Here is a 72,089-nt window from a genome sequence, read left to right as displayed (position 1 = left end):
CAGTATTAAGTCTTTGAACAAGATCCTGAACATGGGCTTTCCACAACAGCTTACTATCTATCTGAACACCTAGGAGTTTGAATTGTTCAGTTTCACTAATCATATGCCCGTTCTGTGAGATTAAAACGTCAGGTTTTGTTGAATTGTGTGTTAGGAACTGTAAAAACTGAGTCTTGCTGTGATTTAACGTTAGTTTATTTTCTACAAGCCATGAACTGAGGTCATGTACTGCACTACTTGAAACCGAGTCAATGTTGCACACAACATCCTTTACTACCAAGCTAGTGTCATCAGCAAACAGAAATATTTTAGAGTTACCCATAATACTAGAGGGCATATCATTTATATAAATAAGGAACAGGAGCGGCCCCAACACTGATCCCTGGGGCACCCCCCACTTGACAGTACCCCACTCAGATCCCACATCACAGCCGTTATCAACATTGTGAATAATGACATTTTGCTGCCTGTTGCTAAAGTAAGAGGTGAACCAATTGTGAGCTACTCCCCTTATTCCGTAATGGTCCAACTTCTGGAGCAATATTGTGAGATCAACACAGTCAGATGCCTTTGTTAAATCAAAAAATACGCCAAGCGTTCGAAACTTTTTGTTTAGCCCACCCAGTACCTCACAGAGAAAAGAGAATATAGCATTTTCAGTTGTCAAACGACTTCTAAAGCTGAACTGTACATTTGATAGCAAATCGTGTGATATAAAATGATCAATTAACCTTACATACACAGCCTTTTTGATAACTTTTGCAAACACTGATGGCATAGAAATAGGTCTAAATTATCTACATTATCCCTTTCTCCCTTTTTATAAAGCAGCTTTACTACTGAGTACTTTAATCGCGCAGGAAACTGACCATTCCTAAAGGAAAAATTACAAATATGGCTAAATACAGGGCTACATGTGCAGCACAATACTTTAATATTCTACTAGACACTCCATCATAACCATGAGAGTCCTTAGTCTTCAGTGATTTAATTATTGACTCAATCTCCCTCTTGTCTGTATCACAGAGGAGTATTTCAGACGTCAATCTCGGAAAGGCATTTGCTAAGAAATTTATATGATTTCCTGTAGAAACTAAATTTTTATTTAATTCACCAGCAATGCTCAGAAAATGGTTGTTAAATATCGTACATATATCTGATTTATCAGTAACAGAAATATTATTACTGCGAACTGACTTTATATCATCAACCTTGTGCTGCTGACCAGACACTTCCTTCACAACTGACCATATGGCTTTAATTTTATCCTGTGAATTAGCTATTCTATTTGCATACCACATACTTTTTGCCTTGCTAATAACATTTTTAGGCACCTTACAATACAGTTTGTAATGGGCTACTGTAGCTTGATTGTGACTACTTCTAACATTTTGATATAATTCCCACTTTGTTCTACATGATATCCTTATCCCACTAGTCAGCCAACTGGGCTGTCCATTACTGCTAGTACCCTGTTTAGAATGTTCTAATGGAAAGCAATTCTCGAAGAGCATGAGAAATGTGTTATGGAAGGCATTGTATTTATCATCTATATTATCGGCACTATAAACATCTTGCCACTCTTGTTCCTTGACAAGTTTTGAAAAACTCTCTATTGCTGTTGGATTAACTTTCCTACGTAGTTTGTAATTAAATACGACATTGGTTTGAGTACATAAACCTTTTAGTGTTAAAATCTGTGCATCATGGTCTGAAAGGCCATTCACCCTTTTACTAACAGAATGCCCATCTAGTAATGAAGAATGAATAAAGATATTGTCTATGACTGTGCTACTGTTCCCCTGCACCCTAGTTGGAAAAAACACAGTTTGCATCAGATCATATGAATTTAGGAGATCTACCAACATCCTTTTTCTTACACAATCATGTACAAAATTAATATTGAAGTCACCACATATAACTGCTTTCTGGTACTTCCTAAAAAGTGAATCAAGAACCCTCTCTAGCTTAAGCAAAAATGCTCTGAAGTCGGAGTTAGGGGACCTATAAACAACAGCAATTAGAAGTTTAGTTTCACTAAATTTAACTAATGTTTCACAACTTTCAAATATCTGTTCAGTGCAGTGTCGTGATACGTCTATGGACTCAAATGAAATACTGTTTTTTATGTACAGAGCCACTCCCCCACCCCGCAAGGAACTCCTCGAGAAACAGCCAGCTAATCTGTAGCCTGGTAAAGGAAGCCTCTGAATTATCAAATTATTTAAGTGGTGCTCTGATATACCAATAATTTCAGAGTTAACATCTATTAGCAGTTCACTAACTTTATCTCTAATACCTCTTATATTTTGATGAAATATGCTAATTCCTTCTCTACTTGGAAGCATTACATCCTCTGGAGGTGAGCCCTTAGTTACAGGCACTTCTTTTAAGCAGGTATACCTATCAGCTGACTTCAGTCTAAAAAAGGTGCAGCTCTAACACCAACTACTACAGTAATTTTTCCATGAGTGATACCACTACCACCACCACCACCCACTACACTGCCACCTATGAGCATAGCCAGCCTCCCCTTCCCATACCTATTGAGGTGCAGGCCATGCCTAGTGAAACCCCATCTACTGATAGACCCAACTGGCACCACTGAGATGTGATCCATGCCCCCCGCCATCAGTGCCCTCCCCAGCCCCACATTAACGCGCCTAACAGCCGCATTGAGGTGAGGCTGATCATGACGCTGAAACAGTTGCACGAAATGCACATTAGTGCCACCAGTTTGAGTAGCTATCTTAACCAAGTCACCACTGATATCATATTCCCCGTCCCTATCGAGTCTGTTCCCTGCTCCACCCACTATCACTACCTGATCCTCTTTCGTAAAATTCTTACATAACTCCCCTATGCTTTCAGTCACCTGAGCCAACCCTGCACTAGGCTTCACAATGCTGGTGACCTGGTACTCACTCCCAAGCACTTCCTGCAACTGTTGGCCCACACCTCTACCGTGGGAACTACCTAGCAGCAGAACCTTCTTTCTGCAAGACTTTGCAACTAACCTAGGCCTCCTAATTGCTGAGGACTGCTGCAGGTTACCTACATCTACGGCTACACGAGGCTCCCCTCCACTCAACTTTATAATAAACGTCAGTTGAAAACTAAAGCAAGAAATTTACTAAGCGACTTCAACACACTGAAAACTCTATAAAACACAGCGAGCGAACGATTACAAAAGTTTATTAAGTCGTTATTTCGCCACAAACGGCACGCAACACTGCTGAAATCTATTAAATTTAATAACTGTATTACAGAGCACAAATAAGTTTGTCAGTACTTAGCTTATAACCGCTACAGCTGCAGTGCACGCCGCAAAATGTTGTTAAATATATTAATATTCTTTAAATGTTGTCTCTTGAAATATATAAACTGTGAGTTATTGTGTTGTGCTGGCATTGCCTTGGACATTTTTCAGTATTGTTCAACTTCTGAAGTTTTAAAATAAATGTTTTGAGACTCTCTATGGTGTTTTGCCAACACAAACTGAATGTAAAAATGTATGGATTGTGCTAACATTTTACTAGCAGTCTCACCCATAGGGGCTAACAAGCTTTTTCATTGTTCTCTTTTCATACCTGTCAGCCACTTGAGAACATTGTGTCAACCGTATAAGAAACTGCATGAACTTTAGCTGGGTTGTACAAAAAATTTTACAGCTCACATATTTGTCAAACCATTTTCTCAGTTCCATTTGTGCAGATATTGTTCAGTTTCATTCACCAGGCATGAACTAGCAAAGGCAAAACTGAACAGAGTAAGAGGAATGGGGTTTATTGCACCCTTTACATCTACTCACTGGGCATCAGCCATGGTAATTACTAAGAAACCTATGGAATCTATACACATATTCATACCAATTTTAAAACTATTGCTAATACCCAGTCCAATATTGACATGAACCCAATTTCAAGCCTAAATGAATTCTTTGAAATACTGGCTAGGGGCCAATACTCTTCCATAATAGATTTAGCAATTTTGTATTTGCAGATAAAATTAGATGTAGAAATCTCTAGGAATAGATACACCATTTGCTTTTGTAAGTGGAGTGGCCATGTTTAAAAGGTAGTTGAAACAGGTCATTTGGAGACTTCCTCAGTGTGCAAGTGCAAAGTGTTCAAAATCTATAAGCACTTACTGTGACATATGTAGTGTACGTGTTACATGAAGCTGTGCTAAAAACTTCTTGAATGGCTGATACTCTGCCATTGAATGGCTTTGTTGTGTTTATGGAATGGTTGACTTGCCACTATCTCCAGGCAGGTAAGAGCTCTTCATTGTAACCTGTATCTTCTCACTGTAATCCATCAGCCTTTTTTTTTTTTTTTTTTTTTTAAAAAAACCCTCAATAACTTGAACTTGAGCACCAGTTTGTATGACACACACACTGTTGATTATGGACTTAAATCCAAGCACCACTTCAGAGAACTCCCAACAGCATTAATAATGGTCAATATTTGTTTATATCTTATATGGGGCAAGAGTAGGAGCACCAGTAAAATGGTCTATCTTCCCCTTCATTACCCCCAGTCAATGCATTAATTTTCCATTATTTATTTTTCCTTTTTGTGTAGCTTTCATACTTTACAGTTTTTCTTGTTATTTATTTCCTTGAGTGCTTCTCACCCACCATTTGCCATCTCACCTTTCCTCTTCTACTGCGACTTAAGTCTCACTCACACCTCCATTTTTGTTCTATCATTCCTTTATTTCTAGCTCATTAACTGCCTTCATTGCAATATCTCACTCCAGGCTTTCAAATCTTATTCCTGACATTTCAATACTAATTCTTCCTTTCTTATGCTGCCGTCTCCCCCTTTTCTGGTATCCCAGCCCAGTGAGTTTGAAGACCCACCATAAGGTATGGAACCTGATGAGACTGTTAAGTAGCACTGCTACATTTGTGGGTGCTGATGTGACCAGTGCAAGTGCTGCAACTGGTACACATCTGCCTTGCCAGCCAATCAGCACCCACACCTTCCCTTTAAAGCCAGCAGCGCAGTGGCTCTGTAGTCATTCATGATTTCACTGTGCTCTTGTGTTTATCTGGCAACATATCATTGTTTTGTTCTGCATTCACTACATTTTAGGTTTTCAGTTTCAGTTTACCTGATTGACTTATTATTCTGCCATGCTGTCTGTGTTGCCTGTCCTCTAATTTTGTCCTCCTGTTTACGCTTGGTGACTCGCTGTTGAACTCTGGGCCTTTTGGCCAGTTTCTGTTTCTCGACTCATTCCTGATCATGTCAAATTACCAGGCACTATATCTTTGTTCTGTAGTCTCATACCCATAAACGTTCTCTTCTCTTTTGATGAAAGAGACATGGTTCAAAAAATATGAGCCGTGATGTTTTCTACATTAGTGACCCAAAACATTATGACCATTTGTTTAATATTGTATTGGACCACCTAGCAACATCCTTCCTTTCAATTGCTGCAAGAAACCATTAAAATGTCCAAACTTGAAAAATATCACATTAAATGCAATTTTTTTTAGCAATGACAATGCTATTATGGTGCAGCTAATAAATGCCTGATAAGGAGAATCGTGCAATAACAAATTGTGTAACACATCTGTTTCTTGTAGCTGCTTAATGAAAATGTGGCTCACTGAAAAATATGGCTTACTGTAAGAATATTGCATCTAGGAATCATATTCCTGGTTTTTGTCTTTCAGATATGAATATTGCCTGGTTAACTTATATCCATTCATTGGTTTATTTCCTTCATTTCACATATAATATTTTTATGTTTCCAAAATGCTGAAATTACAACTGTTCAACATAGCAATATTCATAAACAACAGTCATTTCACTCTCCTGCCAAGTACATACTCCAACTTAAACGTACAAGAGAACAGAACATATTTCGGCGGGAGAACACCCCGCCATTTTCAAGGCAGCTGCAATGGACAGGCAATGTACATGCAAATTTAAAACCTTGGTTCTTGGACTGATGCAGAAAAGATAACACACACACTGAACACTAGTGCCACCAAAGATGATCAAAGTCAGAGCTATCGATAGTGAGACTACGAATTCGCAGGTGAGGTAGTGTTGACTCTGTCCCTCTGTGTTTTGACAAGGGGGAGAGCCAGATTCCAAACAGAGTTTAAACAAACACCTCCATCCCTGTTAGCAAGGTCGCTTGCTAATTTAATCTCAACTGTTTCCTTAATAACACTGTCCCAATAGCTGGACGTGCATGTCAATAACTCGGTGTTATTATATAACATGGGGTTACCAGTATCCAAGCAATGTTCGGCAATAGTAGATCTACTTGGCTGCTGTGATAGTGTGTGCCATTTATGCTCAGTACATTGGTCCTCCATGGTCCTGATAGTTTGACCAACATATGCCATGCCACAGCTACAAGGAATGCGATATACACCCACCTTACGCAGACCAAGATCATCCTTAACAGAACTCAAAAGCACTCTAATTTTAGACGGAGGACAAAAAACACATTTCACATTGTATTTCTGTAAAATATGACCGATCTTATTGGAAATGTTTCCTACATACGGCAAAAAGGCAGTAGACTTAGGTGTCGACTCAGAGTTATGATCAATCACCCAATTTACAGTTGGTCAATAGCGCAACGCACATTCAATCTGTCTATCACTATAACCATTTTGACGAAACGTAACTTCCAGTTGGAACAGCTCAGCTGGCAAAGTCTCAGCATCGGAAACGACATGTACCCTGTGTACCAAGGCATGAAGTACCCCTTCACGCTGAGCCGGATGGTGATAACTATTAGCCTGTAAGTACAAGCCAGTGTGAGTACATTTCCTGTAGACTGCATGTCCCTATGATTCATCATCCTTTCTCCTAACCAACACGTCAAGAAAGAGAAGGCAACCATCCTCTTCCACCACCATCGTGAAACAAATGTTCGGGTGGATCGAGTTCAGATGTTCTAGAAAGGCATTCAAATTCTCCCTACCATGACGCCAAACAACAAAGGTATCCAGTATGATATCTCATTCTGGAAACATCCCCCAGGCTGTGGCTAAGCCATGTCTCTGCAATATCCTTTCTTCCAGGAGTGCTAGTTCTGCAAGGTCGCAGAAGAGCTTCTGTAAAGTTTGGAAGGTAGGAGATGAGGTACTGGCAGGTGTGAAGCTGTGAGGATGGGGCGTAAGTCGTGCTTGGGCAGCTCAGTTGGTAGAGCATTTTCCCACGAAAGGCAAAGGTCCCGAGTTCGAATCTTGGTCCAGCACACAGTTTTAATCTGCCAGGAAGTTTCATATCAGCTCACACTCCGCTGCAGAGTGAAAATCTCACTCTGGAAACATCTCCCAGGCTGTGGCTAAGCTATGTCTCCGCAATATCCTTTCTTTCAGGAGTGCTAGTTCTGCAAGGTCGCAGAAGGGCTTCTGTAAAGTTTGGAAGGTAGGTGACGAGGTACTGGGAGGTGTGAAACTGTAAGGACGGGGCATGAGTCGTGCTTGGGTAGCTCAGTTGGTAGAGCATTTGCCCATGAAAGGCAAAAGTCCGGAGTTCGAGTCTCGGTCCGGCACACAGTTTTAATCTACCAGGACGTTTCAACAAAGGTATCGTCAACATATCTAAAGGAACAGGCGGGTTTCAAAGGCGCTGACTCCCATGCACGTTCCTCGAAGTCTTCCATAAACAAATTTGTGATCACAATAGACAACGGACTACCCATCACAACTCCATCTGGCTGCTCATAATACTGGTCATTGAATAAAAAGTAAGTGGATGTCAATACATGCCAAAAGAGATTAGTTAATTCAGCACCAAACCTAGCCTCAATTAACATCAATGAATCAGACAGAGGAACACGAGTGAAGAGAGAGACCACATCAAATCTCACTAAAATATCAGAGTCATTCAACCGCAGTCCCTGCAAACGACATAAAAAATCAGATGAGTTCCTGATATGATGTTCACGCCGACCTACTTGTGGACTCTATAGAGAAGCAAGATGCTTGGCTACACGATATGTCGGAGTGCCGATATTACTCACTATAGGACAGAAAGGAACCCCTTCCTTGTGAACCTTCAGAAGGCCATATAACCTAGGGGGAACAGCACTATAGGTGTTAAAACTCTTGATAGTGTCCTGTGACAAACCACTTTTATTCAGGAGGCTGTTGGTCTTTCTCTCAACACTTTTTGTGGGGTCAGCATCGACTCTGTGATACGCTGAATCAGATAGTAAACGCTGCATCTTTTGTACATAACCCTGTTTATTTAAAACAACGGTGGCATTGCCCTTGTCCGCAGGTGAAATAACTAGTTATCAGGATCAACTTTGAGAGAGTGTAAAGCAGCCCTCTCTGCTGCTGTTACATTACTCTTGGGTGGACGAGCCCTAGTCAACACATGGCATGTCTCTTCCTAACCTCCTCTGCAGTGTCAGGAGGCAGTTTGCAAACTGCCTCTTCAATTGAACTAATAAAATCAACTACTGGCAATCTCTTTGGAGTTGGTACAAAATTTAAACCCTTCCCAAGCATGGATAAGGTTGTGTCGTCAAAAGATTTCTCTGGGAGATTTGTCACAGAACGTCGAGATATAACGTCAGATTCAGTGCGTTGAAAACATTCAAACTTTGCCAAATGCTGGGCAGTAATGGAATTGTATTCCCAGTCAGCTTGAGTCCATGAGGAGGCACCATCCAACCAATCCCAAGTGTAATCAGACAATTCCAATGCAACCATTTAATGAAAATGAAACAATTTTTTGGAAACAGAATCCAAACGTCGATGAGTGAAAGAAATCCTTTCATGAACAAGAGCCATGCCAGCAAGTTGCTTGATGCAACTGATGGCAGGAGAATTAATATGGTGCACAACTTTGGCAAATGTTGGGACATGATTTTCATCACGACACATCAATAAAAACGACAAAGCGCATTGCAGTCTAACTCGACAGCAACGAAGTTTATCCAAGTTACGTAAACACCGATACATTTCCCCCCCCCCCCCGTAGAGGTAAACAATGTGAGACCTGAGCTTCTTCTGACGTATACAACTTTCATATCGCTTTCGGGAATTCAGCTAGGTAACACTTTCAGCAACAGAGGTTTTAAATTTGCATATACGTCGCCTGTCCATTGCAATTGCCTTGAAAATGGTGGGGTGTTCTCGCGCCGAAATATCGGCGGTCGCTGAAAGTGTTCCCTGGCTAAATTCCCGGAAGTTATTTGGAAATAATTAGCTTAGTTGAAAAAGAATTAATAAATATATTTATGTTAGAGTCAATGTTTAAACATAAATCTTTAAATTTGAATACAAAGAAAATAATATTTTACAATTTGTTGTCTCAGAAGTTAAAATTTATGTGATATCCAAGAAAATGTCTGTGTACTGGGTACTCCAAGAGTTTGTATGTATTGAGTGCTCTGATCATTTAAGGATACTGTGAATTCTGGCTTGTGGTGAAAATGCCAGGTGTACATGTATGAAATGCAAATTTCAGACAACAGATGTCACAATAACGCAGTTTGCGCTGTAAGGATTTGACACTGTGCCATTTTGTTATGTCATCAACAAGTGTCAGACATGCATGAGTGATAAGTTGGAAAAGTGCATGAATAGTGTTGTGTAGTTGTGTTCAATATGTTGAAATTTATACTGAACACAATACCATTTGTGAACAGCTTTAATTTTTTGTTTTCATTTGAAGAAAACTGCTGCTGAATCATACTGATTATTTCAAGAATTGTATAGTGAACATGCTCGATCACATGTAGGAACGATGTTTTCAGTGTTTCAGAAATGGTAGCTTTGATGTAGGAGACGAGGAACATGTAAAACCGCCAAAAAAAAACAAAGATGTGGAATTGGAAGCATTGTTGAACAAAGATGATAAGCTGATTTTCAAACTCAAAAACTCACTGAGCAACTAAGCATTAGTCAACAAGCTGTTTCCAGTCAGCTATGGGAGATGGGAAAGTTTCAGAAGACCTGTAGATGGGTATTGCATGAGTTGAACGACAAGTGAATAGAAAAGGGCAAAAAACACATGTGACATTTTGCTCGCTTGGTACAAAGGAAAGTAATTTCTACATTGCATAGTTACAGGGGATGAAAAGTGGATTTATTTTGAGAATTCCAAGTGCAAAAAATCATGGGTAGACCCAGGCACACCATCCACATTGACCACAAGATCAATCACTTTGACAGAAAGACGATGCTCTGTTTCATGCGATCAGATGGGCGTGGTCTATTATGTGTTGTTAAAACCTGGGGAAACAGTTAATCCTAAATGTTACCAACAACAATTGTCTGATTCGAATCATTTGCTGCTTGAAAAAGAGGGCACAATATTAAAAGACGCAACACAAAATAATTTTTCTTCATGACAGTGCTGCTTCACATATGACAAAACCAGTTTGTAACATGCTGGAAGCACTTGGCTGGGGAGTTCTACCCCATGCAGCATTCTCATTGTTTGCATCAATGGGTCATGCACTTCCTGAGCAGCGCTTTGGTTCATACAAAGATGTGAAAAAATGGCTCGATGAATGGTTCACAGCACAATGGGAAAATTTTTACTGGCACAGTATTCACAAATTGCTCAAAAGATGGGAAAATGTATAACAAACAATGGGGCCTACTTTGAATAAATCACTATTTATCATTCTTCTAAATTTAACATGTTTTTTAGACAAATCTGCATTTCATACTTGTACACTTGGTAAGGCCATTGACCAGTTCCATTACAACCTTTGGAATATGGTACAGTAGCAGTTCCACTTGGCATGGATTCGACAAGTCATTGACAAGTTTGTGAAGGCTTGTGACACCATATGTCAATGCACAGATCATACAATTCTCATAAATGTCAAGCCAATGATATGCAGTTGTAGAGCTGGTACCCAGTAAAGTCTAAGATGTGTTCTGTTTGACTCAATTAAGACAAATTTGGAGGCCAAGGTAACAAAGTTAGTTCACCATCATGTTTCTCAAACCACTGTAGCGCAATTGTGGGTTTGTGATACGGACAGTCATCCTGCTGGAAAATGCCATTGCCATCATTTGCCTGTAACGCTGCTAGGTGGCATTATCTCATGTTGGACAGTGGCCATAAAGTTCCGGTTCATTACTGTATGTGCCTGTTTCTGTTGTTGCTTAGCAAGTGAAGATTTTGAAGTAGACTAGGCATACTGCCATGCAGGAGGTCCATAACATGTTCACATAGTCCACAGCTATAGCGGTGCCCTCAATTACTACCCCAGATCCCACAGAAGCCCAAGTGAGTGTGCACCATAACATAATACTGCTCCCACCAGCTTATATCCATGTTTTGAGCAGCCATTTGTCTAGGAAGGTGTATCTGAATATGACCATTGATCTGGTATCACAATGAACAAGATTGCATGTAGCACATTTCCATTGGGCCATGGTCCAATGGAACTGAAGGTGTTGTTGGGTCAACATTGGAACACATAGGTGTCATCTACTGTAGAGCCCCATGTTCAGCAGTGTACGTTGAATATTGTACTCCTAAACACTTGTGCCTGCACTATTACAGTATTGTACTCTGTCGTCAGATCTGCCATGTATCTCTGCCTGTCCTACTTTACAGAGATAGCAGGCGTGGATGTCCGACAGCCTGTCACCTGTTCGGAGTTTCACCATCCTTCAGCCACTCTCCATACATGTTACAACTATAGCATTTGAAAAGACAACCAGCTTTGCCATTTCTGATGTGCTTATTATCAGGTGACAGGCCATAACAATCTCTTCTGTAAAAGTCACTTATGTCAGTGGATTTCCCTGTTTGTGGCCCATATTGTTGATTGAATGATTGACCATTATCTCTGCTCCACTTTTAGACTTTCCTTATCACATCATTTGTCCGTAATGCTGCTAGGTGGCATTGTCTCATGTTGAACAGTGTCCATAAAGTTCTGGTTCATCACTGTATGTACCTGTTTCTGTTTTTACATAGACTAGGCATACTGCCTAAGTGGAACATAAAAACTGCCATGTAAACAAAAATCCTCTTATTCTATTTTGAAGTTTCTTCCTCACTCCTTTGCAGCCTATAGATCTTCATGATTAATTTTTATGTTTTGAAAGTAAGAAATTCATAGCTAATAGTTTCCCGTATCTTTTGGAGTAGTAGTAGTAGATACCTGAAACTTTTTATATATTTGAATATAGTTCCTACTTTTATTTGTTTGTATGATCTAGATCTTACTTATGAATCAAGAAATTGAAAAAAATTGCCTGATGTTAGGAATTGCTTTGAATTTTCAGGACTGACTCCAAGAAATCTCATTATTGCTGGAGATATGATCACACCTGCAGATGAGGTGGAAATTGGTTATTGCTTGGGACTAGATCCAGAAATTGAAACACTGGAACTAATTTCTATTATACCAGTTGAGTGTGTTAATCTTAGTGTTTTCAGCAGAAGGAAAAGGCGTACACTCAAAGCTCATTTTTGTAATTCTGTAATTAAATATTATGAACTTGGAGGCTCAGAACATCGTAAGGTGAGTTACCAACGTGTCTTATTCCTTCTGTGGTCAATATTTTTTCTAAGAATTGTGCACACCCTAGGAAAGGATTACTGGTGAATTCACTGATCACATACAGAGGTTGGATAAAAATATGGAAACACTGAAAACCCATGCCTAATACAGTGCAGGAAACCTGTTAGCAATGAAAACAACTTACAGTGGATAAATACAGGTATTGTGCAGTTTTCAAGGGAAGCTTATACCATTCTTTCTGAAAAATAGTAGCAAGTTCGAGTATCAATGATTGAGGTAGGTAGCAATCACCCACCCTTCTTTCAGTAGACCACAAAGACTCAATAATATTGAGATCTGGTAACTGATGGCCATGGGAGATGCAGCAATTCATTCTTGTGTCCAGAAAACCAGTCCTGAAAGATGCAAGCTGTGAGAGCAGGGACTCTTGTCTTTGTGGAATACAGGATCGCAGTTGGGAAACAAAAATTGTACCATGGGATGGAGCTGATGAACAAGAATGGTAACGTAACCGTTGGCAGTGAGGGAGAAGTTCGGGTTGGTTACACTAAACAACACCCATTTTGCAATAGTTAATTTATTCACCTAAACACAAGCAAGGCTCACAAAGAACTGACATGGCGGAACAGCCCAAAGACAATGCTCAGTGTCCAAAGACGATGCTCAGAGTCCACAGACGAACGCATATCGATGCTGGAGTCGACCTCATCGGCACCACATAGCCCCCCCCCCCCCCCCCCTCTCACTACGGATTACTCTTGAGAGGGCAGGGGGGGGAGGGGTGACTAAGGTGTTGGCAAGGTTGGTCCGCGGAAGCTGGACCACGGTCAGCTTGATGGCATCATCGGGGAGCTGTGTGGGTAGATGTCGTGAAGGAAGGTTCGGCTATTGAACCTGGAAGTTGTTGAAGCAAGCCGGGCGTCGTGGGCGTGCAGCGACAGGTAGGCCGGCGGTTTGCGAGTGGAACGGAGCGACAACGACGATGTCTCCGGTGGGCGTGGCGAACACACGAAGCATATCCAGGTCGACGTCGGGTGGGTGGAGAACACATTGCACCAGGTGGCAGGGAATGGTGGAGGTTGTGTCATGAGCACTGGATGAAGAGAAACACACGACAAACAGTGTACCATTGCGCAGTATTATTGAGATGTTGTGGATTATGTCCGGGGAGACAGGCACAAACACTTCGTTCAAGATGGGGGGGGACGTGAGAAACCTCGACAGGGCGAGGCAGGCGACGGTGGAGAGGTCGAAGGGACCGGCGGCGAGGTTGTGATCGTAGGTAAGCTCAACATGGGGAGCATGTAGTCACTTGATGGAGTGCGTGAGACCGGGGTAGAGTGCGAGGTCAGAGGAGAGCTCGACGATTGGAGCTGAAAGTCATTCGATCGAGTGTGTAAGTCTGATGTGGAGGGAGTGGTCGAAGCGTCATGAGCCACGACAGTGAGGGGCGTGGTCGTGGCATGAAGGGGGGTAGAAGAAGGCTCGACATGAGCAGGCTTAAGTCTGTTGAGAGAGACTGTAACAGCTGAATCTTTCATCTGGATGTCATAGGTGTTGGCTGAGCGCCGGAGAACTCGGTACGGGCCGGTATATGGAGGTTGGAGGGGAGCACGGACAGTGTCATCTCGGAGCATGACGTACTCACAATTGTCCAGAGATTTCGGGATGTGAACCTTAGGGCGGGAATGGCTGGTGGGCGGAGGAATATGGAGCTTGATGAAGTGGCGTCTGACACGGTCCATGAAGGAAGGTAAGTCAGACTGAGGGAAAGAAGCGGAAGGGCTCACAAGTTCGCCAGGGAGAACAATGTTCTGGCCGTATACGAACTCGGCTATTGTACCTTTGAGGTCTTCCTTATAGATTGCACGAATGCCGAGTAGCACAAGGGGAAGGGCCTCTGTCCATAGAGAGTCATGGCATCGAAGAGCCACCTTGAAAGTGTGTGCTAGCACTCGACCAGCCCGTTACTTTGTGGGTGATATGCTGTGGTATGGATGCGCCGGATGCTGCAAATGTTACAAATCTCGTTGAACAGGACTGACTCAAATTGTCTGCCCTGGTCAGTAATGATGATAGCTGGACATCCGAAATGCGATCCCCCTAACTCGACGAAAACTTGAGCAACAGTTTCTCCCATAATATTGGTGAGGGGGACAGTCTCGACACAGCGAGTTGTTCGGTCGATAGACGAGAGAACACAACGAAAGCTGTTAGAGGGGGGGGGGGGGGGGGCGACAATGTCAATATGAATATGTGGAAACGTCCAGGAGGGATCGAAAAGGTGCCGAGGGGAGGTGAAGTGTGCTTGTGTGCTTTGCAGTGTTGGCAAGGAACGCAGGAGCGTGCCCATTGATGGCAGTCCTTGTTGACATTTCTCCACACAAAGTGCTCTGCTACGAGGTGGGTAGGCACATGAACACCAGGGTGGGCCAAATTATGCAGTGCGTTGAAGACAGCTCGACAGAGCGTGGTTGGGATGAGGGGGCGTAGCGTGCCCATACTGTCGTCGCTCCAGATCTCACCAGAAATGCCAGGGAAGGTGGTGCGGATGAAGTATAGTGAAGAAGTAGAGTCTGAAATCAGGTTTTGTGTTTCCTTGTTGGCGGGTTGGAGGTTAGGCAATTCAGACAGGTCTAACAGTGAATGGACGGCGTCGACTCGTGAAAGGAAATCAGCAACTATATTGTCAGCATCCTATATGTGTCTGACATCAGTGGTGAACTGAGATATGAAGTCCATGTATCTGAAGCGGCGAGGAGGTGGGTCAGCTGACGGGTTTGTAGTGGCCGCAGCCAGGGGTTTGTTGGTCTATTAAAACATACAAAGGGCGTCCCTCAACGTCAGTCTTAAAATGCTTGATCGGTTCGTAGACCGCGAGAAGCTCCTTGTCAAACGCGGAATATTTCCGTTGTGCATTGGTGAGCTTGTGCGAGAAGAACTGCAGAGGTGAAGTTTGACCGTCGATTGTCTGGCTAAGGACAGTGCCGATAGCAGTATTTCTCGCGTCTGTGGTGATGAAAAGCTTCGCATTGGGATGAGGATGCGCCATGGTGCAGATCTTGTCAAGAAGATTTTTGAGGGCAGTGAAAGAGTCAGTCATAACAGGGGTCCATGGAACGGGCCGAGGTCCAGAAGTGTTGGTGCCTGCCAAGGCGTCCATCAGTGGAGCCTGAAATCCGCAGCCCGAGGTAGATGTCGGCGATAATAATTAACCGTCCCCAGAAAGTGATAGAGCTCTTTGAATGACGAAGGTGTGGGTAGGTTTAGTATTGTTTGTGCTTTCTCAGTTACAGGGGGTTGATGTAGCTGCAATTTGTCCTGGTTGGTCGTGATGCCTGCTGCCACGAGAGTCGTCATAACAGTTTGCACATGTCGAATGTTGTCCTTGGCGGAGGAGCTGAACACAAGAAAGCTGAATTTTAGGTTGAATAGCACTTCGTTGATGAAGCGTTGCGTTTTTCAGACCGAAGGACATGAATCGAAACTGAAATAACCCGATCAGGGTGGTGATTGCTGTCTTCTCGATGTCTTCAGGTGCCATGGGGATCTGGTGGTGGGCTCGTTTGCATTCAATGACAGAGAGCGTGGTCGCACCTTCGAGGGAACTGGTGAAGTCGGCAAAGTTGGGTATGGGGTAGGTGTCCATAATTGTTGATGCATTTAGTACGGTAGTCTCCGCACATGCGCCAGGACCCGTCTTTCTTGGGTGTCATATGTATGGGCGAAGACCAGCTACTGACAGAGGGTTCAATGACGCCGGAACTTAGTAGTGCAGAAATCTGATTTTTATGGTTGGAGAGGCGCTCGGGACAAGGTCGACGTGGTTTACTAGAGATCGGGGGACCTGACATGAGGCAAAGCTTGTGAACCGTGCCGTTGGTGACGACGGAAATGTTGCCGGCGGCACGGGAGGTGGTTTGTTTACAATGTGTGGCGGGCGGGGCGGGCGAGGCGAGCTCATGGTGCTCGGAGCCACTCAGCAGATCCGACGGGAGCCGAGGTGGCGAAGTGTACCAGAAGTCAACGCGACAAGATGGCCGTCGACCGAAGCAGTGGCACCGTGGTTGGGTGAGCTCGGTGGAGCTCGTGAGCCATTAGTGAGTCCATTGTCCGAGGGCGCGGCCTGTGGCAGCACGGTCGTGGGCGAAACGCTTGGTGCGAGTACACTGTTTGTGTTGTCAGTGGCAGTTGCACGGTGGCATGCAGGAGCCGAAGTTGCATAGTTTGAGGTGCTGTCTGCGAGGGGTGGGGTAGGAGCCGTCAGTTTGGGAACATGTGACGCTTGTCGTGCATGCACACTTGTGTCCAGCCAAGTGTCAAACACTGCCGTGTAGGAGGGTTTGGCCCTGCGGAACTGTCAGTACGCGTTATGGCAGTCTTGATAGCACAGTTGTGAGGTGTAGCGGGAGGTAAACACACGGAGGCTCGTTTGCTGGGATTGCAAGCAGGGTCAGCGCACTTACTGACCTTGCTTTGTCCTTGCTGTAGTGTCTGTAATTCCTTTGCTGCATCAGAGAGCTGGAGCTGTGTTTCGTGGAGCCGGAGGGAGAGCACAATGTTTTCCTTGCATAGGCGAGCGATGTGTTCAAGCTCGACAAGGCACTTGTGCCTGGTTTCTTGTAACGTCGACAGAGACGAGCATGTACAGATGAGATGAGCCCGGACCAATGTGTCACGGGAGGGCTTGCTCGATGGAGCACAGGGGAAGTGAGTCTTGGATGTAACACGGTGTTTTGCACTAGGTCCGGTGAAAGTTTGTGGAGTAGCAAGAAGTCAATGCCTAATATAGGTCCGTCTATTTTGCACACTAAAATAGTCCACTCGAGTTTGTAGTTTGCGGGGAGTGAGACGACGTGGGAAGTTGAACCCGAGCATTGTAGTTAAGTTGAATTCACAGCTTGCAGTGAAGTATGATGAGGGCAGATGTTCAATGACGCTAAGGACATAGGCAGCAGTGAAACATTGGCGCCTGTGTCCACTAGGAAGTGGTATCCCGATGAAATGTCTTTAATGTAAAGTCATCTGCAATTATCCGGTCATTCCCGGACAGAATGGAGCACTGGGGGGTGCCTGTCATGTGCCCAGGTGGTGGAGCCCGGACCTACCTGCGATTGGCGTTTGGGAAGTAGCAGGGTGGTCTGCAGTTCTGTGCCACCTCACCGAACCTTGTGTGGAAGTAACAGTACGGGTAGTGCAGTTGCATTTCCTGTGGAAAGTTCGTTGCCAGTGGCAGTGGCCGAGGTTCAGTGGCTGCAGCAAGTTTGGTTGCAGAAGGGGGCGTGACTGTGGGCGGAGCCGGTGACATCCCAGTTGCTTGTTTACTGCTTCCCGGAGCGAGCAGATCAGTCGGCACAGTATGGCCCTGGCCGCGTCCTGATGCAGGGTGATGAGCCTGAACCTGAGACTTGTCAGGTAGGCAGTGGCTGGCGAAATAGAGCAGTGATGTATCGCGTAGCTTGTCAGCAATTGTCATTCTTTGCTCGACAGGTTCAGGAGACCTTTGAGCCAGAACAAAGCGGATGTGAGGAGATAGTTTATCTGACCAGATGGCAAGGAGAGCTGAGTCAGAGAGTAGATCAGCGTTGACCAGGGCATGTAGCCGTCTCCAGAGCTGGGAAGGTTTGTCGTTGCCTAGTTGTTCGACGTGGAGCGGTTGCCCTATAGTTACCTCAGTTGAGCGTGCAAGTCGACGTAGAACTGTCTTTTTGGTTGGAGTGTACTGGGAAGATGAGTCCGGGGTGTCAGACAGGTCAGCAATCAAGTCCTCCTGAGCGTGCAGGTGGGTGATGAGGCACAGAAACCAGTTTGACTCGTCGAGTTTGTAATGGTCGAACACTTCGTACACAATTTTGAACCAGGTTGTTCCTCTGTCGGGATTAAATGGCAGCAGTGTCGGAAATCGTTGTAGAATGTTTGGAAGAAAAGGTAGAGTTGAGTTCGTTAGGGCACCGCCTGAATCGAGCTGTTGTTGCTGTAGTATCCCAGGAGAGTGTGCCTTCAGCGGATGTGGCAACGACAGCTGTTCGGGTGGCAGCGTTGTGGTTGAGTGCGATCCGTTGCGACGCGGAAGGCCGACGTGGGTGAGACACCGTAATGTGTCCATTGTGGTTGCGGAAGCTCAACATGTTGCGGGTGTGTTCGGATTGACGCATTGCGGAAGACCGATGCGGAAGAGGCACCGAGATGTGCCGAGAATGGTAGCAGATTCTCGACTGGAGCCGGCGCAGGGGCGACAGGTGAGAAAAAGTTCAAAGTTTGAGAACGCATGTTAGTCCGCAGAAAACTTGATGTATGATCATGATCAGAGCCAGGGCCACCTGTGTTGCAGGCGAGGCTGCTGAGGTGCGGGCTGTCCAGAAGCACAGTGTGGGAAAAGATGTCGAACGTGGGACAGAATGTGTGAATGTGGACTGTTCATAGTCACTCCACTCAAAACGGTGTGCGGATAAGGTGAATGTTGTGGCACAAAACACTGAGGCATAGCAGAGGGACGGAAGTTGAGGTCAGGCACAGATAACGAAGTTATTGTTCCTGTTGCCCGCCGAGGTATCAAAGTAGGAAGGCGTGTGCTGATGCTGAACCGAGGCAGGTGCGGGCATGGTCGGATGCTGCGGAGATTGACCTGTGAATGAAGCAGTTCCGGCCATGTGGCAGGTATCCGTGTGGTACTGCACGGATTTCGATGAAGCATTTGAAAAAATTGACATTGGTCTTGCACTGCACAGAGATCTGTAAGAGGTAACTGCACAGTAGATGAGGGAGGGCACATGTGGTGGGAACAAAGGTGTTTGATAGCCGGAGTCATGCACACTCCTAACCTCACTTATTGTTGCAGGCTCAACAACGTCCGGCGAAATCGGCAGAATCATCGAGTGAGAGGCATCATGTTGCAGTCCTGGTGGATGTACATCGCCCGCAACATGATGCAAGTCGATCACAAAATCTGGCATTAGGCACCGGGCCGAAGTCATTGTTCGAATGCCATGTCGATGTAATGCTCCGACGCGGAGGTCGCGGACACAGTACAACGGCGAAAACGGAAGACGTTACAACTCTGGGTCACCAGTGAGGGAGAAGTTCGGGTTGGTTACACCAAACAACACCCATTTTGCAATAGTTCATTTATTCACCTAAACATAAGCAATGTTGACAAAGGACTGACATAGCGGAACTGCCCAAAGACAATGCTCAGTGTCCTAAGACGATGCTCAGAGTCCACAGACGAACACGTATCGATGCTGGTGTCGACCTCAACGGCGCAACAGCAGTAATGTGATCTTTCAGTGTTGATATGGTGCCTCTTGAAATACATTTCATATTGACTGCCTTGATTATGGAAGTCCTGACAAAACTCTTACCATCTGGTGAGCAACTTGTATGAGACAGGCGAAATACCCTCAGACTTCAAGAAGAATATAATAATCCCAATCCCAAAGAAGGCAGGTGTTGACAGAAGTGAAAATTACCAAACTATCAGTTTAATAAGTCACAGCTGCAAAATACTACCGCGAGTTCTTTACAGATGAATGGAAAAACTCATAGAAGTCGACCTCGGGGAGATCAGTTTGGATTCTGTAGAAATGTTGGAACACGTGAGGCAATACTGACCCTACGACTTATCTTAGAAGAAAGATTAAGGAAAGACAAACCTATGTTTCTAGCATTTTTAGACTTAGAGAAAGCTTTTGACAATTTTGATTGGAATACTCTCTTTCAAATTCTGAAGGTGGCAGGGGTAAAATACAGAGAGCGAAAGGCTATTTACAATTTGTACAGAAACCAGATGGCAGTTATAAGAATCGAGGGGTATGAAAGGGAAGCAGTGGTTACGAAGGGAGTGAGACAGGGTTGTAGCCTATCCCTGATGTTATTCAATCTGTATATTGAGCAAGCAATAAAGGAAACAAAAGAAAAGTTTGGAGTAGGTATTAAAATCCATGGAGAAGAAATAAAAACTTTGAGGTTCGCCGATGACATTGTAATTCTGTCAGGGACAGCAAAGGACTTGGAAGAGCAGTTGAACGGAATGGGCAGTGTCTTGAAAGGAGGGCATAAGATGAACATCAACAAAAGCAAAACGAGGATAATGGAATGTAGTCGAATTAAGTTGGGTGATGCTGAGGGAATTAGATTAGGAAATGAGACATTTAAAGTAGTAAAGGAGTTGTGCTATTTGGGGAGCAAAATAACTGATGATGGTCGAAGTAGAGAGGATATCAAATGTAGACTGACAATGGCAAGGAAAGCGTTTCTGAAGAAGAGAAATTTGTTAACATTGAGTATAGATTTAAGTGTCAGGAAGTCGTTTCTGAAAGTATTTGTATGGAGTGTAGCCATGTTTGGAAGTGAAACGTGGATGATAAATAGCTTAGACAATAAGAGAATAGAAGCTCTCAAAATGTGGTGCTACAGAAGAATGCTGAAGATTAGGTGGGTAGATCATATAACTAATGAGGAGGTATTGAATAGAATTGGGGAGAAGAGGAGCTTGTGGCACAACTTGACTAGAAGAAGGGATCGGTTAGTAGGACTTGTTCTGAGACATCGAGGGATCACCAATTTAGTATTGGAGGGCAGCGTGGAGAGTAAAGATCGTAGAGGGAGACCAAGATATGAATACACTAAGCAGATTCAGAAGGATGTAGGCTGCAGTAGGTACTGGGGGATAAAGAAACTTGCACAGGATAGAGTAGCATGGAGAGCTGCATCAAACCAGTCTCAGGACTGAAGACCACAACAACAACAACGATTATGGAAGCATCCATCATACGAGCACCAACAATTTGTCCACATTCAATTTCATTTGGTTCCAACAAACGCATCATGACTACTCAGAATATTGTTCTGATCCCAACTGACACTTGCAACATATTGAGGACATTGTGCAGATGCTGTTCCTGATCAAATATGACAGTGCAATCTGCATGGTTGGTTAATATCTGCATTTATGTTCAAACATGCATTTCTTGCAGTGTTTTCATATTTTTGCCTGATCCCTGTATATTGTTTTTATTTTATTGCCTATGAGGCACATTACATGTTATGTTCTTAACATTGCAAGCAGCATTAATTATTAGTTTTAAGGATATGTTAATGGTATATCTACAATAGTTTAATATATTTCAAAGTACTCTCCAGGAGCATCTCCACATTTTTTTCCACCAACTCTCCCATGCCACACCTATTGAAAGCCTCGATGGGGTGTCCTTTAAAACTGTTGTTGTAGCTGCTTGAGTAGCCTCCGTGCCGTGAAAATGAAGTCCTTTGAGTACATTCCTGACCTTAGGGAACAAAAAGAATTTAGTTTGAGTGAGGTTGGGACTATCAGTTGCTAGAAACTATCAGGGCGTAGCAAAAAATATATGTTTCATTATTTTTGGGTCACACCTTGTAGAAGCAACACATGACACACATGAAATAATCACAAACTACAACAAATCATGGAAATCAAGATTCAAACTGCTGACGTTAATAATGAACTACAGGCAAACAATAGATCAAAGACAGGGCCTAACAATCCAGACCGAAGTTGTCTAGATGTAGGACAGAGAAGAAAACAAAAATGAAGGGTGTTGTAAAAATAAGTAATGTACATGGCAAATAAAACATTTTAAAAACTAATCAAGTGTGAGGGGGAACCAAGGGAACAGGCTGCTTAGTGCAATGAAGGAAGGATGGTTTTGGTAAGGAGAGTGTGAAAGCAAAAAAATGATAGGTAATAGGAGCTGAATATGTGATGAGCCAGAGATTGGAAGCACTATATTGGGAAAGTTCTTATTAAGTAATTCGTTGACGTCTTCCTTTTTCAGAATATTTTGGAGTGTGGGATGATAATGAAATAGATTAGTAGAACTGAAGAATCCAGTGTGAGATTGGATATCTCCATTGTTTACAGGATCTCTAGAAGAAATTCACAACTGTGCTGAAAATATGATTGATGTGATTCTTTAACTTCGGGATGAGCTGTCAAAGAAAATGGAAAACATGGTAGTTTGGCTGGGCTTGGTATGAATGTGAAAAGACAAGACTGTTAAAGCTAAGATGCAGAAGGGTTAAAGAAGGAAATTAGAGTGATTAAGAAAAACATATCTGTTGAGAAGTTTTGTCTTTCAACTAGATTCAGTGAGAGTTAAAAGAAAGGGGTGTGAAATATTCTATGGACTGTTACAAGAGTTTGTGTTGAGAAAGGAACTGTCAGAGGTGGGATCTGGCTGATTAAAAATACTGTTAGTAGTACTTATTGTGTAGAAATTTAAGTTGGGTAGACATCATATTTCGTCAGTTAATATCTCAGATTACAAAGTGGTTAATAAAATGAATGACTTCATTGAACATATGAGATTCAAAAATCTGTTCTGTTTGCTAATGATATTAGTGTGTTACTCTTTGTATTTATAATAGGAAGTTTGCAGGTAACAGCCGAATACTCTACGTCAAGACTTTGATAACGATTCACCACAAACAAATTATAAATGCAGAAAACACAGTATGATTATAGAGAAGCTTTATAGCAAGCTTAATAGATGATCTATATTACTAAATGGTGCATGGTTTCAGTTGAAGGTTACCTATGTAATGGCTTACAGGGACAACATTTTTTTTCGGTTTTCAAAAAATTATTGACAAAATTTAAGAATTTAAATTGTTTTCATAATTTATTCATTAAGAGTTATAATTCCACATCAGAGGTTTAACACAATAAGTCAAGTACTGAAGTTAGAAACTGTATATATATCTTGAGGCAGCATAACTAGCTGCACACCAATTGTTGTTGTGGTCTTCAGTCCTGAGACTGGTTTGATGCAGCTCTCCATGCTACTCTATCCTGTGCAAGCTTCTTCATCTCCCAGTACCTACTGCAACCTACATCCTTCTGAATCTGTTTAGTGTATTCATCTCTTGGTCTCCCTCTACGATGTTTACCCTCCACGCTGCCCTCCAATACTAAATTGGTGATCCCTTGATGCCTCAGAACATGTCCTACCAACCGATCGTTTCTTCTGGTCAAGTTGTGCCACAAACTTCTCTTCTCCCCAATCCTATTCAATACCTCCTCATTAGTTATATGATCTAACCATCTAATCTTCAGCATTCTTCTGTAGCACCACATTTTGAAAGCTTCTATTCTCTTCTTGTCCAAACTAGTTATCGTCTGTGTTTCACTTCCATACACGGCTACAGTCCATACAAATACTTTCAGAAATGACTTCCTGACACTTAAATCTATACTCAATGTTAACAAATTTCTCTTCTTCAGAAACGCTTTCCTTGCCATTGCCAGTCTACATTTGATATCCTCTCTACTTCGACCATCATCAGTTACTTTGCTCCCCAAATAGCAAAACTCCTTTACTACTTTAAGTGTCTCATTTCCTAATCTAATTCCCTCAGCATCACACGACTAATTCGACTACATTCCATTATCCTTGTTTTGCTTTTGTTGATGTTCATCTGATAACCCTCCTTTCATGACAGTGTCCATTCCATTCAACTGCTCTTCCAAGACCTTTGCTGTCTCTGACAGAATTACAATGTCATCGGTGAACCTCAAAGTTTTTATTTCTTCTCCATGGATTTTAATACCTACTCCAAACTTTTCTTTTGTTTCCTTTATTGCTTGCTCAATATACAGATTGAATAACATCAGGGATATGCTACAACCCTGTCTCACTCCCTTCCCTACCACTGCTTCCCTTTCATGTCCCTCGACTCTTATAACTGCCATCTGGTTTCTGTACAAATTGTAAATAGCCTTTCGCTCCCTGTATTTTACCCCTGCCACCTTCAGAATTTGAAAGAGAGTATTCCAATCAACATTGTCAAAAGCTTTCTCTAAGTCTACAAATGCTAGAAATGTAGGTTTGTCTTTCCTTAATCTTTCTTCTAAGATAAGTCGTAAGGTCAGTATTGGCTCATGTGTTCCAATATTTCTACGGAATCCAAACTGATCTTCCCCAAGGTCAGCTTCTACCAGTTTTTCATTCGTCTATAGATAATACGCATTAGTATTTTGCATCCGTGACTTATTAAACTGATTGTTCGGTAATTTTCACTTCTGTCAGCACCTGCCCTCTTTGGGATTGAAATTATTATATTCTTCTTGAAGTCTGAGGGTATTTCGCCTGTCTCATTCATCTTGCTCACCAGATGGTAGAGTTTTGTCAGGCCGTCAGTAGTTCTAATGGAATGTTGTCTACTCCTGGGGTCTTGTTTTGACTCAGGTCTTTCAGTGCGCTGTCAAACTCTTCACGCAGTATCGTATCTCCCATTTCATCTTCATCTACATCCTCTTCCATTTCCATTATACAGTGTGTATACTACCCGGGACAACCGGGAGATCTGGGAAAAACCCGGGATTTTTTCATCTGGGAGAAAACCAGGAAAAACCCGGGAATTTTTTAGAATTCCGGGAACGTTTCATTGTTTTAGTTTTCAGTTAAATTTTTGTGATTTTGACTGGTAAGAACCAATACTCAAACAAAGGATATTACTGTATCCCGCGTCTGCAGGATAATACTGCAGCAACAAAACATTAACAAGAGGAAGAAAAAACGAAAATAAAACTTAAGTCGCAAAGGAAATCCCCATATACAACAACAAAACATAGTGCTCATACAAGCGGCCGCCAACAACAAAGGCTTTAGAAAGACTATGCAATAATTCATAACGACAAATTGCCTCCGATGAGCATGATGTAACAGCTGTTTACGTTAGATTCGTTCGAGCAGTTGCGGGAGGGCTCTTGTGCATGCGCTGTTGAGTAGCGCATGGGTAGTACCTTCTCCCGGTTCTGGCTACGGATGTGTGGCTGGGCGCCAGTGTCTAGTATTGCCCCGGTTTGGAAATATCGTAGATCCGGGGCTGATGCACAGAGCAGTCTGAGTTGTGGTAGGGAGGTGGGTAGTCTCCATGTGACCTGTGTTTATGTTTAGTGATTTTGCTGTTTCCTCTTCATTTAATACTCTCACATCAAATGAATACAAAACGGACCGATGTGGCCGGGAGCTATCAAATGAATTAAAATACGTTCGCATAATTACGGAAGGCTAAAATATGTTATTATTTTCACGTTTTATTTCTACATTTCTGACAGTCAAGCATTAATCACCTTGCAGAACAATGAAGTTATTTTTGTCGCTTTGCTAAAGATATTTGGCTTTTATTAATCTTTTGCGCTGAGGCAGTCAATTTATTTGAAACAAAGTGTTTAATTTCACACTGTTGGCTAGTTTCAACTGTTCGCTGCATTTGAAGTGCACGTTTTCCATCTTCTAGCTCGCATGGCATTATGCCATAATAAAGAACCAAACATGAGATAATATAGTACTGGTACCCAAGAAAATTTACATCTGAATCTGGACATACGAATGTGCACTTTAAGCCCAATTATGCATTTTAGTATGGCTCATGAAATTCCGATGAACTTGAAGTGTCCTCTGATGTCTTGTTTCTTTTGTGACATAGTACAAGATCTTTTAATGTTTTACACGTACGAACATACGGGCTTCCTGTGTGTTCGTAGCTACGCAAGAGTGGTGGCGCCTCTTGGGGCTCTCTGGCAACTGCTGAAACGAATCAGTTTCTAACAGGTCACGGGAAAACATTGTGGATGGTGGTTTAAAAAGCTTTGCTTTCAGAGTAAATTTCCTTTTGCACAAGATGAACTATATGCGAGAATGTACGCTGAATTTCTTAAATCACAGAGCGTTTGACTCTCAATTAAAAATCAACTCTTTGAGGACGACCATCTAGAAGAATTTTGAACCCAGAAGTTCAGACATTTACGTCATTATTAAAAATTTTACTGGCACGTTTGTGTGATATATCTTAAAGTGTAACATGCGCAAAAAAGATCAACACTATATGTGGAAGCTTAGCTTCTCTTGCATCTTTGAGGCTACAATTATATGTGAATCCTCTGTTTTTCTTGTAGCAACACTATGTATATTAATGTAAACCATACATTTTTCTTATTTGTGTCTTCACACTAATTAAGAGTGATCTTGCTATTAGCTGGCTACATCACGTGTCATATGCTGTCATCAGCTGGCGAGATCACATGACATGAGCTATGACTGGCTTACAAAAGCACGTCGCAACCTCGATTTCAATGCCTTGGAAAGTAACATGTGGTGTTTGGTGGAATTCGAATTTACATCTTCGTAACACGAAAATATGCAGCGTACATGTTGCTGCTGCACATCAAAGATCTTTCAAAACGTGTTTTTCCCCCCATGAGTTTCGTTTTCTACGGGAAATTCTACGTGGGTGTATAAAACCATAAACATTCAAAAGACTGATAAGTTTTACAGTGCCGAGGAAGAGTATACTCTCACATAACATGGGGAAAAATGTCTTTTCACCCGGGAGAAAGTGTATTTTCAACCGAGAAATCCGGGAATTTTTTTTCCTTGTCCATGTATACACCCTGATTATATTGTCCTCAAGTACATTGCCCTCTTATAGACCCTTTATATACTCCCTCCACCTTTCTGCTTTCCCGTCTTTGCTTAGAACTGGGTTTCCATCTGAGCTCTTGATATTCATACAAGTGGTTGTCTTTTCTCCAAAGGTCTCTCTAATTTTCCTGTAAGCAATATCTATCTTACCCCTAGTGAGATAAGCCTCTACATACTTACATTTGTCCTCTAGCCACCCCTGCTTAGCCATTTTGGACTTCCTGTCGATCTCATTTTTGAGATGTTTGTATTCCTTTTTGCCTGCTTCATTTACTGCATTTTTATATTTTCTCCTTTCATCAATTAAATTCAGAATTTCTTCTGTTACCCAAGGATTTCTACTAGCCCTCGTCTTTTTACCTACTAGGCCCTCTGCTGCCTTCACTACTTCATCTCTCAAAGCTACCCATTCTTCTTCAACTGTATTTCTTTCCCCCATTCCTGACAATTGTTCCCTTATGCTCTCCCTGAAACTCTGTACAACCTCTGGTTCTTTCAGTTTATCCAGGTCCCATCTCCTTAAATTCCCACCTTTTTGCAGTTTCTTCAGTTTTAATCTACAGTTCGTAACCAATAGATTGTGATCAGAGTCCACATCTGCCCCTGGAAATATCTTACAATTTAAAACCTGGTTCCTAAATCTCTGTCTTACCATTATGTAATCTATCTGAAACCTGTCAGCATCTGCAGGCTTCTTCCATGTGTACAACCTTCTTTCATGATTCTTGAACCAAATGTTAGCTATGATTAAGTTATACTCTGTGCAAAATTCTACCAGGCGGCTTCCTCTTTCATTTCTTAGCCCCAATCCATATTCACCTACTACGTTTCCTTCTCTCCCTTTTCCTACTACCAAATTCCAGTCACCCATGACTGTTTAATTTTCGTCTCCCTTCACTATCTGAATAATTTCTTTTATTTCATCATACATTTCTTCAATTTCTTCGTCATCTGCAGAGCTAGTATTTGCTTATGGCAGCATTTAATGACTTCCAGCAAACTTTACACGTAATATCAAACATTTTCAAAACTTTTCTTGCTGTCACATCACTCCCCCCCCACCACTTGCCCCCCCCTTCCCCAAAAAAGTTTGTCACTTAACTGCATTTTTGCTGCTCATGCAGAAAAACATCAGCATCAGATCTCACTTTAATTAATCGCTTTTTTGATACTAAGTCTATTCACAATACATTCTGCAGACAATATCCACATATACTACTGAATATACTTGCAAAATTATATCACTGCACAACACATAGTTCAGGGGTTATAATATAACAAGTAATGAGATGTGTGAAAAACCTAATTTTTCTTAAAGCAGAGTTTGATTTGTTAAAGAAATCGGTGTTGGCGAGTTACTGTTATTGTAGAAAATTTTTATGTTGTAAAGGTTTTGGGTCTATGGGTGTGTATATCTGTGAATAACATATTGAAGAAACTCAGCAATGTGCCATAGACTGAGGATATTAAAAGTTACAACTAGTAAATAAAAAATTTAAAAAAGCACAGGCATGCTGTGCACAGTTCCACTATGGAGTCTTTTTTCAGGAGAATAGCTGCTCAGATCATAAACATATTTATAATGCAAAAAAGAGCACTGAGGATAATATGCAGCTGTAAAAAACTGAGTTGTATGAACCTTATTTCACTGAGCTTGGGGTTGTAGATGTTCCATGTGTGTTTCTTTGCAGAACATGGGTATTTACAATTATGGTACTAGGTGAAAGTCAGACCTTCCCAAAGTGTGTGCCTGAACATCATCCTTTAGAAAAGTGTAACCCACTGTGATATGATATTGTATTAGAAGAAATTAAAACTGCATCAGAGGCAGTATTTAGAAGCTAAGTAAAGGAATTCCTAATGAAGCAATGTCTTTAGTCTGAACTAGAGTCTTAAAATACGTAAAACTGATAATTTTTCTTCAGATGTGCATCAAACAACCAAACTGGGAGTATATGCACGCTTTTATGTTTTTTCTTTGTTTATACTTTGTGTGATGGTGTTATTTTGACCTCTCCAGTAGCACTTGTACAACCTTTACTCTATGCTGAAATGGACCAATAAATATACAGTACAATACAAAACGCAAACAGTTTACCTTAAGTGGAACAATGAATCTGAAATGAGATGCTCACAATCATTGTATATTAGCAATTCTGATACTTGGTGTTGGGACATGCACTCTTAATTCAAACAGTGAAGAGATACATGTTGGTAATTTCTAGAGGAAATAGGGAAACAAATAATTGGATCAAGGAACAGCGTGGAATAAAAGAAATGACCATAAAGAACTGAAATGTAGATGGGTAGGTGATGTAGCTAAGTGCGTGAATAGTTAGTGGCCAAAGAAGTGTTCAAGTGAAGTCCAAGAAATAAGAAAACACAAGAAGGTGGCCAAATGGGAGGTGGATGGATGTCATTATAAAAGATACAAGAGCAACTTAGATGTACACTCATGTGCAGGAAAAACAGAACACCATGCACAACTAGAGATAGGACACTCATTTTCACAGGATGTGTAAATTAGTATGTTATGTACAAATGATTAGCATTTCAGTTACCTTAGTTCAGCATGTTTACTGTTCCCCAGTAGGCTAGGGTCTTCCATGGGCCCCAATAACTTGTTCCATGCATGATGGCATTGACATGCGTAAGGTATGAATGGTATCCCATGGTATAGCCATCTGTGCTACATTCACCTGGTTCCAAAGTTCATTTGTGATGGTTGGCATTGTTTCACCTCATCCCACACATTTTTGATTGGCGACAAGTTTGGTGACCTGGTGGGGCCAGGGCAAAAGGCTGACATCCTGTGACACCAAGAAGGCACTTCTTGTGTCATCATTTTCAAACAGAACCTGGATTCGTCTGGAAATGCTATCTGACACCATTCCTGGCCACAGTGACATTGTAACATATGCCATTGCCATCTAACATGTTTCTGCACATGCCTGAAATGCTAGGGACACTTTGTTCCTTCAACAGGACGATTCATAACAGCCAACATTAAATACTTATAATTTTGATCTTCTAGATATGTTTTCTGCCACTATCTTGTGTATCCTTCATTCTTAATAATTTTTTAACAAACATTATTTCTGATTTCTGCTGTATTAATGTTGTTTTCTTTGTTAATTTAGTTGCTGTGTCTTTTATAAATAATACTATCAGATTGCTTTACGTGATTTTTGTTTATTATTATTATTATTATTATTACATTTGTCATAAGTATTGTGACAACTGTCATCATCAGATCCTGTAACTAAGATCAAAATCTTAGAACTCATGCAACAAGTTTGGTGTTAATTGCAATAAAACCTAAGCTGAAGTGGGACATCACTGCAAACTCAGGCCAAAAGATTACAAAAATGCACCTTCATTTTTCAGGTCATGTATATATAAAATGAGAGAGAGCCTTTAAAACTGCAAATATTGTAAGCTAAATTATAAGAAATGATTTCAATAGATTCGGTTCAATAACTGTAAAATTAACAATGTAGGAAAAGGTAGACTGCTACTTATTGTAAAGGAGACACATTAAGTTGCAGACTGGCCCTTTTAAAAGACACTTACATAACGCTTTTGGCCACAGTCTTCTATAGCAAAAGAGAAGCACACACCATTCGTATGCACAAGCAAACACATCTCATGCACACATGACTGCCAACTCTGATATATTTGGTTGGAATGCAACTATCATGTGGGATGCAAGCAGCAATCTGGAGGGGGTGGGGGAGGGGTAGGGATAGTAGTGCACAGATGGAGAGAGATGAACGCTGCATGGCAGAGTGTGCATGGACTAGAATGCCAAGAGGTGCAGTGTCAGGAGGTTGTGGGGTAGGGAGAGGGGAAAAAAAGGAGTGAGAAGAGAGGAGGGGTAAAGATGGGTGGGTGTGTTGAAAGAGGGCAGCAAACATAGGGGGTGGAGAATGGGGAGGAGATGATAGGACAGAGGGGGTGGAAATTGTTGGGTGTATGGACAGTGTGTCACCATAGGTTGAGGACATTCACCCTGGTGTTGCACCTGGGTCTTCTACAGGGATATGATCCTTGTGGAAGAGGTTGGGATAGGGAATGGTGTAGGGGTGGACTAGGACGTTGTGGAGGTTGGGTGGGTGATGGAACACCACTTTAGGAGGGGTGGGTAGTACCTCGGGTACTACTGTTCCTACACCCTTCACCAAACAGTTTCTACCCTCTCTGTCCTATCATCTTCTCTCCGTTCTTGTTTCCTTCTCTTTGTTTCCGCCCTCTGCCAAAGCACCTGCCCATCTTTCCCTGTTCCTCTTCTTCCTCTCTCCCTTTTTTCCCACACCCTTCCCTGCCCCACAACCTCCTGACGCTGCACATCTTGGCATTCTAGTAACTGCAGACCCCACCAGAAAGTGTTCGTCTCTCCTGCATGTACTCTATTATCCCTTCTCATTCCCATTCCCCACTCCCTCCAGATTGCTGCTTGCATCCCATGTGATAGTTGCATTTTGGCCAAAGATGTCGGAGTAGGCGATCATGTGTGCATGGATGTGCTTGCTTGTGTGTTATGGATGATGTGTATTTCTCTTTTGCTAAAGAAGGCTGTTCCTTTGCCTTGATCCAAAGGCCAATAGGAACTATTTATTGATACAACACACAGCCAAATGTATGGTTGGACGCATCACAAGACAGAATGAATTCCTTATTCAAATTTGTAAATACCAAGACCAGACTCGATATCAAAGCTTCTTTTAGTTTCTGAAAAGCGCATTGATAATCCTCTGATCAAACAAATTTTGAACCCTTATTTAATAATTGCCTGGCAACATCCAAAAATCCATTTACAAATCTTCTATAATAATTTGTGATGCCAAGAAATGATTGCATTTCATTCACTGATTCAGGTACAGAAAATTCGCATATGCCTTTAACTAACCTTGAGTCTGTCCTAACACCACACTTACTAATTATGTAACCATGGTATGCCAACTCTTCCAACACAAAATTAGACTTCTCTGTACTCAACATTAATTTCATGGCTCTCAATCTCAGGAATCATCCCTTAGGCACTGTATGTGCTGCTCTGTGTCACTCACAAAGACAATTACATCATCCAGAGGCACCATACACTGACGTGGTTTCAGTTCTCTGAGACCTCCATCCAACAACCTCTGAAATGTCGCAGGGGTTTTCTTCAATCCAAAAGGCATCCTCCTAAACTGATAATGCTTCTGCAATGAAGGAAATGCTGGTTTTTGTTGGTACTCCAGAGTGATTTCTAGCTGATGGTAGGAACTCCTCAAGTCTGCTGTCAAAAAATGTTTGCACTGGGCTAAATGGTCTCTGGTTTCCTTAATGTTCAGCAAGGGGTAGGCATCAAGGGGGCATCCATTATAGTTTTGGCATTCAGCTGTTGGTAATTGCAACAAAAGCTATGTTTCCATGAGCCACCTTTTAATTACTTGGCCACAATGACAATCCCGGCTGTTCGTGGGTATTACTTTCCTCATCAACCCCGTCCTTCAGCTGCTGATCGATCAACTCCTTTGAAGTAAATCAGAACTTTGTATGGTTTGTAGACACAGGTGATTCATTTCCTGTTATTATTAGGTTCTGCTTAATGTGCATTGCCGACAATGGCTCTTTTTGGAAAAATAAAACCTTGGCAACAGTTAATCTTCCATTCATTCCTTCTCTCTCCTTTATGTGCTTCAGTGTCCCTTGTAATGCAGTTTCAGTGGTGTTTGTCAATTGTCCATGGCTAACAACCTTATATCCCACTCTTGCTCCTCCAGAATATCCATGTTAGTGATCAACATCCCCTTTGCTAACCTTAAGTCCTTGGCACTGAAACTATGCATAAACACAGATACCAGTTTTTCACCATTTACCTCTTGTGCACATACAACACTTCACTGAGCAAACCATCTGACCCAATACTTCATTTACTTCCTACAGTTCCACCACATTCATCATCCCTAATGGTAAGCTAGACTTAACATTAACCCAAAGTGATTTCCCAGTTCTTTCGGTATGCAGTCATGTGAATCAAGTCTCAGTGTGGTTGTTCACAGTTCAAATGGTTTGTCATACTTGATAGACTCACCTCACGACATTGTAACACTGCCACTGGGCTCACCCAACTAAAACCTTTCTCCATTGAGCTCCACCATGTGTTGCCGATGATTGATTTCGGCACAAGGCAGGTGCAATGAATCCAAACCCAGAATCATATCATAGCCCTCACTCATTGCAGCACAATCTCTACATGTAGTCTGAACTGAACTGTACCCAGGCAAAAATCATGCTCACCGATCCCAATGGTGTATCAACTCTCTTCCCCACTTCACGCAATCTATATTGTGATGGGTTCCACTCCTTATGTTCCACCAGACCGTCACTGGCAACTGACGCATATATCCAACAACATCCTGCAGTTTGTCTTCCTTATTATTCTCCTGACAAAACGATCCATCTCTGCATATGACTTTGTAGCATCAACTTTACTGGGAAAACCCCCAAGTGGACCTAGGGTTCCTGTTGGCATTTAACATATGTTTCTTTCGTAGTCCCCTATTTCTGAAACTACCATTACCATTGTGCTGCCTCTGCTTCTCCTTTCGCTGTCCTGTGGCCGGCAACATTGCCATAGCACATGCTCCATCTGTCCACATCTACAACAGCTTTTTGTTGGCTGAAAACACTATCCCTCTGGTTTATTCAATGTGGTTGATATATCAATTTCCTTGCATTATGCTGTCAGTTTGACAGCTGTGTGCAAATCAGTAAGAACCCCTATCCATACCCTCCTTGCTATTTTTGATAGCAACCATCTAAAAGTGCGTCAGGCACCCTCTGCCCAGCCTTCCGTGAAATTACTTCATTCACTACAGTGTTCTGCCCCAACTCGTATATACAACGATTGATCTTACTTATCCTATCCACAAATTCTTTTACTGACCCTGTGTGCCTCTGTCACCATGCCCAACAGTACCCAAAATGTGTAACACTGTTTTGCTTTGTATACCTTTGAACCAATCTCTTTCTAAATTCCTCAAATGTTTCAGCTCCCTTGAGAACCTCCATATATACTGTATAAGCTTTTGATTCGAAAATAGCAGCTGAACTTGCAGCTGCCAAATCTATATTTTGCTTTGGTGACAGTGCTTCTACCAGACTAGGTAACTCTGTGTTATACTTTTTCCAATAATATACAAGCTGCCACTGATTCTTCTATACCTCATACTCCTCGCCCTTCTTGGCACATCATACCGTGATGGGTTCCACTCTTTACGTTCCACCAGATCGTCACTGGCAGCTGATTCATATATCCAACAACGTCCTGCAATTTGTCTTCCTTATTATTCTCCTGACAAAACGATCCATCTCTGCGTATGACTTTGTAGCATCTAACTTTACTGGGAAAGCCCCCAAGTGGACCTAGGGTTCCTGTTGGCATTTAACATATGTTTCTTTCCTGGTCCCCTATCTCTGAAACTACCATTACCATTGTGCTGCCTCTGCTTCTCCTTTCGCTGTCCTGTGGCTGGCAACATTGCCATAGCACATGCTCCATCTGTCCACATCTACAACAGCTTTTTGTTGGCTGAAAACACTGTCCCTCTATTTTTTCAATCTGGTTGATATATCAGTTTCCTTGCATTCTGCTGTCAGTTTGACAGCTGTATGCAAATCAGTAAGAACCCCTATCCATACCCTCCTTGCTATTTTTGATAGAAACCATCTAAAAAATGCGTCAGGCACCCTCTGCTCAGCCTCCTGTAAAATTACTTCATTCTCTACAGTGTTCTGCCCCAACTCATATATACAATGATTGATCTTACTTATTCTATCCACAAGTTCTTCTACTGACCCTGTGTGCCAACAGTACCCAAAATGTGTAACACTGTTTTGCTTTGTATACCTTTGAACCAGTCTCTTTCTGAATTCGTCAAATATTTCAGCTCCCTTGAGAACCTCCATATAAACTGTATAAGCTTTTGCTTCTCGATTTTCTTAATTTTGCTACTTTGAAAGTTCTGCATCAGACCACCCTTCCATTTTTGCCAAATTCCTAAGATCCTCCACAAATGCTTGCACATCCTCAATTTATTTATCAGTGCTGCCAATAATATACAAGCTGCCACTGATTCTGATACACCTTGTACTCCTTGCCCTTCTTGGCATTCATTTTGAAAAACCAAGAATTACAAGATACACAATATAAAGTCTTGATGTTTAATCATTAGCTATCTAGCCATGTCCCTGTAATAATCACACTTCAAACTCGCTTCTGTTACTGATGCTGTACATGGTGCTCAATGACTTTCCAAGTTACAGTGCGTAAATCTGACAGGTACTAGACAGTCATGATCTCCATTACCTCTAAAGTGACCTCCAAATCCCATAGCTCCTTATTTTTAATGAAAGTCACCTTAACAAAGAGCGTGGCAGTCAAGCTTTTTTCTGTGGGTAAGACACTTTAAGAACAGCAATTAAATTTCTTGACTCACCATACTGTAGCCAATAGGTTCACATGTTGCACTGGAAAGGCAGCATCAGTACCTTAACACCAGTGAAGTGAAGAGGGGTGGACATGCAAGGGGTTGCTATGTGGCGCCAGTCATACAGCCAGAAACCTCCCAGATTTCTTTATTACCACTCTTAGCCATGGTTCCATACAAGCAGCAGCAGGGTGACTGAAACACCCAGTGGCTTACAGCATGTTATTCCAGCAATGTTGACAGAGTGCAGTCTCAGCTGAGTAGAGGCACATGGCGCAGCTGCCTCTGTCGGTGATGACTCCACCCTTCAGCACTTTGCAGGATGACCTCAAGAAACACGGCTAACTACAGCCATTGGTGCTTGGTGCTGCTTGTGCCCCAACGCTGTCCAGTAGCAGCCCAGTGCTGTCCAGTAGCAGCCGGCAGGTGATGTAACAGACCTGTATTGATGACTGGCTAAATGCTTTCCAGGACTGGTGCTGGCCCAGTGTGTCAGTGGCTCCAGTCCCCATGGTTTCAGGGTAGGCTGCCATGTCGCAGAGTCAAAGTACGCTCCACAAATGGCATTCTGGATGATGCCTCAAAGTACCACATCCCTATGGAAATAGAGCTGTGATACGAAACGCAAGTGACTGGAGTACATAATGGCTAGTTATGTATACACTTTTGGGCTGCACTGGCTTGGGCTCTGCTGTGCCTTGCAGCAAGTATGCTAAACACTTTTTTGGCTGCTGGTGTGGAAAGGGTTCTGCCATTTTCTGCCTAGGTATTGCTGTGTCAACTGTTTACACACCTCGTCAGGCCAGTTTGCCTTGCAATACTGCAACAGCATACATCCACACTTGCCTGTGGCTAGTGTTGCAGCAATCTACTTCCTACTCAGTGTATTTCTAATTAAATGTGATTGGTGCACTACAATTGCAACATCATACAGTAATGTAGCATGGTAGTCCTGGGATAAAACTCCAATGTTATGAGTAGAAACAGAAATACTGTACCCAAAGGAAAATTCTGTTGAGAACATTGTAAAATTAGCAAAAGACAGAATAGCTGGCCAATATTTGGTAATCCAGTCTCCCTCTTTGTTATTTTATAGAAACAGAAATATACAGTTTTTGTCACCATTACTTCATAAGGATATGTACCCTGTGGTTTCTAAGATTGAACACACTATGTATGTTAATTTTCTTTCTTCTTGTTCCCACTCCATTTGTTCCTGTGAAACAGTACAGTTTAACTCTTTGTTGCCAGTAATGTCAAAGAGTGCGCTCTTTGTCAAGTTAATGCTAATAATGAATACACTGCTTCTGAGATGGTAGAATCCTGACCACTAATGAAGAATATTATTGATATATCTGAGAGTGCTTTCTCATCGTAATGTTGCATCTAAATAATGACACCAACATAATATAGTGGAACTGTAACACATTTATTGATTCATGACAGTTGTATAAGTAGAACAGCGTGATATTATGAATGTACAGCAAACATTAACATAGTAACACAACATTCAAACAGTTAAAAACAAACAGGACAAATTTTACATGATTTGTTAACACTTTGGAGACCAAGCCCAAGCATAGCTCAGGCCTCAGCTTTGTGTTAAAAAGGCCACACCCGAGTGTAGGTCAGGGCATGATTTTCTCAGTGTGCAAGCAAGCTATTTCTTGAAAACCCAATTCATTTGATTTGACAACAATGTACAGATGTCTTGCTATCTGTCCTTTGATTGGTGCTGCTTTCTCTTTTCAGTGTTCGGAATTATTTTGAAAGATACACTAGCAAATGTAAGAGCTGCTGTCATGAATGACTGAACCAATATGATCACATTGACTAATTTCATGTGTGTGTTTTTGTTAGGTTTTGTACTTTGCTGTAATTCTGCTACAGATATGTCATGTTTGTTGCATGAGCAAGAAATTTTGGAAGCTCAAGAGGAAGAAATTGCTCAATAGCTCACCTCACACTTTCTTCTTGGGAGGATAATTATACTTTCTGTCATCATTGTTTTAAAATTTGCAATCTTTCAAAGAATGAAAGTAAATTTGAAAACTGTGTATTGGAGCTTGGTCCTTTTTATTATATTTCACTCGTGAAGATACATTAATTACATCTTTCCCAGTAACGCTTTAAATAATGGCATAAATGGCCAAATTCCTAGGCCTGATATTCTTCGATGTAGTCAATCTCCAAAGTGTTAACAGATGGTGTTCACTTTGTCCAGCATCTGTTCATTGAATGATGATGTGATAGCAAGAACAACATAACGTATTGTTTAATGATGTGAATTGTACTCATTGTGTTGCTGTTTTTATTTTTTCAGTCTAAATTATGGCATTGTTGCATTGCTTTGCATTTTTATGTTATTTATTTTCAGTTTTGACTGTTTCTTGAGTTTTCAATTCTAAAACTAATATGTATGTATTGGCAGACATTTCATGCATGTATGACTTGTTATCAAAATGTAATGAATAATGTATAGTTAGAATATAATACATTCATATGTTAATGAAACTTTCACTTTCATGTACCAACTAGCGTATTTCTTTTGAGAAAACAAGTCCTTTCTTTTTTAATCATTCTGCCCAATCTCTTACAATTGTCATACAGTACTTTAATGAATAAGTATTTATACAGAGTGACACTGTCTTCTTCTTTTTAATTTTACATGCAGATGTTCTGGAATCTATGGTGTGAGAAAGTGAGGTTTTTGTCCCCCAGTGAAGATTTCTCATGTCTGTCAGAAACATCAGCTGAATCTTCGTCATCTGAAAGCAGCCTCTATATCAAGTCCAAGAAACATACAGTTTCCGAGTCAGGGAAGCACAGACTATGGTGTCAGTTTGGAAGGGGCCAAGCCAAAGATGAGGTATCATTTAATCAGTTATGCATATTGTTATTGCTGAAGTAAATCATAATTGTTGGAAAATAAACTGCTATATGTCTTAGGCTTTACTGATCACAGTGCCTTGATCGTTTATAAATTATCAAGAGGAATGTTTGTACAACATTCCTTTTTATTAGAAGCTGAGGGTGATATGAAGCTAACTCATGATCCTGGAAGTGAGATATACAAAAGAATCAGAATTCAGAAACAAAACAAAATGGGGAGTGTTAAGGAAAAATGTGCAAAGAATGGAAAGAATACCGATTTACATATTCCTCTGTTACCATAATATCACATGTCCATTTTATTTTGTTTTAAATGAAAGCACAAACTGTCATAAACAAACAAAATAATTTCATATAGTAACCATTGCAAAAAGTTGAATATTTTGAAAATATGTAAGAAATGATGGATGGTGGTCATCCCTTTTATGTTGTCTAGTTGTCTCTGTAGAGCTGTACCATGGGAAGCAAGAAGAGGGTATTGTTTGGTGGCCAGTATCCTTTTTCTATAACACAAACTGCATGCATAGATTAACTGTATTCTTTATTCATAGGAATAGAAAGTCACTTATCTCCAGATCGTCATTGTGGTACCAGCTCTTCTGTATACTCCAAGTTAGCCTCACTGTTGGTGAAGTACAAAGTACACTATTAGGGTTGTTACATGGTGCCTGTCCCTGAGTTAGTGGCGGAGCTAACTGCTACTGCGATTCCCACTGGGCTGCGGCTGATGACACTGGAACTTACTCAGTGCGACAGACTGCGGCAGATTCGAACAGACTGGCCCTCTGGTCCTTGGTGGCTATTTAAATACTGGTGGCTGAGAGGGCATTGGCAGAACATTTCCTGCCAGTCTGTTGTTGGCCTCTATGTATCGTCTGGCAACCTCTTTGTCACATGGTGTGCTGGCACCAGCTTACGCCACCACAAAACATTTCCTTAGATATGATAACTATAACACCATTGTAACTGTAATTCAGTGCATCAGTCTGCAGACATTAATGGCCATAAAGTACTTCTGTATGCAGAAATTATTATCCATTAAGTCATTCTTTTAACAAGTACACTTCTGCTAATAATAACGTATGAACATATCTCAGTGCCCATACTCCTTGACCAGCCACCACCATATAAAGTAGTTACTATGTTCTGTGATAATTTATATCTTCAGTGATTCAGCATGAAGATACAAATGAATAATTGGGACATTAGAGAATAGAAAATCTTGACATTTGGTGCCATAGAAGCATGCTGAAGATTAGATGGGTATATTGAGATAACTAATGAGGAGATGCTGAAATGGATTGTGGAAAAATGAAATTTATGGCATAACTTGACTGACAGAATGGACTGGTTGACAAAACACATCCTGAGACATCAGGGAATTGTCAATCTGGTCATGGAGGGAAGTATAGTGGGTTACAATTGCATAGATAGAAACAGGAATTTATATGAACAGTAAGCGACATCAAAGGGGTGTTGGTTGAAGTAATTACTCGGTATTGAAGAGGCTTGCACAATATAAGGTTACAGATATTGATCCTGTTCTGGACAGATTGAATCTACCCTTAACACACCTATGATTCAGTGAGCTAACATTGCTGATGGGGAAGACCCATTGCACTAGAACGTTGCAGTTGGTGACTGCTGTGCATTTTGTCACAGAAGTGAGTTAATTGAGCTTGTGTGAGCCTGCAGGACACGTCCTGTGTGCTTGCACTCTATAGGATTGCACATGAAAGTGAATTAGTTTTGTGATATTACAGAATATTTAGTATCACAACTGACTCTTCTTAAAGAGAGGATCATGAGTGTGCACGTGATTGGGAATAAAAGGCATTAATTTGTGGAATGGAAATATTTAGAGAGTCAGAAGATGATTTTAAATTATGGCGGACTCTAAAGAACTTACAAGCAATGGCAAACTCAATTAAAAAGTGAAAAGTGTATGAATGTGATTGTGGAGTGAATGTTATTTGGCTGGTAGAGAAGTTAATATATGTGATTAAAGTACAATAAACAAAGTTTTGTCAAATCTGTGTGATTTTGTAGGAGCTTAGATCAAAATTGTGGGAACTGTAGACAGGGCATGTACCAGCAGACAAGCCTACATCTATACCTATAGGACTACTCTGCATTCACATGTAAGTGCCTTGCAGAGTGTTCATTGAAACACTTTCACACTACTTCTCTACCACTCCACTTTTGGAACAGCGCACAGGAAAAACAAACACTCTAATACGAGGTTCGTTTGAAAAGTTCTCAGAACAGAATAGAAATAAAGTACTTACATCACTGAAACTTTTTTTATTTTTCAGTGTAGTCTCCTTGTAGATTAATGCACTTGATCCAATGATGTTCCACTGCTTTGATTCCATCTCAAAAATTTGTTTCCTCCAGGACTGCAAAATAGTTGTCAACTCCGACTAGTAATTCTTCATTTGAAATGAATCTTCATCCACCAAGAAAAATTTTCAATTTTGGGAAGAGATGCAAGTCAGACAGAGCCATATCAGGTGAATAAGGCAGGTGTGGCAACAATTCATACCTTAGTTTGTGTAATTTTGCCACGGCAATGACATGTGTGCGGGTGCGCATTGTCTAAATGGTAGATGACCTTCTTCCTTGCTAAACATGGCCTTTTATGCATATCTTGTGTGGCAATTTGTTCAGGAGGTTAGCATAGTATTGTCCAGTAATTGTTTGCCCAGTGGGGAGATAATCTATGGACGTGATCCCTTCACAGCCCAGAACACTGATGCCATGACCTCTCCCGCCGAAGGTATTGTCTTTGCTTTCTTTGATGATTAGATTAATTTTTCATTCCATAGATCCATGCTGAGGAGATCCTCGTGGATGTGGAACATGTCAACCTTTTTTTTCCCTTCTTTTTTTCTCTTTTTTTTTAAAAAAAAAGCTGAAATAACAATACTAATAGTATGAATATATACAATACATCATTTGTTTCTATTAAAAAATTCTTCAGTGGAGTAGAAGGAGTTGGCCACTAGTAAGTCTTTCATGCTCCTTTTAAACTGATTTTTATTTGTAGCTAAATTTTTTATGTTTGCTGGCATATTATTGAAGATGAGTGTTCCTGGTATTGTGTGTATGAACTGAGCTGTTTGTTGGAAAAAGAGATATATTATTTAGGACAAATTTCATTAAGGAGTAAATATACTGAGAGGCAGTAGTTAGTATACCCAGTTCTTTGAAGAGGTTTCAGGAGGACGTCCGTGAATTTACTCCACAAATAATACGTATTACATGCTTTTGGGCTCTGAAAACTTTTGTTTGACTTGAAGAGTTACCCCAAAATATTATACCTCATACTTTATGCATATGCTGGGTGGAAACCTCTTACAGGTTCTGAATTGCATATAGTGAGTCTTTTCAAAGCTCAATGTCAGTGAGTTGGCTTAAACCATTTATTAATATCCATGAAAATATCAGTAGCAGATCTTTCTAGAACTACACTCAACATACTATTTATTGCAATACTTGTGTCATCTGCAAACAAAATGAACTCTGCTTCTGGGAGTGTAACTGATGAGAGATCATTAATGTACACAAGAAAAAGCAATGGCCCTAAGATGGATTCTTGTGGGACACCACATGTAATTTCTTCCCATTCTGATGATGACTGATGACTTCATTCACTAATCCCTTGCACTGATACCCTTTGTTTCCTGTTAGTGAGGTATGGCTTGAACCATTTTGCAGCACTGCCAGTGACACTATAGAATTCTAATTTATTTAAAAGGATGTTATGGTTCACACAATCGAAGGCCTTTGACAAATCACAGAAAATACCTGCTGCTTGTAACTTGTTATTTAATGAATTAAGTACATTTTCATTGTAGGTGATATCAGAACCCTTCAGAAATCCAAACTGTGTTCTTGATAATATGTTATTTTTTAATATTTTACAGTATTCCTTGCATTTAGCTAAATTATCAGCATTGTAGCTATTCTTGGTTCACAGATACATTTTCCTTTTTGTCTTACAGGAATTCTTTATTCCTTGTGTAATATATGGTTTTATTATAGACTTCTGTTTAATTTGAGTAACTTTTAGAGGAAAACAGTTTTCAAACATGGTACTGACATTGTTCATGAATGTGTTATATTTTTCATTCATGTCATGAGCACTATAAACATCTTTCCAGTTCATATCTTTGAGCAGTTTTCTAAAACACTCAATTTTTGGTTGATTGACTACTCTCCTGTACTCAGATTTTTCAGTCTTGATTATCTGCTTAGAATTTACATCTAAAATAAGGAGCTGCATGTCATGATCTGATAGTCCATTTATAACAGGCTTTATGGTATGATTTTGTTCCTTTGATTTGTCTATAAAAATGTTACCAATGGCTGTCCTTGAGGATTTATTTGATCCTAGTTGGAAAGTTTACAGTGTGAGTTAGATTGAAAGACAACATTACTAACTGCAGTAAATGTTTACTGGAAGATTGCACTAGAAAATCTGTATTAAAGTCACCAGCAATCAAAATTTCTTTGTTTCTTCCTGTTAAATAACCCAAAAGAGCTTCTAGATGATTTTTGAATAGATTATAATTTCCTGCAGGTGCTCGGTGAATAGTTACTATTACATAGGATCTGTTATGGAATTATACTTCTGTCGCACATGCTTCTAGATGCTAATCCAAACAGAATTTACTAATGTCAATGTTTTTGAATTTAGGGCAGTTTTTAATAAATGTGGCAACTCCTCCTCCATCCATATCTACTCTGCAAAAGTAGGAAGCTAGCTTAGATGCTGAAATGTCTAACATATCTATACCAGTGGTCACTTGATGTTCAGAGAGGCAGATTATGTCAATTTGGCTAGATGAATTCATTTCATCGATACAAATGAATAGTTCATCAACTTTATTTCTGACTCCCGGAATGTTCTGGTGTAATAAAGATAACTCATACTGCAAACTGATGGGATTATAACTGCTTTGGTGGAAATGAACTAGCAGTTTCTGATTACTTTCTGTTGAAATGGAGGGTGTATGCTAAAATCTGACTCCTGTTCATCAGTTTTCTCAAACTGAGTGTGTCTGCCAATCTCTCTTAAAACTTGTTTTTATTCTCCCTTCCCTATCCTAAAAAAGGCATCCCTCTGACACCTGCGACCACTCGTATTTTACCATTTGTGACGGTGTCCCCCCCTTAAGTTTGCTGCAACTAACCCAGACAGTTTTCCCTTCCCTTTCCTATTGAGGTGAAGGCCATGCCTAGTGTAGTCCCACCTATCGATAGCATCCACAGGAATCAAACCAATATGGGACCCTATATGCATCCTAAACAGCCACTCCAACTCCAAGTTCACCCTCCCTACAGATGAGTTCAAATGAGGCCGATCATGGCGTCTCAACACAGACACAAATCCCACACTCGTATGCTTCGTTGCTGATGCTATCTTCAGCAGGTCACTCTCTATGGAATGTTCAGAGTTTCTGTCAGTCCTATTTCCCGGACCACCCACTATAACCACGGCATCCTCCTTTGTGAAATCCTTGCATAAAGAACTTACATCCTCTGTTACCTGACCCAGATCTGCACTAGGCTTGAAAAAGTTAGTGACCTGGTACTCTCTACCTAAATTTTCCTGCAGTAGTTGGCCAACACCTCTACCATGGGAACTACTTAACAACAGAACTTTCTTTCTCTTTACAAATTTCCCTACGTTTTTCAAGTCCTTGAAAGCCTGTTGTGCCGTTTCTACAGCTTCAGCTACATGAGTCTAATCCAATTCTGACTGAGGCAACAGGTCAAATCTATTTTCAAGATTTATGACAAAGCTGTCTGATGCTCTCCTTTGCCTGTTCCCCCTATTACCTGTTGCCACTTCCCACCTCTGTTCACCCTTCTCCCTCTTTAACCTATCCAGATCCTCCCTTGCCTTGTCTAGGTCAGCTTGAAGAGCTGCAATTTTCCCTTCCTGTTCCAGTATTTTCCTATCTCTACTGCAGATCCTACAATACCACTGGTGAGCTTCATTTATGTCCCCATTTCCCACGCCACTACATTTGCCCCAATGAAAGAAAATACAGCACCCATCACACCATACCCCGGAACTAACAATCCTACGGCATGTCACACACTTCTCACTCATGGTAAAAACAGAAATCGTATAAACTGATTTAAGTACTAACTAAAACATAAACAAAGGACCTCAGAAACTATTCAGGAAGATATAAATAAATTGAAAGAGTACTGACTAAAAAAACTGGTGATTACATATAAGTTTAAGTCACTGTTTACTTATGATACGCGTGTGTGAAATTAAACCTAAAATCCGTGCTATAGGCGCGAGAAGGAAAATAAACTTCTTACCCCGTTTAATCTTCTTTAACACTTCACTAGTACTTCCACTAATGTAAGAACACTTATATTATATTTATACCAACTGGATACATTTACCTATATGTTTAATTCACTGCTTACTTATGATTCACGCGTGTGAAATTAGGTCTAGGATTCGTGCTGCAGGCGCGAGGATCAGCATGTTTCCACTACTTTGACTGTTGTTTTGTCTCTGGGGTATAGTAGTGCACCGAAGTTTCATCTGTGGTCACAAACCGGCACAAAAACTCTTGTTCGTTTCTCCTAAAACTGGCCAAACGTTGTTCCAATATGCCCATTCTCATGCATTTTTGATCCAGCATCAAGAGTTGTGGCACTCATCTTGCAGATAATTTTTCATTTCTAATTATTCAGTTAAAATGTGATATACCCTTTCAGATGACATCTGGCAAGCATGAGCAATTTCAAGCACTTTCAATCAGCGATCCTCCATGCACTTCTGTCATGATTTCTGGAGTAGTGACACCTTGGCCGACCATTGCGCAGATCATCATCTAAGCTCTCCTGACCAAATTTAAATTTATTTGTCCACTTGGCAACAGTTGCATATGAAGGAGCAGAGTTTCCCAGTGTATTCTGTAAATTAGCATGAATGTCTTTTGCTTTCATACCTTTCTTTACGAAGTACTTAATCACTGCTCAAATCTCGTTTTTTTTCCATCTTTGCAAATCACTATGTAGGAACAACAACAGAGCCACTTCACCCCCACAGCTCTCTTTCAAGAGCTTTGATGTGGCACGTGTTTACAGGTAACAGCCCAACGGATATCACATGAACAACTTGTTGCGCTAGCACAGAACTCTCATGGGGATTCTGAGAACTTTTCAAACCACCCTCATATTTCTGCAAGCTCTGATGTATCTTATTTTATTACAATGATCATTTCTCCTACATAGGTTGGCATCAGCAAAATATTTTTGTATTTGGGGGAGAAAGTTGGAGATTGAAATTTCATAAAAAGATCTTGCCGCAGTGAAGAATTCCTTTGGTTTAATGATCGCCATCCCAATTCATATATCATGTCTGTAACACTCTCCCCCACTATTTTGCAATAATAAAGAATTAGCTGCCCTTCTTTGAACTTTTTTTGTGCCCTCCATCAATTCTGTCTGGTAAGGCTCCCAATCTGCACAGCAGTACTCTATCAGAGGATGAACATTCATAGTTTTGGCAGTCTCTTTATTGGATTTGTTGCATTTTCTAAGTGTTCTGCCAATAAAACACAGTCTTTGGTTCACCTTCCCCCAAATATCTATATAATCATTGCAATTTAAGTTGTTGAGATTGTTATCCCCAGATATTATGATGAATTGGCAGATTTTATATTTTTGTGGTTTATCATTTAACCAAAATTTAATGGATTCCTGTTAGTACTCATGTGGGTGACCTCATACATTTCATTATTTAGGATCGATTTTCACACCATGTGTATAATTTGCCAAAATCATTTTGCAATAGGTTTTGATCTTCTGATGACTTTATTAGACAGTAAATGACAGCATCATATGTGAACAACCTAAGAGGGCTACTCAGATTGTCTCCCAATTCGTTTATGTATGTCAGGAACAGCAGAGGACCTATAACACTTAGGGAAAGCTAAATAACACATCTGTTTTTTCAGTGATTCTCCATAAATTACTATGAACTGTGATCTTCTGATGGAAAATCTTGAAGCCATTTGCACAGCTGAGATAGAACTACTCCATAGGCACACAGTATGACTAGAAGTTGCTTGTGAGTAATGGGATCAAGAGATTTCTGGAAATCTAGAAGTACACATTCAGTTTGATCTGTCGACACCACTCATTACTTCATGAGAGTATAGAGCTAGTTATGTTGTCCAGGAACAATATTTTCTGAATCTGTGCTGATTATGCATCAATAGATAATTTTCTTCAATGTAATTCATAATGTTTGAAGACAAGACATGTTTCAAAATCATACTGCAAATCTACGCCAGGGATATGTTTCTGTCATTCCTTTTTTGAGTATTGGTGTGACCTGTGCTACTTCCCAGTATTTAAGTGCAGCTCTTTTCTCAAGCGAGCAGTTGTATATGACTGCTAAATATGAAACTATTATATCAGCATACTCTGAAAGGGACCTAATTGGTATGCTGTCTGGACTGGAAGACTTGCATTTATTAAGTGAGTTGATTCGCTACACCAAGAATATATACTTTTAGGTCACATTTGCTGCAGTTCTTGATTCAAATTGTGGAATATTAACTTCCCCTTTTTTGGTGATGTAATTTCTGAAAATCGTATATAGTACCTCCACTTTAGTGGCACTGTTGTTGGTAACATTGCCTTCACTATCACGCAGTAAAGGTATTGATTGTGTCTTGCCTCTGGTGTACTTTACATATGACCAGGATCTTTTTATATTTTCTGCCAAATCTCAAGACAGAGTTTCATAATGTGAGAACTATTAAAAGCATCTTACACTGAAGGTAGTGCTGAATTCTGATCTTCTATTAAACTTTGCCAATCTTGGGGAACACGCATTGTTAACAATAGGATATCAGTTCCATCTGTTATTAAATTATTTGGTATAAATCTCTTAGGTGTTGTTGATAATGTTTCTTTGAATTCAAAACACATTTGGTCTACACTTACAAAGTTAATTTGAAAGGAATGGAAACTGTCTCTTGGGAAGCTGTGACGCAAATTTTTATCTGCCCTTTTTAAATAGAGATATTTTGCAATTATTTTTTGTAGATTTTGGAGTTACAGTATTTAGTCTCATTACAACGGCCTTGTGATAACGAATTCCTGTATCAGTCATGACGCTTTCTGTTTGCTCAGAATTATTTGTTGCTAAGAGATCAAGTATGTTTCCATAACCATTTACATTTCGAATGGGCTCCTGAGCTTATAGCTCAAAATAATTTTTTGAGAAAGCATTTGGTACAATTTCTGACGATGTTTTATACCCACCATTGGCTCTCAACATGTATACTAGTCGATATATCAAGGGCAGAGTGCAGTGAGACCAACTATATCCTGAAATGATAGTCATGTTTTCTGTGAATCTTTCAGCAATTGTAACTTCTGAGTCAGAGGGTCAGTAAAAGGAACTAATTATTAATTTCTTATGGTTATCAAGTATAACCTCTACCTATACTAACTCACAGGGACTAAGTACTTCAGTTTTGCTACAAAATAAACTATTTGTAACAGCAACAAATGCCCAACCACCAATTGTATTTGATCTATCCTTTCTGAACAATATTATGTTGTTTGTATAAATTTTGGGTATTAGCCGGCTTTCAGTATCTATAATGATTTAAGCTTCAGTGCTTTTAATTAGTTATTGGAGGTCTGGTACTTTCCAGACATAGCTATGACAGTTTACAACTGTAATACTTCAGGTTCATAGGTCTATCCTCGTCATGTGTTTGCCCTGCACGCTTTGAGACTGAAGCCCCTTTTCTTCTCTTGCAAGACCCTGTAACCTAAAAAAACTGCCTAGTCCACTCCACACAGCACTTGCTATCCATGTAGCCACCTCCTGTGTATAACGGAATGCAGACCTATTAAACAGAACTTGATACTCCACCACCTTATGTCACAAGTGAAGGATCTGGAGTCTACATGTAACAAAACAGTCTGAGCCTCGGATTCAGACCCTCCACTTAGCTCTGTACCAAAGGTCTGCAATTGGTCCTGTCAACGATGTTACAGATGGTGAGCTCTGCTTACATCTAGCAAGCAGATAGCCCCATTATGCACCTAACATTGGAGTTTCCAACTACCAGTAATTCCAGCCCCTGTGAATGCCCAGATCTTGCAGGCAAAGAAGTGTCCTCTGAAACAGGACGAGCAACTTGATGTGGCTCAGGATCCATGTCAACCACAGATATTGCATGGAACCTGTTTATCAGATGAAGTGGAGAGGCCTTATGATTGACTCCTTGGGATTACCTGCCATTTTACAACAGGTGAGGGGTAAACTCAGGGTCGGCAGTAACGTGGATGGCCACAGTAGTGGACTGATTGGGGGAGATGTGGGACATGCTGGACATCCCTTAGAGCTCTACATCCAGCCCCCCCCCCCCCCCCCCCCCCACACACACACACAGTGATGACTAATGGAAGCAGCCTCAAATTGTGTGCCAAAAACCAGCAGTCCTGGAGCTGTGAATGAAGAGTCACCAACTCAGCCTGCATACAAACACAGTGATCACAGTGCCAACACAGTAGTCACATTTGCCCCATATTAAAGATGATGGAACTGTACACTCACAAGAATTAAAACATTAGATTGTGCCTGGTAAGCACACAAATACACAAGAAATTTATGAATTAAACTACTAAACACACATATAAATGAAAAGAATTCATTTCTCTTTGAAGCCTGTACAAATAATTCATGAACTAATGTTGTTCCCACCTGGGGTATTTCTGGAACGAGAAATGCCTTTGGACTGAAGACTATAACTCGAAGAAAGCTTACAGAAAATTGTCAGTTCAACCTACTATTAAATGTTTTAAGAGTTCATTTGGCAGTTATTTGACATTAAAGGATTCAGTGTAATTGTAATTCGAGTTCAGTTGTACAAGGAAGCCCTTAATGACAACTACTTTAAAAAAAAAATACTCTTCTGTTGCCTTAACAGTGCTACTAGTTGCTGTCTTTTCACAATGGTGATTGTTGATGTATGTATTTACAAAACACCAACATCAAACAGTGCCCTACCTGACATTAAGTTCAAGAAAACCACAAAGTTAAAATACAAATGCTTTGTGATTTTGCTTCAGAAGAAAGTAAAGGCAACAAAATACACTGACAATTATGAGAAATTGTATTCGGTTGCTAGCAAGTATTGTGCTTGTGCTCAAAATATTGGTGGTTGGTGGAAAAGAAGGAAAAAGGGAATGAAAAAACAGAATAAATATCTAGAATAATCTACATCCAATCTAGATGAAAAAATAAAGTTTGAAGATTCCATCTGTCTCAAGAACAGATGAAGTCATTTATTCCTGGTTCGAACAGCAGCATAGCAGACATATATGCATTTCAGATTGCATAATTGTGGCTTATGGTGATGAGAAAAAATTATTGAGAGATGTCACATTTAAATATATTAGCAGATTGAACACGTGGTATAAACACAATTGCAGTACATATCCATAGTCAGTGTGATTACCTGTATCACTGTGAACCATAATCCAAAGAAAGATCTCACCAGAGTCTGCAAATAATGCCAAATCTGTTGTATCCCAAAGAGTGCAGAATCCAAGTCTGTTCAAGTTGGATTAGCATCCAAGGAAGGAGATGAACTGTAACCAGCACAGTGAAAAAGATGAGAGTGATGGAAAGTGGCCTTGTGTTGCCTTATATCTTGCTCATTGTTTGAGGCCCTGCCCAGGACATATAACTTTTCAGAGGGTGTAGTGATAACATCGTGAAGGCAGTGAGAGAATCATCAATGCATGTGATGGAACACCCTGGCTGGTTGAAACTGAGTGCCAAACCGAGACTCAAACTCAGGGCCTTTGCCTTTCACAGGCAAGTAGTCTACTGATAGAGCACTTGCCCATGAGTTCAAATCTTATCCTGGAACACAGTTTTCATCTGCCAGGAAGTTTCATCACAGGCATTGATGATTATTTCACTGCCCTTGTGGTGCCACTACTACACCCTCTGAAAAGCTACATGTCCTGGACAGAGCCTCATCATTGAGTGAGATATAGGGCAACATGAGGCCAGACCTCATCACTCTCGTCTTCACTGTGGTAGCTACAGTTCACCTCCTTTCTTGGATAAGTTTAAAAATATCTCATGTCTAAGGAGTTGCCAAGATAATTTCTTCTGTTATTGGACAGCATTCTCTCTCATCCAGCAGAAACTCAGAGGAAAAATAGTTGTTTTCACGTCCTTATACCAAGTGTCTGAGAGATGCCCTTCATTTTTAACCATTTTTATCCTTCTGCCCTCCCCAAGAAAGATGCTATTAATTCTGAAACCAAGGATAGCATATGTACTTTTATTTGTGTCTCTCAACAGTACTGACATTTTTCCTGAAGGTAAGAATTGATCAGTAATTCTGTACCATAATTTTAAAATATGAATATTTTTGTTTATCATGTGGCATAAATTTTGTTTTGAAACAGAATCTTCAGCAATGTGAAATGAGTCAAATTATAATTTAAGAAAGAGAATCAGCCATTAGGTACTGCATTAAAAATTTGTTATTATTAATCAGCTTTAAACTGTTTGTGCTAGCTCATGTTAAATTTAACACACTGACATTAGGAGGAATTCTGCTACTTTGGATAAAAATGTGTCTGTCCCACTCAGTTAAATGAAGTAGCTATGTTTACATTGTAATGCTAGCTTAAAATCTACGTGATCTCATTGCTATTTATCATAGAACAGATGTTATCTACATCTGTAATAACAGAGCATTGCTGCTTGTCATGCAGTTAATCTGAATCTTGAGCCCTGGAATCTGGATTATTAAATTATAGAACATGTTACAATATTCAACACCAATTGCAATGTAAGCTGTGGTGGTTTGGAAAGACCAGAAAACTTTGTTTTGTGGAGGACTAACATCTAGGATCAGAATTTCTCGTGACTAGAGAATAGAGCTTGATTTAATGTAGAGGACTAGCTCTACCCAAGACTTAATGTCACACTACCACCATTATTACAAAAATTCTTCTTTGTGTCATAAAACAAGCAAAACCCATATCCACTACACACAAAAATTCGAAATTCCAAGAACAAAGCAAAGATAATTTTGAACATTACTCCATATATAAGATGTGCAACTTTGGTTCCACCGTTTTTTCCCCATATATAAGGTTTGCAACTTTGGTTCCACCGTTTTTTCCCCGACATTTGATGCTTTAATGAAACAAATTGGTTACACATGTATCATTCAGAGTATTTTCCATTGCTAGCCACTACTTTCTCCCATCTTTTGGGCAGTGTACGAATCCTGCATCGAAAAAATTGTTCATCTTTTGAAGCGATCCACAAATCGATCCAATTTGTGACTCCGTCATGAGATTGGAAGTGTTGGTCCACCAGGCCATGCACCATTGATCTAAACAGCTGATATTCAGAGGGAGCAATGTCTGGAGAATACGACGGGTGTGGTAGGACTTTCCATTTTAACATTTCCAAGTACGTTCTGACCTCTTTTGCAATGTGGGGTCGAGTTTTGTCATGCTGCAAAATCACTTTATCGGGCCTCTTGCTGTATTGCGGCTGTTTGTCTTTTATGCTCGGCTAAGATGCATTAATTGTGTTCGATAACAAGCACCTGTGATTGTTTCACTTGGTTTTAACAGCTCATAGTACATGACGCCAAGCTGGTCCCACCAAATGCAGAGCATAATCTTGGAGACGTGAATATTCGGTTTGGCCGTCGACGTGGCACCATGATCGGGATATACACATGATTTTTTGCATTTAGGGTATCATAATGAACCCATTTTTCATTCCCGGTCAAAATGCGATGCAGAAATCCCTTCCGTTTTTGCCTCTGAAGCAACTGTTCACAAACACACAAATGCCGTTCAACGTCTCTTGGTTTCAGCACACACAGGACCCTAGTTCCTTCTTTCTGAATCATTCCCATATCCTTGAGACATTTTGAAATGGCTTGCTGTGTCACTCCCACTAATTGTGTCAATTCTTCTTCAGTTTGATGCGAGTCTTCACTCAGCAATGTCTCCAATTCTGCATCTTCGAAAACATTCTCTCTTGCACCAGTATGCCAGTGTACAGCATTAAAATCACTGTTCTTGAAGTGTTGAAACCACTCCAAACATGTTACGTCACTAATAGCGTCCTTACCATATGTACTTGAGAACATTAGATGAGGCTCAGCTGCTGTTTTCTTCATATTGAAACAAAACAGTAAAACCTCCTACAAATGATGAGAATTAGGATCGTAAACTGACATTTTAAATCAAGAACAACTTTATGATGCATACACAAATAGACTAATGTTTGAATGAGGTTATGTTGACCAAGATCCAAGCTAACTGCCTGACATCTGCAATCTGTTTCTTTCGACCGCTACTTACCATTGTCACCACCTATTGGCAAACAGCGGAGGCAAAGTTGTATACCTTGTAAAATGAATAAACTGGGTTAGGCAAATGATGTCCATCTCACTTCTTTAATGTATTTAGACAGGTAAGAGTGATTTGTGAAATCAGTAAAATTAAATAAACACTTGATTTGAAGTAGCATTTTTTATCTGCTTTTCTTCATTCTCTCCTTGTGTGTGCGTGCGTGCGTGCGTGTGTGTGTGTGTGTGTGTGTGTGTGTGTGTGTGTGTTAGTAACCTACAATGGTGACTTCTGCCTGCTGATTCTAACTCATTTCGCAGTCCTGAAGGCTTTCCATCATAGCAACGTTTATGGAACATTTTATTTGAATTAAAGTACAAAATCAGTAGAATGATTAGCTGAATTTTTCTTTAATTTCCCCATTCATAGAATGTAACTGCCCATGAAGAACAAAGTATAGTGTCTGATAACCATGTCGCAGAACTTCTTCCAGTCAACAGAAGTGTCCTCCGAGGAACATCATTAACTGAAATACGGGTGAATTTTGAGGAGTCATTCCAAAAGCAGCGCAGGTAACTATGCTGTAGAGAATTTTAAACATTATAAAAACACATAACATGACAGTACTGCAATGTGTCCACAATTAAAGTTCCAGTTTCAGAACACTGTAGAAAGACAGCCACTGCTCAGAATGATGTTCCTCAGTTTGCATTTGAGACACCCAACATGACTGTTTCCATGAAGGATTGTGAGCTGCTGGTGAAGGTCCTTCGCAAGAACAGTGACTGTGCAGCAGTAGTCCTGTAGGAGTTCTGGACACTCAAGGGTATGAAAAAAGGCAAAGGTCTGATATCTTTTAAGTATCTGGAGAAAATGACTATAAAATTCAAAAAGACAGGTCCTTTGAAGTGCAGTGTGGCAGAGGGACGAAGGCAGTTGATCAGACATCTATCAAAGATGCGACCACAGCATTGCAGGGGAGATTGAGTGGTGGTGTGCAAACGTGCAGTGATCGGAGAATTGCCCAAATGTTGGACATGCCTGCCAGCATGGTGCATAAAATCCTATGAAACATCCTGCATTGCTATCCATACAAAATCACCCATGTTCAGGAGTTGTTTCCTGATCTGTCAACAGGAGAAATATTCCTTCTGGAATTTCCTGCTTGCATGGAAGTGGACAATGAATGGCCATGGAACATTTTGTGGAAAGATGAAGCCTATTTCCATCTCCAAGGACAAGTCCATATGCAGTATTGCAGAATATGGGCAACAGAAATCCATACACACATCAAACAGTACCACTTCATTCTGCAAAAGTGGCACTGTGGTGTGTGTTGATGGCATTGTTTCTCATAGGGCCATATTTTTTTTGGGTTTTGTTACCTGTATGATCGCTGGTAAATACTATACAGTCTTTTGTATACAAATATCATTCCAACTCTTCAACAGTGTGGATATATGGGCAGGATCATTTTTATGCAAGGTGGCACATTGCACAGCGAGTGAAGTGGCTGCTGCAAAGGCATTTTGGAAATGCTAGATTTATCAGCAATCATTTCCTTACAGCCTGGCCATCCGGATCACTTGATCTCAATCTGTTTGACTTCTGGTGGTATGGTTATCACCAAGTTATGTTCAGTGCTCCAATTATGAACATAGCTGAACTGAAGGCACACATTGCACAGCACTTTCTGAATGTGACCTCCGAGACACACTGATCTGTTGTGGAACATGCTGTCTCTTGATCTGAAGTTGTGGCAGAAAACAGTAGACAGTATACTGAAAATGTCTTGTGCCAGCCCCATGACAACTAAAAACCAATCGCATGTGTCTTTTGTTTTTTATGCAATTTTTTGGCCCTGAACAATTAAAAACCAATGTCATTTTGCTTGTTATGTGACTTTTCACGTCTGGGGGGAAATAAAAGTTTCTCATGCAATGTTGCGGGACCTTGCCATGGCAGAAGGGCTTGCCTAACTTACAGTGCCATAATTGTTGACTGCCAGACTTACGCAGTCATGCACATTGAACAGTATGTATGGTGTAATGTGCAGCTCAAACCGTAGCCATTGTATTGCAATTAATCATTTGTTTGTAGCTGACTCCATTTATCTTAAGATGCTTACAGCGCCATCTTTTGGTAAGATTTTTGTTAAATTTGTTCTGCTCCATGACGTTTCCCCCTGCGTCAGTAATATGCTGCTCAAATTTGACATCATTCTGAGCAGTGATTCTCTTTCTACAGCATTTTGAAACTGTAACTTTAATTATGGACACCCTGTATAATAATTTGTCTTCACCTGAATGCTGTACTGTGCAATGAACTTGTTATTACTAGTGGACCTGTGTTATGATTGATAGTAATTGTACAAAATACAATATTAAGGCAATAAATTAACTTTACTAAATTTTAACAGAAGATTCCAACATGTCAGGTAAAATAGCAAATGTAAAAAAATTAAGAAAAATTACATAGGAAAAATAAATGCCTGTTTGTTGTGGAATGTTCTTCATCATGTAAATTGAGAAACAAAGTCACAATGTGGAAAGCTGAGGCATTTTGCAGTTTTACATTTTTGAGGTAGTTGCACTAGAGATTGAACATATGAATATTTTGCTGTGTCATATGTTTTCTTCTTTTTGACATGTAACTCATCCTAATTCTACTCAGTAATGTGATACTTTCTACTTATAAATGAATGTTTAAGTAAACTGTGTAATCCATGTAAGTTCCACTATTGGTATTTGTTGTAAGCACTGCCAGAACTTAATATTTTTTCTGTTTCAATTAGTTTAAGACTTATGTAGCTTGTCTATAACATACATATGTCTACAAGTTATTGGTACTTATTGTTAATTTGTGTTTGATCCTATAACATTTTATACTGAAACAGGACAAGTAAAAGATCATGTAAAATTAGACATTAATTATAGACATATGTTTTGTCTTAAGTCTATACATTAAGATCCTCTAATTTGCATATATGTCATTAATAATCATTAAATAAAGTACAAATAGTAGTTTCAGCCATTTGATGGAATATATGAAAGTTTATGACTACAGTAATTTCAGTGTTTGTTATCCGTTCACGTTAATAACATGCTACCCAGTTGGGAGGTGTGACCTAGACAGTTTCAGAGAAAATGGTAAGCGCCAATATGAAATGGGTGTATGAATGCATACCAAACACCAGTTCGAAGGTAGCTGAAATGAAAAGCAAATGTAAAGCCAAAGTAATCATCAATAGTTTGTGGACAAACCAAGAGAATAACCTAGAACAAGCTCATCATGATGGGCACAGTAGTAACGTCGGCGAATGGATAACTTCAGATGCATAATGCAACTGGCCAAGAAATGCACACTCACTTTTCTTCTAGCCTACACTGCCAGAAGGTTTTGCCAACTCATGTGGCATCTGCACTGTTAATGGAGTGACTGTGAAACTGAACAACTCCAGATGGCAGAGCTGGTGCCTTCATCTTTGTCTGAATCTGGCTATGATACCAAAGTAAGGTACCAACCATTATAACTTGTCATCATGGTAAAGCAGCAACCAAACTGACTTGGTCAAGGAAACAGCTCATTCGTTTCTATATGCAGATAGCATCCTCCCTCTGTATTGACAAGTTAAGTTGTTGTAATATTGTGCAAAGAAGACACGACATCCCAGCAGCACACCCAAGAGGAAGTCATATATTGTGTTAGCTTCAGCAATGATGTTTTCTTCTAGTAACTGAATTGTTGTTTTTCTAACTGTGGAATCAAAAAGTGCTTCATCAACAGATAAAGGTTTCTCTTTGCCATTGATATTGTGAGTAAGGTCTTCTATGTGCAAAAGAAAAAGGCTTGGACTTGGGATGGATCCTTGAGCTCTGCAGTATTTAAATAGTGTTTTTCTGATGAATAAATTGTTATTTGTATGATGTTTCCAATGGATATGTCTTGCTTAAACACATCTTTTTGTTGACAGTGTATCAGATTACATCTAACACATTATTTGGAATACCTCAAACATCTTTCCTGTTCAACTTATTTAGTAAGGTAACAAATTACGGTGATCAATAATGTCAAACATTTTAGATAGGTCCAGAAATATTCTGCTATCCATTTCCCCTCTATCTGTAGCATTTAGAAGAGCATGCACATATTCAGAACCAGCTGTGTTTGTAGATACTGAGTTCCTAAAGCCATGCTGATACGACAATAATGAATTTTTGTATATACTCTCTAGCAACCCACTGTTTTATCATCTTAAAATTAAGCTGTGCTACATAGCTGTCAGTGCTTGTGTTGTTTGTGGCCTCCTCTTTGTGTGGTGTTGTGATCTTAGCAACCTATAGAAGACTGAGGAAAGAACATAAAGAAAAGATGTGATTTATTATATGCATCTGACATTCTACAAATATTGTCTTGTTCATTTTGTGGTACAAACTGGGTACCATTGAAATCACAGGAAACAATTTTTGTCAATACAGAAGGTTTGCAGGGGGGGGGGGGGGGGGGGGACATTTATTCACTATTAAACTGAAGCATATTTCAAGTTCCCTGGTTATTTTTGATGAGAAGTTTCACCATTTAGTTAAAGCACTCATTGCAAATGATTAACACAGTGTTCACGTAAGATAATTGTACACGACTTCAGTTTTGTATATCAAGATTAGTTGTTTCAATGTTCCATGAATCATGTTCATTATAAGTCCCTATGATATGTAAATGTGAACTGTTTTAATATATGAGACTTTTTCTGTGAAAATATTGCTACCTTCTGGCCACTCATGGGAGTGTTTCTAAATCATGTTTACATAATACTTATTCTATTCTTAAATTAACTAATTGAAAGAAGATTTTGCCCTGTCTTACTAGTTAATTGTATGAAAAAGACAGTTTACTTAACAATTAACTTTTTTTGTTCTTTTACATGTGTATTGACAGTACTAAGAATTTTACAACCTGAAGGTAAGTTATGGTCAGCCTTTCTGTCCATAATTTTGTAGTTCTCTGACTGGTTTGGCCATCAAGTTACAGGGCACACTACTTGGCACAACACAATCAATTTATTTTTAATTCATTGTCAGACACAGTCATGTTCATCTGTTCACAGCAGAATAGATGAAAGTGATTGTGTCATCAACTAAAATTGTTAATACATTATAACTATGATTAACTTCTCCTAGGACAGTATGTCATCTTCTCCAAAATGACCAACTTCAATGGCTGCTTCAGACAATGGCTGCTTTAGAACTTATGCCTTCTGGTTAAACCACTGTGCCCCCCATCCCATGTAACCAGCCTTTTTTAGTTGTGGAGAGGGAAACTTCCCTTCAGTGTTATCTTAAGTCTTGTAATACTGCTGGTACCAATATCCACTATCCCTGCCCTTCAGCTATAGCATCTCATTTTCTAGCTCTGTGCCTTTGTTCCCACCCTATATCCAAGTCAGTTGCTCATTTCAGTTGCTTCATAATTCCCCTTGCCACTAACTTAGATTACGTTTTGTAGGGTTTACTTAGGCTCCGTATCCAGCTACTACTGCCTGCATTTGTATATATATATGTGTGTGTGTGTGTGTGTGTGTGTGTGTGTGTGTGTGTGTGTGTGTGTGTGAGAGAGAGAGAGAGAGAGAGAGAGAGAGAGAGAGAGAGGGGGGGGGGGGAGTGTTAAAAATAATAATTAGAAAATAATCACAGCAGAAATAAAGTAAACTGAAACAACCCCTTGTGAATGTGAGAGTACATCATCTATACATTTCTCTAGAAGAGAGGCAAAATAAACTGGAAGAATTACAAATGAATATCTGTCCTACAGGGAACTCACAAATTCTCTCAAAAGCCTTTGTAAGAGACTAAAAAACAAAAGCAAATGGACTTACAGATAGGAGAGTGCAGTAAGTTGTTGCAAGAGACACTCCTAGATTTGGAATCTGTAAGATGATTTTTCAAATAAAAAACACCGAAAATATGGTAGTCACCTTTATGGACTTCAAGAAGGCATAATACAGTAGTCACCTTTATGTACTTCAAGAAGGCATATGACTCCATAGTCGGACAGATGCTGTTCAGCACACTAGAAGTCTTTCACATTGGCAGAAAGGTGAAAAGCTGTCATTTGGGCAATGCTGTCTTAACTCAATCTCTTTAAAGTAATAATATGAGTTACGATATGTTTAAGAGCCTAACTCCACTTTCAAATGCTCTTTTACAAAGGAAAATCCAGGAGAATTTCCCCAATTTAATTCTCGTATTACGGAAAAGATCAATGAGATAAGTATCAGTGTCAGTGGTGTTGAGAAATAGCTGAAATCGTTAAAATTGAACAAAGCCCCAGGCCCCAATGAAATCCCTAGCAGATTCTACACTGAATCTGCAGCTGAGTTAGTCCCTCTTCTAACTATAATCTATTGTAGTTCACTCAAATAAAAAACTGTGCCTAGTTCTTGGAAAAAGTTACAGGTCACACCCATGTGCAAGTAGGGTAGTAGAAGTGATCCACAAAACTACCGTCCAATATCCTTGACATAAATTTCATGTAGAATCTTAGAATATATTCTGAGCTCAAACATAATGAGGCACCTTGAACAGAATGACCCCCTCAGTACCAACCAGCACGGATTTAGAAAACATCAACATGTGAAACCCAACTCGCACTTTTCTCACATGACACTCTCAAAGCTTTGGATCAAGGCAACTAGGTAGTTGCAGTGTTTCTTGATTTCCAAAAAGCATTTGACTCAGTACTGCACCTATGCTTATTGTCAAAAGTATGATCAGATGGGGTATCAAGTGAAATCTGTGACTGGATTGAGGACTTTTTAGTAGAGAGGACACAGCTTGTTATATTGGATGGAGAGTCATCATCAGATGTAGAAATAACTTTGGTTGCACTCCAGGGAAGTGTGTTGGGATCCTTGCTGTTCATGTTGTATATTAATGACCTTGCAGACAATGTTAATGGTATAATCAGGCTTTTTCAAATGATGCAGTTATCTATAATGAAGTACTATGTGAGAGAAGCAGCATAAATATTTAATCAGATCTTGATAAGATTTCAATGTGATGAAGAGATTGACAACCTGCTCTAAATGTTCAGAAATGTAAAATTGTGTACTATAATTTCAATGAGTCACTGTTGGAATTGGTCAGCTCTTTCAAATACTCTTTGTAGGAATATGAAATGGAATGATCACATAGGTTTAGTTGTGCATAAAGCAGGTGGTAGACTTCAGTTTATTGGTAGAACATGGGGGAAGGGCAATCAGTCTACAAAAGAGATTGCTTACAAATCAATTGTGTGAGCCGTCCTAGAATATTGCTCAAGTGTGTGGTACCCGTACCAGATAGGACTAACAGGGGATATTGAGCATATACAGGGAAGGGCAGCATGAATATTCACAGGTTTGTTTATTTTCTGGGAAAGTGTCACAGATATACTAAAGGAACTGAATTGGCAGACGTTGCTGACAGACATAAACTATCTTGAGAAAGTCGATTAACAAAATTTCAGGAACTGGCTTTAAATGATTACTCTAGGGATATACTACAATCCTCTATGTATCACTCACATAGGGATCATGAGAATAAGATTAGAATAATTATTCCATGCACAGAGGCATTCAAACAATCATTCTTCCAGCACCCCATACACAAATGGAACAGGAAGAAACTTTAATAACTGGTACAATGGGACGTTCCCTCTTCAATGACCTCATGGTGGTTTAAAGAGTATAGATGTAGATGTAGATTACTACTTAGCACATTTAGAGGAGGCATTGTGCAGCAAACAGTCACATTTAAAACTAGACTGTTTGATAGTATGAAGCTATGTGTGAGCAGTGGGGATGCAGAAGAGCTGTGTAGTGGGGAGGCTGAGGAGTAGCCGGGAAGAGATAAGTGTAGATGCTGTAGTGCTGCCAGTGGGAGCGTGCAGGGACATTGCAGAGGAAAGATGGTGGACTGCTAGGTGCAGCATTGGGTGAAATAAGCAGAGATGGGGAAAGGACTCTGGAGGTGTGCTAGGTACGGAGGGAGGAGATTTAAAGTGTGTATGAGGCTGAAATGGGAGCAGAGCAGGGGAACAGAGCCAGGCAGAGGACAGGGAGACTAGCAGTTTGAAGCCAAGTGGGCCACAGGAACAAAGGATATGTTGGAGGAAGACTCATCACCTCCAGTCTTGTTACAGACATTTTATGCCCCATCAAAGGCTCACTCACATGTGAAAACAATAGTGAGGTCTACCAGCTTAGCTGCAACCACTGTGTAAAATTCTGTCAGAATGACCACCAACAAGCTGTTCACCCACATAAATGGCCATCGCCAAGCTGTGCCCAGGAGAAAGCCAGACCACCCGTTACCAATAACACCAAGCAACATGGTGTGTTGGACTTTAACAAATACTTCACTGCACATGTCATGTTGATTTTTCCCACCATCAGCTTTTCTGAATTGTGCAAGTGGAAACTCTCCCTATAATATATCCTTTGTTCCAGCAATCTTCCCTGGTTTCAACCTTCACTAGTCCTTATTCCCATCTGTCTCTGCCCCCTTCCTTGCTCCCACTTATGCCTCACATATGCCTCCTATTCCAACTAATGCAACTGTATAGTCCTTTACCCTCCTCTGCTCCTATTCTCTCTCCTTTTTCCTCAAGCACAGCCTCCTCATGCTGCACCTAACAACTCACCACTTTGATCCCACAACATCCCTGCACAGCCCCATAGGCAGCACCTCTTCTATATTCTCACTACCCAGCTCAGCTGAGATCGCATTTCACTACAGTTTGGGCCCCAGAGCCTGCATATGACAGTAGCCATGTTTTTGTGAGTTCAGTAGTTTTTTCTATACCTGACAAAGGACGCTGCATGATAGCTTAACACAATCAGTCAGTCTACTTTTAAATGTGCCTGTCTGCCACTCAATATTTTGTCTATGTGGTGAGTAGCAATCTATCCTAATTAATATTGTGATTATTCTATTACAAAACACCCAAATTGGAATTTAAAGTGAAGTTTCTGATGCATTAGAGATCAAAACCAGAGTGTGATAGCGTCACTGTTACGCTTTAACATCATACCTGGAAAACAATTATCTGAGAAAAGGAAAAAAAGAAGCTAAAACAATGCAAATTGGCATAAAGAAGATAACAGTGTCAACATGAAATGCCTGGTGTTTGCTGGTGTTGTTGCCTTCCTTTAGGGCAACAGAGACCAAGTAAAAAACCTACTCAGGGTTGTCTTAAAAGCCTAGTTTGCAAATTTCATATGAAAAAACATGTAAACTGAGAGATAGCCACAGGACCAGTCTCCCTATAGTAACAACCAATGGGAAAACCATACTAGTTCCTCATATCAGATATTTAAGTAAAAATTATTCAGCTATTCTGATTTAACTTAGAGATCAATTAAGAAAGAATCAAAAAACTCCAAAGAAAATACATGCTTATGTGAAACCACTACAGGAAAAGATCCATATCAATGCACATTTGAGGCATTAGATCACAGTCATATTTCTGGAAGCACTATACATATAAGAAAAAGCACATATTGGTTGACAGACAAAAATCAAAGAAACTGGAATGGAAAAGCCTTACAAAGATTTTTGGATCTAAAAATAGAGAAGGAATTTGGGTGGAGAGACCAATGTCTGACATGTACAAAGTCACAATCAGCATCATGGACAAATTCAGGATGAATCAAATTCCACTGGTCATTTGCAGGAAGAATGCAGAGAGAATCACAAGAAAAATTCTTGATTTCACATGTCGATGCAAGGAAAGAATAAAGTGATTAGAGAAGTTTAAGATAATGTCAGACAACTAAGCATGATGACAGATGACATGGGAGGTACAGAAAAGTTTAGGAAAACCATCAACAAACATGAAACTGAAATCACACAACAAAAGGAGAACACAGGATGTAGTGAACAGAACAATGAAAGAAACAACTCATTGAACACATGAAGAGAATTTGAGGAAAGAAGAAAAAATCAAAAATATTGTTATAAAGGAATTAAAGTTCAAATGTTCTCTTTAACAGGAAAAGCTAATAAATATTTAAAACATTATAGTGCATCATGTTGTTTATTTTCTACTCATCAAAAGATTTACTTTCTTTATGCAGTAAATATTTATCTAATGCTATTTTTCCATGAGATATAAGGGGCAAACTGTTTACATGTTTTTTAAAATACAGTTTCTTGAGATGTTCTAGTGGTTGAGTTGATCAGCCTGGAAAATACCTGATTTTATGTTTGTGGCAGTGTTTCATTCACTCCCATAGAATATCTAATAAATCAAATCACAAATTAAACCTCATTTATTTAATTAATTAATTTATTTGTTCTTTGATCATTCAACACAATCACACAGGACGTAATAGATGCACTACAGACATAATTTATACTTGTATAAAACATATACAAACTTGGATCAGACTAGGCAAGGATGGGCAGGAAGTTAGACATCATCTTTTCAGAAAAACTAGCCCAACATCCATGTTAGCAAGTTGGTGAAACCATGGAAAATCCAAGGCAGGATGGACAGATGGGTATTTGAACCCTGCTCCTGCCAAATAAGAGACCAATGCCTTAAGAGGACTGGTCCGTGAATACCAGCCCATATAATGCTTACCATCTTTTGACATCTTTTGGGAACATTTTTATGTATGAACCACAGCTTTAGCTCTCACACTTTTCTTAATCATATTTTTTTGTTGCAAGTAAAATGCTAATTATTTATGTACATCATAGGTACGCATTACTCAAAAAACAAACAAAGTAAAATGTTTATTTTTTCCTGTAAGTTCTTTACACTATCATCTTTAAAGCAGGCTATTGTAAAGATGTCACTGTCCTAAATTGTGGTACAAAAAAATTTTTAAGTATGATTATAAAAATTTTTCGAAATGAGTTCAGGGTTTTTCTTCAAAAAAGCATTTTATTTTTGAAGTTAAGTCACAAGAGTAGTCTACTTTTTAGTTAAGAATGTTTTAAGACAGTATAGAAAATTTTAGTTCTTTATCTTTAATAGTTTTTAGTCAAAATTTACCGGAACGTAAAATAATTTAAGTTTTGGGAAATTCATGTTAAACTTAAAACTTGCTTTTTCTATTAAACTTGCATGGCGTTAATGCATCCCAGGTCCATATTCATCTTATTTCCTGTGTTGTTCTTCCTCCCTTCTCTTTTTCACACTATTTCTTCTTATTCTTGCTTGTTTGGTGGCTTCCAACACAGAATTTTCTACTTCGAAGAGTCTCCTTTGGTCAGTGGCTGTTAGAGGTCTACACATATTTAGTTCATCAGGCACTCCCTCACTTCCATAACACTAAGCCTTGACACTGCGCCACCATTGAAACATAAAACAGTATCTATCACCATGAATCACTGACAGGTGGGCGGAGTGCATGACATGGGTTGTCATCTGTGGAGGATTTATGAAAGAAGGACCCCATACTGCCTTTTTCATTCCCTCAAGGTCATTTTTATTTTGTCTTGTGGTTTGTTCATAATAATACTACAACCTCTCTGTTTCTTTGCCTGTAAGGCGACCATGTCACTAATGCACTTACCATCATCTAATTTCTTTCCATTCAAATGCCTTTTCAAGTTCCTCAGTCTTGTACCTAACCTTTTCTGGATGTGTCCGAAACATCCAATTTTTGTGACACGATAAGGTTTGGATTCACAAATTTTTTGGTGCCCTTTTGAGTCTCCATCTCATGGGTAAGATGTATACATCACACCATATTTCTCCACTGATCTGTAAAATATCTTCACAACACCTTCAGATTCCATCCCTCCACTATAACCACTAAAATTTATCAAACATTTATGATTTTCAGTTCCACTAGTACAACCATGACAGTACTTGCTAACACATTCCACATCAATGACTTTACCATTGTCTAAGGAGGTAGCTGTCACTACACCATTTAGGGAACCACGGCCTCTTCATTGTCAAGATGCATCCGGGGCTGCAGACATACATGTACTGCTGTCGTTCATGTCTACACTTCCTGAACAGCATTGTTCATACTATAATTTGCTACTTCCAAAGTATGTAGAATAATTTTATTGTACCTGTCAAACCTTGATGGGGAAGGTAAGTCCATAAGAGCACAGAAAACTTGTGCACTTGTATACCCTTTGCCTACACACCTCATAGCATCAGCAAGCTTAGTATTTGTGTTATACACACCCTGTTTAGTTATGCCACAAGTATAACCATATTCACCTAAATCGCAAAAATTACAAACAATTCTTAATTTTGATGCACAACCTCTTCTAGCGCGTACACTGTGTGATCAAAAGAATCCGTACACCTGGCTGAAAATGACTTACAAGTTCATGGCATCCTCCATTGGTAATGCTGGAATTCAGTATGGTGTTGGCCCACCCTTAGCCTTGATGACAGCTTCCTCTCTCGCAGTCATATGTTCAATCAGGCGCTGAAAGGTTTCTTGTGGAATGGGTGCCCATTCTTCATGGAGTGCTGCACTGAGGATAGTATCGATGTCGGTCGGTGAGGCCTGGCATGAAGTTGGTGCTCCAAAACATCCCAAACGTGTTCTATAGGATTCAGGTCAGGACTCTGTGCAGGCCAGTCCATTACAGGGATGTTATTGTCACATAACCACTCTACCACAGGCCGTGCATTATGAACAGGTGCTCAATCATGTTGAAAGATGCAGTCGCCATCCCCGAATTGCTCTTCAACAGTGGGAAGCAAGAAGGTGTTAAAAATCATCAATGTAGGCCTGTGCTGTGATAGTGACATGCAAAACAACAAGGGGTGCAAGCCCTCTCCATGAAAAACATGATCACACCATAGCACCACTGCCTCTGAATTTTACTGTTGGCACTACACATGCTGGCAAATGGCGTTCACCGGGCATTTGCCGTACATACACAACCTGCCATCAGGTCGCCACATTGTGTACCATGGCTCGTCACTCCACACAACGTTTTTTCACTGTTCAATCATCCAATGTTTACTCTCCTTACACCGAGCGAGGCGTAGTTTGGCATTTACCAGCATGATGTGTGGTTTATGAGCAGCCGCTCATCATGAAATCCAAGTTTTCTCTCCTCCCGCTTAACTGTCATAGTACTTGCTGTGGATCCTTGATGCAGTTTGGAATTCCTGTGTGGTGGTTTTTGTAGATGTTTTTGTACTACTCATTACAACTGTCTTCAACTGCTGGCAGTCTCTGTCAGTCGACAAATGAGGTCGGCCTGTATGCCTTTGTGCTGTACAATTCCCTTCACTTTTCCAGTTCACTATCACATCAGAAACAGTGGACCTAGGGATGTTTAGGAGTGTGTAAATCTCGTATACAAGTGACACACAATCACCTGACCATGTTCAAAGTCCGTGAGTTCCTCAGAACGCCCCATTCTGCTCTCTCACAATGACTAATGACTACTGAGTCATTGGTATGGAGTACCTGGTAATAGGTGGCAGCACAATGCACCTAATATGAAAAACGTATGTTTTTGAGGGTCTCAGGATACTTTTGATCACATAGCGTATCTTCTCAACTATTCCTCACATTGCAAACATTTATTTATTAGTTCAGCTACAGCAGAGAGTTAAACAGTAACGCAACCTGTATCGATAGTTGGCTTCTCTATATTACCAGCATTAATACTGTCAGTCCCATTGTCAAAATATTTTAGTTTTAGCTTCAAAGTACTTGGAGCAGTTGAAGCTGATTCAGGTGTTGAATCATGTTGTAGCAGAGTTAATCCATTTGGTGAACCAGTTTCCATAAAATTTATGTTATTTAATGCTTAACTTTTTAATTCTTCCCATTGATTTCAAGGGAAATAAGAAACTCTTGCACACAATAAGAGACTCACCACGCAATTACTTCACTGTAAACATAAGTAATCTCACCAAAATAGCAGCAAACTAAACTCTCTGTATAAATAAAACATAAGCAACTGTAAAGCTTTTCAGGTTAGCCAACTTAAGGGGCTAAAAAGTCATAAAAATAACAGAGCTGACTGTGTGCTATTGGGATGTCATGGTGCGTGCATCCATTTTTAAATACCTCTAATTTTGGTACCTTCCATGGTCCATTTTCCTGGAAGTAAACTTTCCGCCGTTCAGGAAACTACAGAGAATTTTTAAGAAAAAAATTAAAAAATCAATTTTTCGACAGTTGTTTACATACAAGTCCCCATAAGAAAACCATTGATAAAACAGCGCATATATAAAGCCTGCAGTTAGCTTACATCATACACAAGCAGTACTTATAAACAGTTCTAGAACATAATGCTTTGTTATATTATAGCTTTGGGAAATATAAACACATGAACACAACTTCCTTCCCAACTGTTTCCCTTCACTGACATGGTATATTGCACTACATCTGGAAAAGAGAAAGCAGGAAATCAAGAACAGAAACATTCTGGTTCAGTTATCTGAGACTGCAGACGTGTAGTGGTTCTTGGTGTCATGGCTATCCCAAAGGCACAAAAAGCAGCAGTATTTCGTGAATCCAGCCTGTAAACCTGTAAGGAGTGCAACTTTTAAATCACAGCAAAGCTGCCATTCATGATCCTTATATTTGATTGCCTCTAGCAGCATGGTTTCATAAGGTTCTTTCATGTCTACTGTGTAAGCTAAAGGTACCAATGGAAATGCATTGCCAGTATGCAGTAGTACTGCTTTCAAGCTGGTTTTACTGGACTCAATAAATAGTTGCCACTCCTGTGGATTATGTTGTTCACCTAGATGCATCATCAGACCATTGACATCTCTACATACACACATTGAATTCTCCATATCGAAATATTGAGCGAAGGAAGCACCTCTTGATCTGAAACAGGAAATTTTTGTCCCTGGATCTAGAAGGTTCTGTTGTTGCAGTCTCGACACCAAGAGCTCAGCTTGCTTTTTCAAAAGATTTAGATCGTGAACCAAATTGTTCAATTGCTTTTGATTAAAGAGCTGAGATGAAGTGTCATGATATTGAGATCAGTACTCTTCCATATGTTCAATACTTTTTGATTCACTTGACATGGTGTCTGGTTCCATGGCTTTCAAGTTACAGACAGGAACAGGCAACCCCTCATCAGGGGGCACAGTCAAATGCACTGAAGATACATTTGGATTCTTTGTTTTATGTGTAGTCTGCTTGAATGTCCCGAAATATTTGTAAGACAGTCTGAATAATGGTCATTAGGCTCACACCACGCCATCGGAACAATGAATGGCGTGGTTCGGCATTTTCCTTTGAACCACTTGGTTAAGATTGTAGTACAGGTTATGCAGGCAATATGAGGTGCAAAATTTTTATCTTGATCACCAACAGGACAATCAAAATACAATTCATATGCCTTCTTAACGAAATCAGTGATTGGCTTTCTTTGGGATTTTGGAGTGAATTTCCCACACTCATAAAAAATAGTTGTCGGGTGGTTTAGACAGCAACGAGATTTAGTTGCCATTTTTCTTAGTGTAAGTTTTAAACACAAAAAGTTTGCACCATATGTCACAGGAACTCTCACTGAGTATCTCTTTCACACCAGTGGATTACCACACCAACCATTTACTGACAATTTGTAGATCTTCTAGCTCTTCTCTGCAAATCCAAAACAAACAATTAAACATAAGAACAGCAAAATGTGAAATCCTGAATAAAAAAAATAAAAAACCTTTAAAAACTCAAAACATCCCAGATGCATAATGGCTGTTGACTAGTGTTACCAGCATATACTTGTCAGCAGGAGGAAGTGGGGGGGGGGGGGGGGGGGGGCGGGCATCACATGATATCGTGATATGCTTGCTGCAGCTGTGGTACCTTACATGGGCGCAAGCTGTGACTGTAGTATGTAGCCTGAGTATCTCTGACTTTTTCTCTCTATTGGTACTTGGGCTGGGTGAGGAGTCCGAATCACTGTTGGATACTAAACCCCCTGCCCCTTTATCCCATATGTCGGGCCGGAGGCTCTACCTGTGCCGACTTTGCTGAGGAAGGGGAGAGGGGGGACACTGGAATTCCTATCAAAGCCTCCCATAGTAGGTCCTCCATGTGATCGGTTGGGTTGGAAGACAATGCCATCTGTGAGAGACCCAGCCGATTCACAGAATCTGGGGTGCAGTTTGAGTCTGCCTCCAGGGCAGTGTGTGCCAGACATGGTGCAATGGGACCCATAGTGTGGCCCCCATAGACACCACAGTCCAAAAATGCTTAGTTTCGATGAGAGAAGAGGGGCCACAAGTGGTGAGGGTGGAAGTCAGAAGTACAGTAGGGAAGGAGGTTGTTCTAGCTCCGTCAGTTCTCATCATTGGTGATTGTTGACTGCCTGTTGATACCTAACATGAGCAGTAACAGACAAGCTGGTGGGCTGGCTTGTTCCTGCAATAGGTGTGGAGGTTATGCCCAGTTGGCAGGGGATATGAAAGGAGCGACACATCACATTGTGGACTGAGCTGATTCTGTTATCTTACTACCTGCTTCTGGCTGGCCATGACTTCAAACATTTGCCACCTCCTGTTGCCATTGATAATGCACAGAGTCTACCCAGTGCTTTACCCAAAAGTCAGAGCCAAGATCTAGTAGCCCATGCAATAATTCAGCTGTGTTTGTGGGTTTTGAGCCCACTGAGTTGGGCATAGCAGATCAAACAGGGTATGGGGCTGCACCCATGTCAAATTTCAGCCTGGCTATGTCCATTTACAGGAAGGGGTGGACCAGTAGGTGGTGAGGAAGATAGTGACTACTTCCCTGGAGTCACCTGTCATTCTTTTGCACATCTATGTGTTGAGTGTCGTTACCATCCATTCAACTTCGGTATTGGACACTGGGTGGAAAGGGCCAGTGATCGGTTGTCCAATGCCAATGCATTGACAAAAGTTCTGAAATGCAGATTCCATGAGCTGAGGGCTGTTGTTGGAAACCAGGGTGGAAGGTGCCCTCTCTGTTGCAAATATCATGGCCGGGGCACTAATAGCAGCTGCTGTTGTAGTTGTAGCCATTCGTGCCAGATATGGAAAGTTAGAGAAGGCATCGATAACTAGCAACCACATTTGTCCCCAGAATGGTCCAGCAAAATCAAAATGTACTCCAGAATGAAATTTTCACTCTGCAGTGGAGTGTGCACTGATATGAAACTTCCTGGCAGATTAGAACTGTGTGCCAGACTGAGACTCCAACTCAGGAATTTGACTTTCGCTGGCAAGTGCTCTACCATCTGAGCTACCCAAACACAGCTCACGACCCTTCCTCACAGCCTTAATTCCACCAGTACCTCGTCTCCTACCTTCCAAATTTCACAGAAGCTCTCCTGCAGACTTTTCAGAACTAGCACTCCTGGAAGAAAGGATACTGCAGAGACATAGCTTAGCCACAGACTGGGGGATGTTTCCAGAATGAAATTTTTACTCTGGAGTGTGCACTGGTATGAAACTTCCTGGCATTTTAAACTGTGTTCCAGGCCAAAACTTGACACTTTTAATCTGCCAAGAAGTATCATATCAGTGCTCACTCCACTGCAGAGTGAAAATTTCATTCTGGAAACATCCCCCAGGCTGTGGCTAAGACATGTCTCTGCAGTTTCCTTTCTTCCAGGAGTGCTAGTTCTGCGAAGTCTGCAGGAGAGCTTCTGTGAAGTCTGGAAGGTAGGAGACAAGGTACTAGTGGAATTAAGGCTGTGAGGACACGTCGTGAGTCATGCTTGGGTAGCTCAGATGGTAAAGCACTTGCCAGCGAAAGGCAAAGTCCCAAGTTCGAGTCTTGGTCTGGCACATAGTTTTAATCTGCAGAAGTTTCAATATGCACTCTTTGCTGAGTACAGTCAGGGTGCAGCCAAGGGTTGAAATGCTGCCCTATGGCTGACAAGTTGTGGATGCAGGCCTGGCAGTTCCAGATGATGTCTTCAATGGTGGCATCAACTCCTTACCAGTACATATGATGCCACACCGTTGTCTTCATTCTGGTCATCCTCCTATGCACAGTGTGAAGGAGCTTGAGCAGGCATGGGTGGAGCATAGGAGCAACTACCAATCAGCATTCAGAATCATCTGTAGCTTCATTTATATTAAGGCTGTGCCATAAGGAAAAACAGGTGCGCCCCAGGTTGGTGTCATTAGGCAGGTGCTCTGGCCAACACCACCTCACAGCGGATATCATCCTGCAGAGCAGCAGATCACAGACTGCTCTGCTGCAGCTTTGTAAGCCATAAATTGGGAATTTGTCAAGGATATGTCACTGATTTGTGTGTAAGGCATAACACAGTGCTTCATGCCTATCAAATATGGCACCTGATATCACAGCTTGCAGGATTGTGTGTTAGTGTTGGAGAGCTGCATGATGGGTTGATTATGGACCTCATTGGTGTAATTACTTCATGACAACAGCAACCACTGCAGCTGCTGTGCCACTTTATCAGGAAGTTCTGAATGTAGACTGAACAGCGGAATGAGGGGTTTGTGATAAGTGAAGTGTAATAGCATGAGATACACATGAAACTTCCTGATGCAATTTATGATAGCCAGAATTCCTTTCTCAATTTCTGAATAATTCCTCCGTGCCATATACAGAGTTTTAGACACAACTGCACTGGACTGTTCCATGCCATCAGCCTATTTGCGGCACAACGTGCCACAATCTGACATATCAGTGGTAAACATTAAACATTTGCTGAGATAGAACGTTGTTAAACAAGGGGCCCACCTGTGGCACTTTTTAAATTGGAACAAAGCCTCCTGGCGCACCTCTTTCCACCCAAATTGAACACTTTTTTATCTGATTTAGGTGGGAAATATGGCCCACACTGTGAATAAACTTCACATAATAATTTGTTTTGCTGTGGAATGACCGTTTTTCTTTGAGGCTCTTAGGAGATGATAAATTAGTGATAGATCTACATGATCCTGTGTGCATGTGGACCAATCTGTACTTAATATATGTGCCAAGTACCTGACATTCAGCTTAAAGAAACTACATTTGGTGAGTTAAGACTGTGGACCATGGTCTCTGAGTCGCTCTAGCAACATTGTAGGTTGCAAAGGTGGTGCTCTGAAGGATCCCAGTAACTAATAAGTCATCTGTAGTTGAGTCGGTCTAAGTTGTCCACTGACAGTTACAATGAGCTGAGTGGATCAGCTTTATGGGCCTGCCTCAACCAATAAGATAACGTGATTTTGCAAATGTCTCTATGGCAGTGCGTTAGTCTTGTCGCAGCTGTGTAGACGGGCACTGTTTTCATCTGTGGCCATCAGAGCTTCGCAGTTGAAGTTGGCAACAGTGCTGTGAGCTGTCAGGGATCTTCTTATGCCATCTCGACCATAAATAATTAATATAGTGCTTGTGATGCCAAATGGCAATCTGTTGTAATGATACATGCCA

This window comes from Schistocerca piceifrons, chromosome 3 (genome assembly GCF_021461385.2).
Source record: "Schistocerca piceifrons isolate TAMUIC-IGC-003096 chromosome 3, iqSchPice1.1, whole genome shotgun sequence".
NCBI classification, from domain to species: Eukaryota; Metazoa; Arthropoda; class Insecta; order Orthoptera; family Acrididae; genus Schistocerca; species Schistocerca piceifrons.
The sequence above is the reverse complement of the archived record's forward strand: the minus strand, read 5'-3'. Positions refer to the sequence as shown.